The following is a 72089-nucleotide window of genomic DNA, read 5'->3' on the forward strand; positions in this document are numbered from 1 at the left end:
AGAAGACCTAACAAGACAACCTATCTAGCAGAAGAACCTATCTAGCAAGAAGAATAACACCAAGCAAGCAACAACCTATCTAGCAGCAGAAGAATAACACCAAGCAAGAAGAACCTATCTAGCAATGAAGCAACAACACCAAGCAGCAAGAACCTATCTAGCAACAGACAACATTAACATGATATAGTATATCTGAATAACATTAACCTGATGGTGAATAACATTAACAATATCTGAATGGACTTTTATTGCTTAAAGTGTACTTTACATGTAACAATGCTCTTAATAGCATGTAATTGTGAGTTACTAAGCAGCAGGCTTGCAGTTCAAGGTTTTCAAATTTCACTTGTGAGTTACTAAATAAATTTTTAGCAACAACACTTGCAGTTCAAGGTGTTCAAATTTCACTAGATATTTTACTACTGCTCCTAAGCAAGCAAGCAGCAATTGTGAGTTACTAAACAACAACCTAACAAAGCAGCAAGCACCTAAGCAACATCTAGGAACCGTAACAACATCAAGCAAGCAAGCAACAACATGCATGGTTGAACAAGCATCATCATGCAAGCAAGCAAAAAACTACCGCACTACCAAGAGTCCAAGATCAATGGAAATGCTGCTGCCTTTATGATATGCATATAACCAGAGACATATTCATATTCATTTTCATTTTCAAAATTACAAAGAGCATTCCTATGAACTCCTTTTGTGAAATCAAAATTACAGAGAGCATTCCTATGAACTCCAATGAACTACAAAGAACTACATTTGCTCTCAGCAGAAGGAGAACCACCTTTTGTGAAATCAAAATTCCTCATTTGGTTTGCATAAGGTGCATAGACTAGCACATAGTGAAGCATACAGAGTTACAACAAGTAGAGTTTGTGTTCTTTTTTCCCCTTAAATTGAACAAAAAAGGAACAATGTATGTGCACCCGATTAGGTTAGAGAGGGAGGGAGGGGAGAGGGGCCTCACCTGCGGCGACGGTGATGGTGGCTGGAGGCGGTCAGAGGTCGAGGGCGTGCGGCTCCTCGGCGGCGAGGTCGAGGACGAGGTCGCCCTCCACCTGGTGGTGCTCCTCCTCCCTGGTCCTGGACGTGGGCGGCGAGGCGAGGCGAGAGGCAGCCGTCGAGGGCGTGGCGGAGTGCTCCTCGTGATCCTCGCTCCGCGGCGTGGCGTCGAGGGCGTGGAGGCGTGCTGCTCCTGCTTCGGGCGCGGCGAGTACTGCGGGGGCGTGGCGGTGAGGGCTCGAGGCAGAGGATCTGCGTGGCGGCAAAGCGGATGAGAATCGAGGGGGGAGGCGACCGTCGGCGGGGAGGTGAATCGAGGGGGACGTACCTGCGCGACGTGGTGGCGCCTGCTCAGGGGAGGGGTGGCAGCCGCCGGTGGGTGGTGGCGTTGCTCAGGGGGTGCCGTGGGAGGTGGATCGAGGGACAGGGCGGCGTCGCGAGGCAGATCGAGGGAAGGGGCGGCGTCGCGAGGCAGAAGGGGAGGTTGCAGTGGTGGGGAATGGGCGCAGTGGGCGAGCAGGTGGCTTCGGAGATCCAGGAGCAAGTGGCCGACGGAGAGGAGGGCGCAGTGGTGAATGGGCGTCGCCGACGGAGAGGAGGGCGCAGTCGCAAGGAAGAAGAGGGCGCAGTCGCAAGGAAGAAGAGAATCTGGTCGGGACGGGAAGAGAAGGGGATTTTTCTCTAAGTCCCCAACTCCCCTTAGCAATAGCGCACCTCTAGGGGTGCGCCACTAGGAGGCTTAGCAATAGCGCACCTCTCGGGGTGCGCCACCGCTCTTTAGGTTTAGGTCAAAAAGCGCGCGGCACCTACGAGTTGACAAGATCCGAATTGTACCACGATGGCTAGCTCCCCCTCTCTCGTTTGGTTTACACTGGCCGGCCAGGTTCGAACCCTGGCGGCCCCAATTTTTTAACTTTTTTTTAAAATGATTTAACCCAGCAGTAATAAATAGCATAATACACCAAAATAAAAGGCATAAATAATTAGAATTATGTAGAATATTAAAAATACTAGAGAATCTAGAAAATATCCAAAAATATAAATTATATGTCTATTTTGATCGGTACAATGTGTAGATTAATAATATGACATCCATTATTCATACAAGAAAATGATACATAATTATCTTTTCACAATCTTCTTGCCCTTCTTTCTCGCGGTTGAATAATTTAGCCCCGGAACTCCTAGACTTCTTCTCTTGAATGGACGGCCTTTAGGTAGGGTGGTCCTCGCTTCTTCTTGTTGTGTATGGTTCTTCATCATCGTCGTCGTCATCTTCCATCTTCGGATCGCCGTACTGGTCAAAGTCTAGCTCGTTGGCGGCTCCATCCATTCCGATGATGCTCCTTTTGCCTCTCCTCACGACAACACGGCTGGGCTTTTGCGGGTCGGTAATGAAAAATCATTGGTCCACTTGGGAAGCTAGGACCCATGGCTCATATTTCGCGGTGACCTTTGCGCCCGCTGTCTTGCATTTGGCTTCGGGTATAACCATGGTGGTGAAATGCCGGTCTTCTTTTACGACGTTCTTGGCCCACCTGACACGGAACATCGGCACATTCTCTCCGGCGTAGCTCAGCTCCCAGATCTCCTCGATCTTTCCGTAGTATCTCTCGCTTGACGTCACCGGTGTAGGACTCCATCGTTACCCCGGAGTTCTGATAATCGCTCTTCATGTCCTTTTCCTCGGTGTAGAATGTGTAGCCGTTGATATCGTACGCCTGAAATGTCATCAGGTTGTGTTCGGCGCCCTGTGACAAGGCGAATATGAGTTTTTCTTCCGCAGAAGAATCCTCATCTATAGGGTACGTCGACATCTTGTCCTTGAACCACCGCGTGAAGGTTGAGTTGTGCTCTTTGATTATATCTCCGTCCGTCCTCTCGTTGGCCCCGATCACCGTACGTCTTTGCGATGAAGGTTTTGTGCTCTACCACCCAAGGATCGACCACGTCTATGTGTTGTAGCGCGACTAGGTTTGCTCTTTCAAAGTCAGCGATTCGACCCTTGAAGTCGACATGCATTTTGCGGCTACCGTCGCGGTGACCCCATCCAGCGAGCTTCCCGAGATGCCTGTTTACGGGCAGGCCAACGGGGTTCTCGATTTCTAGATAACTCGTGCAGAAGGAGATGCACTCTTCGGTCAGAAAGCCCTTGTCTATGCTTCCGTCTGGACGTGCCCTGTTGCGAACGTACCCTTTGATGACACCATTCATCCTTTCGAACGGCATCATGCTGTGCAGGAACGTCGGCCCCAGTTGGATGATATCCTCCACGATATGTACCAATAGATGCACCATAACGTCGAAGAATGCGGGCGGGAAGTACATCTCAAGCTCGCACAGTATCACCACGATCTCTTCCTCGTAGCCTTCTAAGTTGCCTCACGCCAACAGACTTCCGAGAGATGACGTCGAAAAAGTTGCATAGGCCAAAAAGCGTTTCACGGACGTGCGCGTCCATGATCCCACGGATTGCAACCGGAAGTATCCGCGTCATCAGCACGTGACAGTCGTGAGACTTCATCCCGCTGAACCTCCGCTTCGCTTTGTCTAGGTACCTGCTTATCTTCCCCGCGTAACCGTAAGGAAGTTTTACTCCTAGGAGACAGTCGAAAAACTGCTCGATCTCCTTCTGACTTAGAGTGAAGCACGCGGGGGGGGGGCAGTAATATTCAATCTTTTTGGCATTTTTGCCCTTGCGACGACTTTGCGTGTCCTCCGCCTCATCATCGTCATCGTCATCATCATCATCATCATTAGGGCGTCCCGCGTGAAGCTCCTCCCTGATCCCAATTGATTGCAAGTCGTACCTTGCTTTCGGCCCATCTTTGGTCTTCTCCGGCATGTTGAGGAGGGTACCAAGCGGACTCTCGCACACGTTCTTCGTGATGTGCATGACATCAAGGCTGTGAGGCACACGGAGGATCTTCTAGTACGGCAAGTCCCAGAAAACAGACCTCGTCTTCCATACCTTAAGCAGCGGCTCCGGCGCCTTTCGCTTCTTTCCCGGCGGTGGGCACTCTTTCCAATTTTTCAATAGCTCGTCTATTTGCTCGCCGCTTCTCGTACGTGGCCATCTTCGGGGTTCGTCTTGACCATCGAACAGATCCTTGCGTTTCCTCCATGCGTCGTCCTCGCGAAGCCACCTTCGATGTCCCATGAACACCGTTTTCGAGGACCCGGGATCTCTATCTAGCTGGCGGTACGTTGTGTCGTCCATGCACCTTACGCATGCATTGAATCCGTGGACCACCTGCCCCGCGACATATCCGTAACCGAGAAAGTCGTGCACCGTCGTGAGCGAGTGCGGCTCTCATAGGGAAATATTCTTCCGCGGCGGCGTCCCACGTATTGGCAGGCGTGTCCCATAGCGTGGCTAGCTCCTCTTTCGGAAGCCCCATATACAGATTGATGTCGTTCCCTGGTTGTTTCGGCCCTTCAATTAGCATACTCATTTGAATGTACTTCCTCTTCATGCACAACCAGGGGGAGGTTGTACATCCACACAAACACGGGCCGGGTGCTATGCGTGCTGCTCGGCTGCCAAACGGATTGACTCCATCGGTGCTCGCGCCCAGCCTTATGTTCCTAGGATCGTCCCCAAATTCTGGGTACTCGAGGTTCAACGCATTCCACTGGCTAGCATCCGAAGGGTGTCTCAACATCCTGTCCTTTTTCTTTTTCTTCGGATCATCTGCGTCATCTTCTCCCTTCCTCATCTCCGCGTGCCGGCGCATTAGCTTTGCTTGCTTAGGATCCGCGAAATACCGCTGCCGACGAGGAGTGATCGGAAAGTACCACACCACCTTCCGAGGAGCTTTCTTCCCCTTCTTGTACCGACTGACGCCGCACTCCGGACATATGGTACACTCTGCGTGCTCGTTCCGATAAATGATGCAATTGTTCAAGCACACATGGTATTTCACATGCGGTAAATCCAGAGGACACACGATTTTCTTGGCCTCCTCGATACTAGTCGGACACGTGTTACCTTTGGGAAGACGTTTGTGGTGACCCTGCATACCACTGCATGTTGTAGTATGCCAGTCATTGATATAACATTCACGAAGTACCATTCCGCAAATATTACATCCCTCAGAGTAGTACAACAGAACATAGCAGGGTCCATAACTCATTCACATATTATTACAATTAACATACACATGTCGTCTTGGAGCTCCTCTTGGGTCCTAAGAGGAATACTCCTGGGTTCGAGGTGAACCCAACTTAACTTACAATACCAGAGTTTCATTAAACTAAACATTTATTTCATCGAGCAGCTAAATACTAAGAGTTCAGGCTGCTCGGTTACTACTACTAGCGAATATCCCTAGGCTTGTTCTCCTCCGGAGGCCTCTCCGGATCCGTAGACGATGAGGTAGTCTACGCCTTCAACTCCTCCTGAGAGGTCTGGTTCCTCGTAGCCGATGATCTCGGCTCCTTCATTGTTGTCGTAGTCCTCCTCCAGACGATTCGGACAATCTAAGCATGGGATTTAAGAGTGGTATGAGTACGAGCGTACTCAACAAGTTCATTATAGATAAGAGGTGTTTAATGCACTAGCTACGATATTAGACCAGAAAGTCTAATACCAATGCAAGTTTTGGTAAACATTTCTTCAAGAGATTGCTTTTATTCCAAAGAGCTATGTCCGTCGACCTTCACCGGTTTACTAGAACTTCATGGAGCTCCTTTCCGGCCGCGTTCGCGAGTTCCTTATCCCGGAACAGGGAGTGACAGGTCACGGTTCTTTACACTCGCGAGAGGTGTGTTGCTTTACCCATAAGAGATCTTAACCTTGGTGCCAACCGGGCAGCTTTCCCGTCCACACTTCCTTCGGTGTGAGGCCCGGTATAAGGTCTAGCCAATCATGTTCCTCCGCTGCCTCGCACACCCACCCTTTGTTGCATACCCCGACCCTGGGTCCTCGTCGGTCCTCTTACACCAATTAAGGATGGACCCCGACCACGACAACAGTTTGGGACTCGTTAACCAAACTCCTTCGCCGATAGGCGCAACCCATCATAGACCACTTACCGTGGGGAATTAGAATGGGATCCCCACGCCACCGCTTGCCCAACCTGGGTCAAGTGTCTACGGTAAGCGCATCCGTTGATGTACGAGAGGTGGAAACACTTTTGACTACTCCGTCCCACTCCGGATCTTATGGTTAACACGGGTATTACGGCACAAGAATCACCGGCGACATTTGTTGTTTAATCCTAGATGGATATTAACCCTTGCAATGGAACCTCCACCATATCAACACAATCCATGGTTCCATTGCCCACCACATAGTCATATTCATAGTTATGAAAGTAGTGGTTTTGGTTTTTATGCAATAGTGATAACCATAGTACTTTGCAAGTAATTTGATAGAAATACTCAAATGACATGAGCAAGCGATGAACTTGCCTGAACACTGCAAAGTTTTGCAGTTGGAAGGTGTGGACTGACCCTTGTCCTCTGGTCTCCGAAAAATAGCATCATTGTCCGATAAGGGCAATGGTTAAAGAAGCAATTATGCATGATTCCAGTTTTTAGGGTTTGTTCCCCCCTTCCGATGTCGTTATTATTTTATGTAAGAGGTTAATACTAAGAGTAATTTAGGAATATTTGATTTATAATAAAATACAACCTTGAAATGTTGTCAAGGTGTTTTTGAAGTCCAAATGCATTAATGGACTTATTTTCATTATTGAAAATAATATGTGTGATTTAAATTATTATTTAAATCATCAAATTAAGACTTATTCTTCTTTGTCTTCAAAAATTCTGTTTGATATTTTATTTAGATAGAGAATTTTATGCTGATTAATTTTCATATTTTTACTTATTTTTTTAGAGCTTTATTTTATTTTCTAAAATTCTTGGAAATTCTCATTTAAATGGGTATTTTGGAAATGTCCAAAATACCCCTCGGGCCCACCTGTCAGGCGGCCGAGCTGGTTGGGTTGGACCAGCCCAGTGGGCTCGGTCCAACCGACCCAGTCGCGTCGTCTTCTCGCTGTGTCCTAACCCTAATTCCCCTTTCGGCTCCTGCGACGCCGAAATCGCCTCCGCCGTCGCCGCTTTAATCAGGCCGTCTCCGACCATCGCCGGCGACGAGATGGTGCGGATCTGGACCGCCTCTCGACGGCGGACATGGTGGTCCGCGTCGATCTGACGCTTGCGTCCACGTTCGCTCGCCATCGACTCTCCCGTGCGCCTGGCCTGTGGCGTCCGCCGCCACCGCGCGTTGGAGAAGCCGTGTACCTTCCTCCTAGCGCTCCCCTGGGCGCGTGGTGCTGCGCTGGGGTGCTGTGGTGGTCGCCGTGGCTTGGCTTGGCCAGGCCTGGTGCCGCCGTGTGCACTGGCGTGCGCCGCCGTGGCCGCCGTGGTCATGACGACCACCGCCTCCCTGGTATGTGCTCCTCCTTCTCTTCTGCCATCTGTTCTACCTCTTCTCCTTCCTCTGGATGCCCTGGCACCCACCTGATTGTGCTGCCGCTTCTACACCTATGTGCTCTGCTGCTGTGCTTGCTGTGAATCCGTGTAAGCTGCTGTGCTCTTTGCTGTTGCCATGGATCCTAGGCGATGCGATATGCTTCGTTGCCATGCGTATGCTGCTTGTGGTGCATATGTCTGCTTCGTGTAATTTAGTGGCTCCTGTTGTTGCTTGGTGTATTATGCCTTTCCTGTACATGCCATTGCTTTCCCCTGACTTGATCATGTTGTGATGATCCTTGCCTTTGGCAAGTGCCAGTGCTCCTGATGAGATTATATCTGTGCTTCAATTCATGGACATGCTCATTTGAGCCTAGTTGTTACTTTAACTGCCCCTTTCTTTGATGAAGTGCTTCTGGATACAATTGTGCTGCCTGATGCCCTTATCTGTGATGCAATTGTTCAGCTATATGATTAATTTAATTATCTGTCCATGTGTTAATGCTTAGAATGAGTTCTAGCATGCAGTAGCAAGCTCTAGCAAGCTTCTGGTGTTCATATGATCACCAGTTGCTTGTAAAAGCTGCTATTTGGTGACTGTGCCTCACTGTTGCTCACTCTATGCTGTGTGTGTGTATCACACAGGCTTGGCCTGGTGTGATGGTACTTGCTCAAGCACCTGTTGATACTTGCAGTGATCCAGTGGATCATTAGCATGATTCTGGTGACTTGGTTACTTGTATAATTCATTTATCTGTATTATCTTGCTTTGTTTGATGGATAAGTGAGATGAACTGCTTGCAGTGATGATTCTTGTGATGAACTTAATGGAGCTAGAGGGATGCCAACAGTGGTTGGGGACCCTAGCTCATCTTTGAACCCAAATCTGGGTGATGATATTGGTGCTTGGCTTGGTGGTTTGGCTGTTTCAGTGGTTGAGGTAACCTTGACAGCAATTCATTGCTGTTTAGGTAGCTCCCACCCTGGTTGGCTTGCTATAGCTTAGTGAATGCATCACTGGGTAATTCCTTGTTGGATTTCCAGTGATCTTTGATGTTGACAAACAAGAATAGACACTTTATAGTCTATCTGTCTGATGGTGTAGTGGCTATAGGTGCTGAGTGAAGCTGATTAGCTAGATAGGATCATCCCTTGTTGGATTTCTTTGATTATGTCACTCTGGTTTGGCATAGCCAATGTTCCCGAGGTGCTTTCCTATTTGTTTCTCTCTTGTTCACTTGCACCAATTTGGCCGATAGCCATATGATGACTCACATATAGGGTTTCTACCCTTGTTGGTGTCTTGGAGATCATGCTTGTGCAATTTATGAACAAAAACATCTGGTTTGTTCATGTTAAGGTGTATACCTCACTCCAGCTCCTAGAAATAGTGTGTTGGTCTAGAGGTTTTGCTTCTGTGCTGATTTCTTAGCTTGCCCTGCTCCTCCTTGTGGCTTGTGCTTGATCTACTCCATGGTTTACTTCTCAACAGGAGATAGTTCCTTGCTTGAGCTGTTCCTGGATGAGGGTTCTAGCTATGTGTTCTTCCTGTTCTAAGTGTTCTTGCTCTCTGATGACTTACCAAGCTGCTCGTCGATGAATGAGCTAGGGTTCATCGTTGGAGAGGTTTTTATATGATCTCCCTCTCCACCTCCGGTCGACAACAAGGCCACGGCAGCTTCGTTGGTGACTCACCAGTTGTGTGTGTGTGGTGTGCTGCATGCACGGTCGCTGTGTGAGCAGCCTAGCTGTGTGTGTGTGCACATTCTTGGTATCTGGCTTGTAACTTGGCTGAGAGATGATCAGCTCGGCAGAACTGATCCATATCTACTCAATTTCATTCTTCTACTAACCTGCCAAGTGGTAAACCACTTGGCATAATCTCTTTTTGTTGTGTTTGTGTGCAGGGAACTTTGGAATGATCAAGATGAAGATTAACTCATCTTATAGAATTTAGGATAGATCATTTACTTTGTAATTTTCTTTTCTTTTTCTTTTAATATTCTATTTCTCCAATTCTTGTAATGTGTTGTAAATTTATATCTCAATTCGGATATTGTAATTGACATTGTATCTTGTGTGATTATTAATAAAGCTCAAAGTTTCCCTAATGAGCTTTACTAAATAAATGTAATGTTTATATTCTTGATTATTCATATTTGTTTAATGAATTACCTAAATTTTGAATTATGAGATATTCATATGATGTTTAAATTTGAAATTCAAAAGTTCTTGTGTTTGAATTCAATCATGCAACTTAAGTTGTAATGCAATACTCTCCTCTCTTCTCAAAACCCTAATTTAGTTAGGTGAGTTACAAGTTTGTCGCACTCTCGAAACCCTAACCCCGTAAGGTGTCGAGAGAGAAACTTGTCCCCCTTCGATGCAGCTTTTTGTTTAAAAGCGCGAAATTTCCCTGAATTTACTATGCAATGCACATCCCTTTCTAAAATCTACCCCTCGATCGTCTCTAAACCCGGGACATTACAGCCTTTCCCCTTAAAGAAAACTTCGTCCCGAAGTTGTGGTTGTAATACCTGAACAGTTCGGGGTATGTTTTCCTCAAGTCTTCTTCCTTTTCCCAGGTGGCTTCCCTCTCGGGATGATGCTTCCATTGAATCTTGCAGTACTTGATAGCTTTATTTCTGAGTTGTTTCCAGCTCTCCTCGAGAATCTTGGCTGGCTTCTCGATGTAAGTCAAATCTGGTTGTAACTCTAGCTCAGCATGTGAGATTGGCTCATCTGGGGTCTTTAAGCATTTCCTGAGTTGAGACACATGGAATACATTGTGAACTTGTGCTAGCCTTCCCGGTAGATCCAATTCAAAGGCTAAACCTCGGTTCTGACTCAATATCTTGAAAGGTCCGATGTATCTAGGGCTCAACTTTCCTTTTACTCCGAATCTCTGAAGTCCTTTCATCGGGCTTACCTTAAGATATACCATTGATGGCGTGTATTTCACACGTTCGTTGGGCAACCCCAAGAGGAAGGTATGATGCGCACAGCAGCAAGTTTTCCCTCAGAAAGAAACCAAGGTTTATCGAACCAGGAGGAGCCAAGAAGCACGTTGAAGGTTGATGGCGGCGGGATGTAGTGCGGCGCAACACCGGAGATTCCGGCGCCAACGTGGAACCTGCACAACACAACCAAAGTACTTTGCCCCAACGAAACGAGTGAGGTTGTCAATCTCACCGGCTTGCTGTAACAAAGGATTAACCGTATTGTGTGGAAGATGATTGTTTGCGAGAGAAAATAGTAAAAACAAGTATTGCAGCAGATTTGTATTTCGGTATTAAAGAATGGACCGGGGTCCACAGTTCACTAGAGGTGTCTCTCCCATAAGATAAAAGCATGTTGGGTGAACAAATTACAGTCGGGCAATTGACAAATAGAGAGGGCATAACAATGCACATACATGACATGATAAGTATAGTGAGATTTAATTGGGCATTACGACAAAGTACATAGACCGCCATCCAACTGCATCTATGCCTAAAAAGTCCACCTTCAGGTTATCATCCGAACCCCCTCCAGTATTAAGTTGCTAACAACAGACAATTGCATTAAGTATGGTGCGTAATGTAATCAACAAATACATCCTCGGACATAGCGCCAATGTTTTATCCCTAGTGGAAACAGCACAACACAACCTTAGGGGTTTCTGTCACTCCCCAGTGTCAATGCGGGCATGAACCCACTATCGAGCATAAATACTCCCTCTTGGAGTTAAAAGTAAAAACTTGGCCAGAGCCTCTACTAGAAACGGAGAGCATGCAAGATCATAAACAACACATATGTAATAACTTGATAATTAACATGACATGGTATTCTCTATCCATCGGATCCCGACAAACACAACATATAGAATTACGGATAGATGATCTTGATCATGTTAGGCAGCTCACAAGATCCAACAATGAAGCACAATGAGGAGAAGACAACCATCTAGCTACTGCTATGGACACATAGTCCAGGGGTGAACTACTCACTCATCACTCCCGAGGCGACCATGGCGGTGTAGAGTCCTCCGGGAGATGAATCCCCTCTCCGGCGGGGTGCCGGAGGAGATCTCCGAGAATCCCCCGAGATGGGATCGGCGGCGGCGGCGTCTCAGTAAGGTTTTCCGTATCGTGGTTTTTCGCATCAGGGGTTTCGCGACGGAGGCTTTAAGTAGGCGGAAGGGCAGAGTCGGGGCCAGACGAGGGGGCCACACCATAGGGCGGCGCGGGCCCCCCTGGGCCGCGCCGCCTTGTGGTGTCGCCACCTCGTGGCCCCACTTCGTATGTTCTTCGGTCTTCTGGAAGCTCCGTGGAAAAATAGGCCCCTGGGTCTTTGTTTCGTCCAATTCCGAGAATATTTCGTTACTAGGATTTCTGAAACCAAAAACAGCAGAAAACAGGAACTGGCACTTCGGCATCTTGTTAATAGGTTAGTTCCAGAAAATGCACGAATATGACATAAAGTGTGCATAAAACATGTAGGTATCATCAATAATATGGCATAGAATATAAGAAATTATCGATACGTCGGAGACGTATCAAGCATCCCCAAGCTTAGTTCTGCTCGTCCCGAGCAGGTAAAACGATAACAAAGATAATTTCTGAAGTGATATGCCATCATAACCTTGATCATACTATTTGTAAACATATGTAGTGGATGCAGCGATCAAAACAATGGTAATGACATGAGTAAACAGGTGAATCATATAGCAAAGACTTTTCATGAATAGTACTTCAAGACAAGTATTAATAAGTCTTGCATAAGAGTTAACTCATAAAGCAATAAATCAAAGTAAAGGCATTGAAGCAACACAAAGGAAGATTAAGTTTCAGCGGTTGCTTTCAACTTGTAACATGTATATCTCATGGATAATTGTCAACATAGAGTAATATAACAAGTACAATATGCAAATATGTAGGAATCAATGCACAGTTCACACAAGTGTTTGCTTCTTGAGGTGGAGAGAGATAGGTGAACTGACTCAACATAAAAGTAAAGAGAATGGTCCTTCAAAGAGGAAAGCATCGATTGCTATATTTGTGCTAGAGCTTTTATTTTGAAAACATGAAACAATTTTGTCAACGGTAGTAATAAAGCATATGAGTTATGTACATTATATCTTACAAGTTGCAAGTCTCATGCATAGTATACTAATAGTGCCCACACCTTGTCCTAATTAACTTGGACTACCGGATCTTTGCAATGCATATGTTTTGACCAAGTGTCACAATGGGGTACCTCCATGTCGCCTGTACAAAGGTCTAAGGAGAAAGCTCGCATTTTGGATTTCTCGCTTTTGATTATTCTCAACTTAGACATCCATACCGGGACAACATGGACAACAGATAGTGGACTCCTCTTTAATGCATAAGCATGTGGCAACAATTATTATTCTCGTATGAGATTGAGGATATATGTCCAAACTGAAACTTCCACCATGAATCATGGCTTTAGTTAGCGGCCCAAAGTTCTTCTCTAACAATATGCATGCTCCAACCATGAAGGTGGTAGATCTCTCTTGCTTCGAGACAAGACGGACATGCATAGCAACTCACATGATATCCAACAAAGAATAGTTGATGGCGTCCCCGAAACATGGTTATCGCTCAACAAGCAACTTAATAAGAGATAAAGTGCATAAGTACATATTCAATACCACAATAGTTTTTAAGCTATTTGTCCCATGAGCTATATATTGCAAAGGTGAATGATGGAATTTTAAAGGTAGCACTCAAGCAATTTACTTTGGAATGGCGGATAAATACCATGTAGTAGGTAGGTATGGTGGACACAAATGGCATAGTGGTTGGCTCAAGTATTTGGGATGCATGAGAAGTATTCCCTCTCGATACAAGGTTTAGGCTAGCAAGGTTATTTGAAACAAACACAAGGATGAACGGTACAGCAAAACTCACATAAAAGACATATGGTAACATTATAAGACTCCATACCGTCTTCCTTGTTGTTCAAAACTCAATACTAGATGTTATCTAGACTCTAGAGAAACCAAATATGCAAACCAAATTAGCAAGCTCTAAGTATTTCTTCATTAATGGGTGCAAAGTATATGATGCAAGAGCTTAAACATGAGCACAAAAATTGCCAAGTATCAAATTATCCAAGACATTATAGCAATTTACTACATGTATCATTTTCCAATTCCAACCATATAACAATTTAACGAAGATGAAACTTCGCCATGAATACTATGAGTAGAGCCTAAGGACATATTTGTCCATATGCTACAGCGGAGCGTGTCTCTCTCCCATAAAGTGAATTCTAGGATCCATTTTATTCAAACAAAACAAAAAACAAAAACAAACCGACGCTCCAAGCAAAGTGCATAAGATGTGACGGAATAAAAATATAGTTTCAGGGGAGGAACCTGATAATGTTGTCGATGAAGAAGGGGATGCCTTGGGCATCCCCAAGCTTAGACGCTTGAGTCTTCTTATAATATGCAGGGGTGAACCACCGGGGCATCCCCAAGCTTAGAGCTTTCACTCTCCTTGATCATATTGCATCATACTCCTCTCTTGATCCTTGAAAACTTCCTCCACACCAAACTCGAAACAACTCATTAGAGGGTTAGTGCATAATAAAAATTCACATGTTCAGAGGTGACACAATCATTCTTAACACTTCTGGACATTGCATAAAGCTACTGGACATTAGCGGATCAAAGAAATTCATCCAACATAGCAAAAGAGGCAATGCGAAATAAAAGACAGAATCTGTCAAAACAGAACAGTCCGTAAAGATGGATTTTATTAGGCCACCAGACTTGCTCAAACGAAAATGCTCAAATTGAATGAAAGTTGCGTACATATCTGAGGATCATGCTCGTAAATTGGCGTAATTTTCTGAGCTACGTACAGGGAGATAGACCCAGATTCGTGACAGCAAAGAAATCTGGAACTGCGCAGTAATCCAAATCTAGTACTTACTTTTCTATCAAAGACTTTACTTGGCACAACAAAACATAAAACTAAGATAAGGAGAGGTTTCTACAGTAGTAAAAAACTTCCAAGACACAAATATAAAACAAAAATACTGGAGTAAAAACATGGGTTGTCTCCCATAAGCGCTTTTCTTTAACGCCTTTCAGCTAGGCGCAGAAAGTGTAACTCAAGTAACATCGAAGGGTGGTGCACCTACAGCGGGGTTTGGAGTTTTCTCAACCATGCATAGTATATTGGATACATAAGTTTCAGCGTCTCCCTTTTCATTAGTCTTGGGCTTGCTACTCTCATCGAACAAATTTTCGAGAACAAGCCAAGCATAGTTATGTTCTAGTGCATCATTCATAGCTAGGAGTTTACATGGTATGGGTGCTTTGATCTCCCCACCATCATTAGCATTATTAGTGTACCTTATCCTATCCATATCCATTTTTTCAAGGAGACCAACAAAATTAGTATGAGAACCAAGCATATTAAATTTAGCAAAGACCTTTCTAGCCTCTCTTGCTAGACCACCAAATTTTCTAAGAAGGGTTTCTAAAACAAAATCTTTCTTTTCCCCTTCTTCCATATCACCAAGTGTAAGAAACATGTGTTGGATTATAGGATTTAGATTAACAAATTTAGTTTCCAACAGGCGAACTAAAGCAGCAGCAGCAATTTCATAAGTAGGAGCAAGTTCTACCAAGTGTCTATCTTCAAAATCTTCAACGGTACTAACATGGGTGAAAAATTCTTCTATATTGTTCCTCCCAATTATAGACCCTTGTCCTACCGGTATGTTCTTTGTGGTAAAATTAAAAGGAAACATGATGAAATAAGTAAAGTAAATGCAAGTAAATTTTTTATTTTTGTGTTTTTGATATAGAGTGCAAGACAGTAAATAAAGTAAAACTAGCAACTAATTTTTTTGTGTTTTGATATAATGCAGCAAACAAAGTAGTAAATAAAATAAAGCAAGACAAAAACAAAGTAAAGAGATTGAGAAGTGGAGACTCCCCTTGCAGCGTGTCTTGATCTCCCCGGCAACGGCGCCGAGAAAAGAGCTTGATGGCGTGTATTTCACACGTTCGTTGGGCAACCCCAAGAGGAAGGTATGATGCGCACAGCAGCAAGTTTTCCCTCGAGAAAGAAACCAAGGTTTATCGAACCGAGGAGGAGCCAAGAAGCACGTTGAAGGTTGATGGCGGCGGGATGTAGTGCGGCGCAACACCGGAGATTCCGGCGCCAACGTGGAACCTGCACAACACAACCAAAGTACTTTGCCCCAACGAAACAGTGAGGTTGTCAATCTCACCGGCTTGTCTGTAACAAAGGATTAACCGTATTGTGTGGAAGATGATTGTTTGCGAGAGAAAATAGTAAAAACAAGTATTGCGAGCAGATTTGTATTTCGAGTATTAAAGAATGGACCGGGGTCCACAGTTCACTAGAGGTGTCTCTCCCATAAGATAAAAGCATGTTGGGTGAACAAATTACGGTCGGGCAATTGACAAATAGAGAGGGCATAACAATGCACATACATGACATGATAAGTATAGTGAGATTTAATTGGGCATTACGACAAAGTACATAGACCGCCATCCAAGCTGCATCTATGCCTAAAAAGTCCACCTTCGGGTTATCATCCGAACCCCCTCCGGTATTAAGTTGCTAACAACGAGACAATTGCATTAAGTATGGTGCGTAATGTAATCAACAAATACATCCTCGGACATAGCGCCAATGTTTTATCCCTAGTGGAAACGAGCACAACACAACCTTAGGGGTTTCGTCACTCCCCAGGTGTCAATGCGGGCATGAACCCACTATCGAGCATAAATACTCCCTCTTGGAGTTAAAAGTAAAAACTTGGCCAGAGCCTCTACTAGAAACGGAGAGCATGCAAGATCATAAACAACACATATGTAATAACTTGATAATTAACATGACATGGTATTCTCTATCCATCGGATCCCGACAAACACAACATATAGAATTACGGATAGATGATCTTGATCATGTTAGGCAGCTCACAAGATCCAACAATGAAGCACAATGAGGAGAAGACAACCATCTAGCTACTGCTATGGACCCATAGTCCGAGGGGTGAACTACTCACTCATCACTCCGGAGGCGACCATGGCGGTGTAGAGTCCTCACGGGAGATGAATCCCCTCTCCGGCGGGGTGCCGGAGGAGATCTCCGAATCCCCCGAGATGGGATCGGCGGCGGCGGCGTCTCAGTAAGGTTTTCCGTATCGTGGTTTTTCGCCTCAGGGGTTTCGCGACGGAGGCTTTAAGTAGGCGGAAGGGCAGAGTCGGGGGCCAGACGAGGGGGCCACACCATAGGGTGGCGCGGGCCCCCCTGGGCCGCGCCGCCTTGTGGTGTCGCCACCTCGTGGCCCCACTTCGTATGTTCTTCGGTCTTCTGGAAGCTCCGTGGAAAAATAGGCCCCTGGGTCTTTGTTTCGTCCAATTCCGAGAATATTTCGTTACTAGGATTTCCGAAACCAAAAACAGCGAAAACGAGAACCGGCACTTCGGCATCTTGTTAATAGGTTAGTTCCAGAAAATGCACGAATATGACATAAAGTGTGCATAAAACATGTAGGTATCATCAATAATATGGCATAGAACATAAGAAATTATCGATACGTCGGAGACGTATCAACCATGTCTCCAACTCGTGGCTCCCAAGTTCTCCTCTTCTGATCGGCGTAACTCTTTTGCCGACTTTGGGCTATTTTCAACCTATCTCTGATAATGTCAATTATTTGTTGCTTTTCCTTGACATAATCGGGGTTGAACTCTTTGCTTGCTCCAGCTTCATACCAACATATCGGTGATCTACACTTCCTTCCATACGAGCTTCAAATGGTGCCATCTTGATGCTGCTTTGATAGCTATTATTGTATGAAAACTCTGCTAGTGGCAAGTGCTCCTCCCATGATCCTCCGAAGTCTAGGGCACAAGCCCTAAGCATATCCTCTAAGATCTGGTTGGTTCTCTCGGTTTGTCCACCTGTCTGGGGATGATAAGCGGTACTATAGTCTAACTTGGATCCTAAAGCTTCGTGAAGTTGCTTCCAGAATGCTGATGTGAACACGGACCCTCGATCCGATACTATCTTCTTAGGCACTCCATGCTTACTCACGATCTCTTTGATGTAAAGATCGATAAGTTTCTCTCCTTTATCCTGCTGGTTTACCGCTAAAAAATGTGCACTTTTCGTCAACCGGTCCACGATTACCCATATCATGTCCTTCTTTTAATTAGTCATGGGTAGTCCGGTGATGAAATCCATCCCTATTTCTTCCCATTTCCACTCTGGAATAGGTAAAGGTTGTAACTTCCCTGCCGGACTACGGTGTTCAGCCTTCACTCTACGGCGGGTATGGCATTCTGCCACATATTGTGCTATCTCCCTCTTCATGTTATTCCACCGAATAGTTCCTTTAAGTCCATGTACATCTTTGTACTTCCCGGATGTATAGAATATGGTGTTTGATGAGCTTCCCGGAGTATTACTTCCTTAATTTCAGCAATATCCGGAACGCAAATCCTTTTACGGAACCATAATGATCCAGATTCTCCGCGGTGAAATTCTGATGGTCTTCCCTCATCTATTCTTCTCATCTCCTCCACTATGAATGGATCGTCCATTTGACCCATCATTATCTCATTCTTCAGGTTGACATTCAACTCATCGGCTACTTGCAACGCCGATAATCCTTCATGGGCTTCCTTCTCCCAAAGTTGTATTTGGGCTTGACTTATTTCTTTCCTCAACTCCGGTGATATTTCTTGTTCCACTCCTCGGGTGCTCTTCCTACTCAGGGCATCCGCTACAACATTAGCCTTCCCTGGTGTGTAATTGATTGTCAGATCATAATCCTTGATCAATTCTAGCCATCTTTTCTGCCTCATGTTGAGTTCCTTCTGAGTGAAGAAATATTTGAGACTCTTGTGATCTGTATAGAGCTCACACTTAGCTCCATAGAGAAAATGTCTCCAAGTTTTGAGTGCAAATACGACTGTTGCTAATTCCAAGTCATGTGTTGGATAATTCACTTCATGAGGTCTGAGTTGTCTCGATCCATAAGATATCACTTTTCGATCTTGCATGAGTACACAACCCAATCCATGTTTGGATGCGTCACAGTACACGGTGTAATCCTTGCCAACTTCCGGAACGGCTAACACCGGTGCTGTGGTGAGTTTCTCTTTTAGAGTTTGAAAACTCTTCTCACACTCCTCTGACCACACGAAAGGTGTATTCTTCCGTAACAGCTTCGTCATTGGTCCTGCTATTTTGGAGAATCCTTCAATGAACCTCCGGTAATATCCTGCCATTCCGAGGAATCCTCGGATCTCTTTGACAGTCTTGGGTGCTTCCCATTCTAGAACTGCTGCTACCTTACTCGGGTTAACAGCGATTCCATCTTTGCTAATGACATGACCAAGAAATTCCACTTGATCTAACCAAAATTCACACTTACTAAGTTTGGCATAAAGTTGATGTTCCCTTAGTGTTTGCAACACTAACCTCAAATGTTCGGCATGTTCGCCTTGTTCTTGGAATATATCAGAATATCATCGATAAATACGATGACAAACTTGTCTAGATATGGCATGAAGATCTTATTCATGAGATTCATGAATATTGCTGGGGCATTGGTTAATCCAAATGGTACTACAAGATATTCATGATGTCCATATCTTGAAACAAATGCGGTTTTCGGAACGTCTTCCTTCTTGATCTTTATCTGGTGATAACCGGATCTTAGATCAATCTTGGAAAAGACTCCCGCTCCTCTAACTTGATCAAATAGATCTTGTATTCTTGGAAGTGGATACTTGTTCTTGATTGTGACGTTGTTCAGATTCCTGTAGTCTCCGCACATCCTTCTTCCTCCATCCCTTTTATCTACGAAGATCACGGGTGATCCCCATGGTGAAACACTCTCTTGAATGAATCCCTTTTGTTCTAAGTCATCCGAGTTGCTCCTTAAGTTCTTTCAACTCCTTGGGCCCCATCTTATATGGTGCCTTAGCAATTGGAGCTGTTCCTGGGATTAGGTCGATAGTGAATTCTATCTCCCTATCTGGTGGCATACCAGGTAATTCCGCAGGAAATTCATCATGGAATTCATTTACTACAGGTATATCCTCTAACTTCACCTCTTTCATACTGTTCAGCTGTAGCTCAACTTCGATCTGGGTATGTTTGTCTCCTTGGTAGATCATTCTACTTCCATCGGGGCTTTTCAAAGACACCGTCTTGCTCACACAGTCGATCAATGCTCCATTAGCTTCCAACCGAGTTCATACCAAGAATGACATCAATGTCCTTCATTGGTAGAATGAACAGGTCCGCGTCAAACGCGCACTTATTGATCATAATGACTTGTTTTTGTTTGGCATGGGTTACTACTATCGTTCCCCCGCGAAAGTATGGTTATGGGTGTATCTAACTTAGTGCAACTAATCCCATGTTTGATGATGAATTGTTGAGAAATGAATGATGTAGTTGCACCGGTATCAAAAAGTACTTTGCCGGGATGAGTGAGTATACTGGAGCGTACCTATCACCGCCTGGTCGGAGTTGACCACCTCCTCCAAACTAGTGCAGTTCAGCTTGCCGAAGGGCTTCTTATTCTTCCAGCTCCCTCCGGTGTTTCCTCGATTTCCTCCTCCTCCAGATTGACCTCCTCCAGTGTTTCTCTTGGGGCAGTCCTTCAGCATGTGCCCCTCCTGGCGACAACCAAAGCATATAATCTTTGGCTTCTTACAATCTTTCGCGACATGTCCTTTGAATCCACAGGAATGGCATATAATCTGATTTGCAGACTGATATCCTTGGTTCCTCCTCTGGTTGTTGTTGTTGTTGTTGTACCGTGGCTTGAAACTCAAGCTGGTATTGGGCTTGTTACTAACAAACCTCTTAGGCTCAAACTTGGCCTTCTTCCTCTTCTCTTCTTGCAGTTGTTTAAAGTCATCCTCAAGAGTGATGGCTGCATCCACCAACTCTTGGAACTCAGTTGCTCTCATCATTCGGAGCTGTACCTTGAACTGGGGACTTAACCCCCTCAGAAACCTCTTCTTCTTCTTGTCCTCGGTGTTGACTTCTTCAACAGCGTACCGGGACAACTTTGAGAACTCCACGACATAAGTCAGGATTGCCTTGTCCTTCTGCTCGAGATTTTCAAATTCTCAACGCTTCAGCTCCACTATACTTTCAGGGACATTGGATTCCCTGAACTTCCTTGCGAACTCCTCCCAGGTAAATACCTTTCCCGCCGGATAAACGGCTACAATATTATCCCACCATGATGCGGCGGGTCCACACAACAAGTGTGTAGCATAACGGACCTTCTCCTGGTCATTGCATCCAACAGTGTTGAGCTTTCGCTCAGTGTCCATGAGCCGGTCTTCCGCGTCCATTGGCTCGGGCGCGTATGCAAAAGATATGGACTTGGTGTTACGGAAGTCCGCTAAGGTGACTCCCCGATTCTCGGGTCTCTCTACCCTGTTTTGCTGCAACAAATCCTGAAAGAATTTGTTCTGCTGCTCCAACGTGACACGTTGTCTCTCTTCCACCATCTGCATGTACTGAATGAAATTCTGTTGCGTCATGGGTGGTGGTGGTGGTGGAAACTGATTCCTGGCTGCTTCGTCAGCCTCCTCCTTTTGTTTTGCTTCGCGCTCCATGCGCTGCGCTTCGGTCTCCTCTCCTAACGCTCCCGACATAACCCCCTAGTTCTGCAACACAAGATGATACTCATAATTACTCCATGCGCAAGTTTTCTGAGCTCAACATTGTGCACCAGAACTAGTCACGCAATGGAAATCAAGAAGCAAATCCAAATCATACAAAACATATACCATATATTTACATACTTAAGTGGTCTTATTACAATACTCAAGTCGATGTGAGTATGCAAACTCACTTATTAAAGTATATGTACAAATTTCTACAAAATATTACACTCTACAATACACGTGGTACTTGTGTATTGTAGCTTTGGTTCCATTGGTAGTCTCTAGACGATCTTCACTCCCGATACATTCCAGGCTTCCATCCGGTCGAACGTGTCGTTCTCCTGACAAAACCTGGAACATAAGGTCTCCCCGTTGGCTGATAGTCGGAATCCGATGATGATCCTAGGGCAAAATCAGTGTTCACAAACTGATCATTCAGTGCATCGTAATCCACCCAACGGGTGTACTCCCCTGTACCTACACCATAGATATTTCCTACATTCGTATCCGACCCAACCTGTGTCGGATACCCTCCAACTTCCTCCTCATTCCATGGATAACTCTGGTGCTGGGACGTGGCATCTTCATTCATCTCCCCATCATAATACGCTGTGGTACTATGAGTTCCAATATCCGATCCCCAACGCCAACCCCTGGAATTCTCGATAGGAGTCTCGGAACGCTGGTGGTTTCCGGATTCCTCTCCGCCTTCGTATCCCCCATAGGAACTACCCAGATAGTTCCCAGGTGTAACAGGTGTAGGTTCACGTGCAAGTGGATCAATGCTGATGTAGTCACCAGCTGAATAAACTGGTGTGTGCACTACATTCTCCATAGGTTCTTTCCCCCTACTCTCCTCCTTGGGTTCAGTGAATTCCTCAAGCATCGTATCAATTGCTCCTATCAGATGATGATTCAACTGAAAGAGTAATGATATGAAGTTACGGCTATTGTCCATGTATTTGGCTGCTTCGGCTGGTTTGCTTTTGGCATATTTAAAATGGTTCAGCATGGGATCATTGTCCTCCTCCATATGAGGAATGTGTGTAAATTCGGAACCCATAAGCTCTTTCGTCTTATGCTCCCGAATATCGGTTATGGCTCTCATAACAGCTATATGGTAAGCTGTATTGGTTGTCCTTGCTTCCCCAGCTGGCATGACTACGCTCATTCCCAAAGATTCGGGAAGTCGCAGTCCTACCCTGCACTTGGCCAACACCGGACCATCATAGAACATGTATTTGTTTACTGGAATCTGGGGATCGCACCCAAATTCCAGTAACATGGCTCGTAAGATATCTGCAAGTCCTCCTTGGTACGCGTTCAGTGTGGAATCCATAACTTTCACGTTTCTTCCCGGTCGCGAACTTGCCATGTTGGCTGTAGAAATAGAAAGATTATGAGATTAGTAATAATGCATCATAATAGAGATAATAAAGAATTTTCGCACTAAAAGATATGGTTGTTGTATTCTCAATTGAATATACACCATATTTTTAGAGAATTCTTTACTAATCCTATTTGACTCCTAACGTTTGTTCCCATTTACTAGGTTCCAACCTAAGGTCAAAGCTTTTGCTACGATACCAAGCTGTGGTGACCCCGCATACCATCGCATGTTGTAGTATGCCGATCGTTGATATAACATTCACGAAGTACCATTCCGCAAATATTACATCCCTCAGAGTAGTACAACAGAACATAGCAGGGTCCATAACTCATTCACATATTATTACAATTAACATACACATGTCGTCTTGGAGCTCCTCTTGGGTCCTAAGAGGAATACTCCTTGGTTCGAGGTGAACCCAACTTAACTTACAATACCAGAGTTTCATTAAACTAAACATTTATTTCATCGAGCAGCTAAATACTAAGAGTTCAGGCTGCTCGGTTACTACTACTAGCGAATATCCCTAGGCTTGTTCTCCTCCGGAGGCCTCTCCGGATCCGTAGACGATGAGGTAGTCTACGCCTTCAACTCCTCCCGAGAGGTCCGGTTCCTCGTAGCCGATGATCTCGGCTCCTTCATTGTTGTCGTAGTCCTCCTCCGGACGATTCGGACAATCTAAGCATGGGATTTAAGAGTGGTATGAGTACGAGCGTACTCAACAAGTTCATTATAGATAAGAGGTGTTTAATGCACTAGCTACGATATTAGACCGGAAAGTCTAATACCAATGCAAGTTTTGGTAAACATTTCTTCAAGAGATTGCTTTTATTCCAAAGAGCTATGTCCGTCGGCCTTCACCGGTTTACTAGAACTTCATGGAGCTCCTTTCCGGCCGCGTTCGCAGTTCCTTATCCCGGAACGAGGAGTGACAGGTCACGGTTCTTTACACTCTGCGAGAGGTGTGTTGCTTTACCCATAAGAGATCTTAACCTTGGTGCCAACCGGGCAGCTTTCCCGTCCACACTTCCTTCGGTGTGAGGCCCGGTATAAGTTCTAGCCAATCATGTTCCTCCGCTGCCTCGCACACCCACCCTTTGTTGCATACCCCGACCCTGGGTCCTCGTCGGTCCTCTTACACCAATTAAGGATGGACCCCGACCACGACAACAGTTTGGGACTCGTTAACCAAACTCCTTCGCCGGTAGCTGCAACCCATCATAGACCACTTACCGTGGGGAATTAGAATGGGATCCCCACCCCACCGCTTGCCCAACCTGGGTCAAGTGTCTACGGTAAGCGCATCCGTTGATGTACGAGAGGTGGAAACACTTTTGACTACTCCATCCCACTCCGGATCTTATGGTTAACACGGGTATTACGGCACAAGAATCACTGGCGACATTTGTTGTTTAATCCTAGATGGATATTAACCCTTGCAATGGAACCTCCACCATATCAACACAATCCATGGTTCCATTGCCCACCACATAGTCATCTTTACTATTAAATTCCAGTTGGTCGTACGTCATACAACGCGTTTGGTGAGGAGATTGGGATAATCCGGACCATCTAATCTAATCTCACGGTCTGTATTTTGTCCGGCCTAATTTCATTCCAAGTTGTCGCTCCTTCCCTCCGTCAGCTCTCACGACATCAATCACGATAGAAGTTAATTCGGAAACAACCTCAATCGCGGTATCAATCATGGTAGAAAATAATTAGGAAAGAAGCCCTTCCTTACGCGAAGATGGAAATCTCTCGGGCTGGTGCTGCTATCCAGCCGTCGTACAGCTCTAGCCTGCTCCACGCTTGTGCCCAATCTCATTGCCTTGTTTCCTAAAGCTATGAAATCAAATCTTCTTTTCCTTCCGTATTGAAATCAAAGTCGGACCATAATTGCTAGAGCTTTCCTTTTAACTTTCGCGCGATCTAACAAGAAAAATAATCGTCCAACTCCCTCACGCTAATTAGGTGTTGTCTTATAGGAAACTGGAAAGCAATCAGGCAACATTAGGGAAGCAATCGGGTTGATTATTTTTGTCTCGCTTGTGTAACTCCACATGCCATCGCCGTCATCTTCAACTCAAATGCTGAGACGTGTATAGCAGAAGATGTCTGCCCTCGAGTTCACCACGCGCCGCTCTGGACGGCGATATGTAGCTGCTCTCGCACTCGAGTTCACAACCGAAGGCTTCTGGTGCTCTTCATGAAGATGAAAGACGAGATACGGATGGATGTAACTCCACCGTGAATTCTCCCCTATGCTCAACGAGCCAATGATCTTTACGGAGAATTGGCTACAGATGGAGCAATTTCTTAATCTTCCTATCAGGTAGATCGATTTAGTCTTGCGATCTTAATTTTTAACTACACTCCCTCTAATTGTTTTCTCGCTGGGTTGCCGTACCTGGAGTTGTAGATCGATTTAGTCTTGCAATCAAGTTGTAGATCGATTTCATCATTTGCTTGCTCAGACTTGTGAGTGTGTTCCAGATTCCCAACTAATCCATTAGTCGATATAAATTGCATTTAGTCTAGGGCACATTCAGTTTTGGTTGAGGGGAAAGTTCACCTTCTTTTGATGCATTGAGTTGGTAATATTAGCAGGTGGAATTGTATTATAGGCTGATTGGCTAATGTTGTTTTTTTCCTATATATTACTTTCAGGAAATAAAGAAATCAAGATATTGAGGTTGTTCACTCGCCCCAATATCATCCGTCTTTATGAGGTCATTTACACACCTAGAGATATATTACTTGTGATTGAATATTGCAAGTACCGTGAGCTATTCAACAACAGTATTGAGAAAGGCAGGTTAGAAGATGATACTCGTCAGATCTTCCAGCAGGTCCTCCTTATGCTCTTCTTGGCATGTTGGAACACCTTTTTGATGGCATAAGTATAAGCATTCATTAATGAAATTTGTTTCACTGCTTATTTTGACCAATCAAAATGCATGGACATGTTGTCCAATGTTCAAATTTGTCCACAGTCTTCATGTCATTGTTAATTGGCTCTGTTTTGTTTTTTTTCTTTCGACTCTGTTTTAGTTGTTGATCTTTTGAACATCGTTTTTAGTTGATTTGGTAAGTTTTTGGCGTTTTCTTGGTGCCTTGATTGTCTTAATATCAAAATGTCGTGATTTTATTGATGCCTCCATGATATTAGTATCACTACTTAAGCCAAACTGCATTATAAATGATGTTCGTCTTCTTGATACCATTGCTACTTCAATCAAAATTTGATTTAAACCATAGCCAGCAATTGTATATTCTTTGGAAGACAAATGATTAATGTTGATTATTTTTCTGATCTGTTGAATGCATATTCATGCTTTGTCTCATTAGTTTTTATTGAAAATTTCTTGAACAGGTTATATATGGTGTTGAATATTGCCACAGAAATATGTTTGTTCATCGGGATCTAAAGCCAGAAAACCTGTTACATGATTCCAAATATAATGTCAGGCCCGCTGACTTTGGGTTGAGTAATGTCATGCACAATGGAATTTTTTTGAAGACTAGCTGTGGGAGTCAAAATTATGCTGCTCTAGAGCTATTCTTGTATTTGTATACACGGAGTCCGTATCACCATGCTTATTTACACACACTTCCTACTTTAATTAATAGCTTAGTGCGTCCTACTTGTGCAGGGTATCCGAGGTAAATTGTATGCTCGACATGAGGTTGATGTTTGGAGCTATGAGTATCCCTTATGCTCTTGTTTGTGGTACTCTTCCATTTGATGACGACAATATTCCCAACCTCATCAAAATGATAAAAGGTGAGTCATTATATACTATACTATATAGACTAAGTTGGACGCTGGTTGGACCGAAGAATAATCTTTTGATCTGGAGATTTTTTTGAACAAGGGTTGGGCCTAAAGGACCTAGAAACTACTCATTATCAGCGGGATCTGATCTGTTTGGTGTTCCAGGGAGGATGCACATGAAAACGGCAACAATCACAAGGCATATATTTGGTTGATATAATAAAACATAAGGGATGGAAATTGAGGTTGCAATCAGCACAAACTATAGAAGTGTGAGTATGCCATCTTCACGTGCAACATGAAAACGGCAACAATCACAAGGCATATATTTGGTTGATATAATAAAACATAAGGGATGGAAATTGAGGTTGCAATCAGCACAAACTATAGAAGTGTGAGTATGCCATCTTCACGTGCATTATTTTTAATGGGACGAGGAAATAAATTTGAAGAACTTGAGGTGATAATCATGGAAAGCAATTAGATGTCAAGTGATAATTGTTGCAACACAATCATACTCGATATATTGTAATTTAAAATGCTTTATTCATTGCATGGGGTCTAAGTTTGCTAAACCGTAGCAACGCACGGGCATTCAACTATATTCATAGTTATGAAAGTAGTGGTTTTGGTTTTTATGCAATAGTGATAACCATAGTACTTTGCAAGTAATTTGATAGAAATACTCAAATGACATGAGCAAGCGATGAACTTGCTCGAACACCTTGCAAAGTTTTGCAGTTGGAAGGTGTGGACTGACCCTTGTCCTCTGTCTCTGAAAAATAGCATCATTGTCCGATAAGGGCAATGGTTAAAGAAGCAATTATGCATGATTCCAGTTTTTAGGGTTTGTTCCCCCCTTCCGATGTCGTTATTATTTTATGTAAGAGGTTAATACTAAGAGTAATTTAGGAATATTTGATTTATAACAAAATACAACCTTGAAATGTTGTCAAGGTGTTTTTGAAGTCCAAATGCATTAATGGACTTATTTTCATTATTGAAAATAATATGTGTGATTTAAATTATTATTTAAATCATCAAATTAAGACTTATTCTTCTTTGTCTTCAAAAATTCTCTTTGATATTTTATTTAGATAGAGAATTTTATGCTGATTAATTTTCATATTTTTACTTATTTTTTTAGAGCTTTATTTTATTTTCTAAAATTCTTGGAAATTCAAATTTAAATGGGTATTTTGGAAATGTCCAAAATACCCCTCAGGCCCACCTGTCAGGCGGCCGAGCTGGTTAGGTTGGACCAGCCCAGTGGGCTCGGTCCAACCGACCCAGTCGCGTCGTCTTCTCGCTGTGTCCTAACCCTAATTCCCCTTTCGGCTCCTGCGACGCCGAAATCGCCTCCGCCGTCGCCGCTTTAATCAGGCCGTCTCCGACCATCGCCGGCGACGAGATGGTGCGGATCTGGACCGCCTCTCGACGGCGGACATGGTGGTCCGCGTCGATCTGACGCTTGCGTCCACGTTCGCTCGCCATCGACTCTCCCGTGCGCCTGGCCTGTGGCGTCCGCCGCCACCGCGCGTTGGAGAAGCCGTGTACCTTCCTCCTGGCGCTCCCCTGGGCGCGTGGTGCTGCGCTGGGGTGCTGTGGTGGTCGCCGTGGCTTGGCTTGGCCAGGCCTGGTGCCGCCGTGTGCACTGGCGTGCGCCGCCGTGGCCGCCGTGGTCATGACGACCACCGCCTCCCTGGTATGTGCTCCTCCTTCTCTTCTGCCATCTGTTCTACCTCTTCTCCTTCCTCTGGATGCCCTGGCACCCACCTGATTGTGCTGCCGCTTCTACACCTATGTGCTCTGCTGCTGTGCTTGCTGTGAATGCGTGTAAGCTGCTGTGCTCTCTGCTGTTGCCATGGATCCTAGCTGATGCGATATGCTGTTGCCATGTGTATGCTGCCGTGGTGCATATCTTTGCTTCGTGTAATTTAGTGGCTCCTGTTGTTGCTTGGTGTATTATGCCATTCCTGTACATGCCATTGCTTTCCCCTGACTTGATCATGCTGTGATGATCCTTGCCTTTGGCAAGTGCCAGTGCTCCTGATGAGATTATATATGTGCTTCAATTCATGGACATGCTCATTTGAGCCTAGTTGTTACTTTAACTGCCCCTTTCTTTGATGAAGTGCTTCTGGATACAATTGTGCTGCTCGATGCCCTTATCTGTGATGCAATTGTTCAGCTATATGATTAATTTAATTATCTCGTCCATGTGTTAATGCTTAGAATGAGTTCTAGCATGCGGTAGCAAGCTCTAGCAAGCTTACGGTGTTCATATGATCACCAGTTGCTTGTAAAAGCTGCTATTTGGTGACTGTGCCTCACTGTTGCTCACTCTATGCTGTGTGTGTGTGTATCACACAGGCTTGGCCTGGTGTGATGGTACTTGCTCAAGCACCTGTTGATACTTGCAGTGATCCAGTGGATCATTAGCATGATTCTGGTGACTTGGTTACTTGTATAATTCATTTATCTGTATTATCTTGCTTTGTTTGAAGGATAAGTGAGATGAACCGCTTGCGGTGATGATTCTTGTGATGAACTTAATGGAGCTAGAGGGATGCCAACAGTGGTTGGGGACCCTAGCTCATCTTTGAACCCAAATCTGGGTGATGATATTGGTGCTTGGCTTGGTGGTTTGGCTGTTTCAGTGGTTGAGGTAACCTTGACAGCAATTCATTCCTGTTTAGGTAGCTCCCACCCTGGTTGGCTTGCTATAGCTTAGTGAATGCATCACTGGGTAATTCCTTGTTGGATTTCCAGTGATCTTTGATGTTGACAAACAAGAATAGACACTTTATAGTCTATCTGTCTGATGGTGTAGTGGCTATAGGTGCTTGAGTGAAACTGATTAGCTAGATAGGATCATCCCTTGTTGGATTTCTTTGATTATGTCACCTGGTTTGGCATAGCCAATGTTCCCGGGGTGCTTTCCTATTTGTTTCTCTCTTGTTCACTTGCACCAATTTGGCCGGTAGCCATATGATGACTCACATATAGGGTTTCTACCCTTGTTGGTGTCTTGGAGATCATGCTTGTGCAATTTATGAACAAAACCATCCGGTTTGCTCATGTTAAGGTGTATACCTCACTCCAGCTCCTAGAAATAGTGTGTTGGTGTAGAGGTTTTGCTTCGTGCTGATTTCTTAGCTTGCCCTGCTCCTCCTTGTGGCTTGTGCTTGATCTACTCCATGGTTTACTTCTCAACAGGAGACAGTTCCTTGCTTGAGCTGTTCCTGGATGAGGGTTCTAGCTATGTGTTCTTCCTGTTCTAAGTGTTCTTGCTCTCTGATGACTTACCAAGCTGCCTGTCGATGAATGAGCTAGGGTTCACTGTTGGAGAGGTTTTTATATGATCTCCCTCTCCACCTCTGGTCGACAACAAGGCCTGGCAGCCTGTTGGTGACTCACCAGCTGTGTGTGTGTGGTGTGCTGCATGCACACTGCTGTGTGAGCAGCCTAGCTGTGTGTGTGTGCACATTCTTGGTATCTGGCTTGTAACTTGGCTGAGAGATGATCAGCTCGGCAGAACTGATCCATATCTACTCAATTTCATTCTTCTACTAACCTGCCAAGTGGTTTTACCACTTGGCATAATCTCTTTTTGTTGTGTTTGTGTGCAGGGAACTTTGGAATGATCAAGATGAAGATTAACTCATCTTATAGAATTTAGGATAGATCATTTACTTTGTAATTTTCTTTTCTTTTTCTTTTAATATTCTATTTCTCCAATTCTTGTAATGTGTTGTAAATTTATATCTCAATTCTGGATATTGTAATTGACATTGTATCTTGTGTGATTATTAATAAAGCTCAAAGTTTCCCTAATGAGCTTTACTAAATAAATGTAATGTTTATATTCTTGATTATTCATATTTGTTTAATGAATTACCTCAATTTTGAATTATGAGATATTCATATGATGTTTAAATTTGAAATTCAAAAGTTCTTGTGTTTGAATTCAATCATGCAACTTAAGTTGTAATGCAATACTCTCCTCTCTTCTCAAAACCCTAATTTAGTTAGGTGAGTTACAAGTTTGTCGCACTCTCGAAACCCTAACCCTGTAAGGTGTCGAGAGAGAAACTTGTCCCCCTTCGATGCAGTTTTTGTTTAAAAGCGCGAAATTTCCCCAGAATTTACTATGCAATGCACATCCCTTTCTAAAATCTACCCCTCGATCGTCTCTAAACCTGGGACATTACAACGTTCCTGCCAGAATGACATGTTGTCGTTGAAGGATGTGTCGGTCATTTTGTGCTTTACCTTCATCTCCAGAGCCATGAGCGTTACTTTCAGGCGGGTATCCTCCGGCCTGCATCCTTCATACAATGGAGTAACGGCGTCTACCTCCAGTTGATCCATCTTGGCTTTCTCTCGGGCGGCAGCTCTTGCGTTACTCGTCTGCTTGAGAAGCGGCTCTTGAAGATAAGGGTCCTGCACCCAGTCCATCGACGATGGTCCATCGTCTTCATCTTCATGATCGTCATGATGACCTCCATCTCCTACATTGTGATCATGATCATCTCCGGGATCTTCTACATCCTAATCATGCCCGAGATCTTCTACATCCTGATCACCTCCTTCCTTACTTCTTGTTGAATTCCCATGGACAAATTCATAATCATCTTCGTCGCCTTCCCACCGATAGCCATCCATGAAACCACGCATGAGAAGGTGGTCCCGCACCATATCGGCTTTAGGGTCCATAAGGCTCGTTAGCTTGCATCTTCGACACGGACATCTTATCTCCTTTTGGTTATTTTTAATCATCTCGGCTGTCGCGGCTTTCAAAAACCTAGCCACAACGCCTTCGCTCATCATGCGGACCATGGTCGCCTGCGGATATAGAGAAAATGGATATCTTAGCATACCAAAAGAAAATTTTGGCATGACCTTCCCTAAAAATAGGACATGTATATGCATAGTATGCCCAACATTCGCCGAAACGGAAATGAATCAACGTTTCGGCAAAATATTGGTAACTCCATCGCATTTCAAATCCCTGCAAACAAAAACACATGCAACACATGTGTGGAGGCTTCGCATATACAACACATGTGTATCCGGAGGCTTCGCATACAACACACATGCACGTGACGCTTTTCGCGCATGCGCACGTACACATGATATCATCGAGCTTCGCACATAACATATGTGCATGACGTGTGTGCAAGACGATCGGAACCGGTCACACACAAAGCATAAAACCAACAAAGTTACCGATACGGCGAGACCTAGAGTGTTGGATGAGGTAAAAAGTTGAGATTGAGTAGGGTATTGAGCTAAGAAAGCTTCACCATTACTTACCTATGAAGAAAATTAAGTTTACCAACTTAATTTTGGTGAATGAAGAGGTGAAAATGAGGTGGGAAGGAGGGGCAACACGACCGGATCCAGATTTGGTGGGAGGTGGTGGTGGAAGAGTGTTTGGGGAAAGTGGGTGGCACATGTGAGTGGAGGGTTAAAAGCGAGGAAATGGTCCCGAGGTTAGCGGTGGCGCACTACTAAGTGGTGCGCCACCTGCTAAGCCTCTCATCTCTAAATGGGCTCTGGCCACCCCCTAGCGATGGCGCACCGGTCGACATGCGCCATAGGTAACCTGTGTAGCGGTGGCGCACCGACGAAGTGCGCCATTGCTAAGCCTATCATCTCTAAACGGGCTCTGGACACCTCCTAGCGGTGGCGCACCTCACCAACGTGCGCCATAGGTAAGGAATGTAGCGGTGGCGCACCCCTACGACGTGCGCCACTACTAGGTTGGGGGAGGAGCTGGCCTCCTGTCACCACTTACTTATGGCGCACCACTATCAAGGTGTGCCACTACTACTTTTGTAACAGTGGCCCACCTTTTTGTGGTGCGCCACTGCTAAGTAGTAGTGGCGCACGGCAGTCATGGTGCGCCACTGCTGGCAGTATTACGGCTAGACCTTTTCCTAGTAGTGTGATACTCACATGTTTTATACACACTTTATGTCATTATTATGCGTTTTCCGGAACTAACCTATTGACGAGATGCCGAAGTGCCAGTTGCTGTTTTCTGCTGTTTTTGGTTTCAGAAATCCTAGTAAGGAAATATTCTCGGAATCGGACGAAATCAACGCCCAGCATCTTAGAAATCCACGAAGCTTCCAGAACACCCGGGAAGGACCAGAGGAGAGCCACAGGGGGCCCACACATGGGGCTGGCGCGGCCCAGGAGGGGGGCGCGCCCCCTATTGTGTGGCGGCTCCGTACCCCCTCCGACTCCGCCTCTTCGCCTATTTAAAGCTCCACGACCTAAATCTTCGAGACGAAAAAGCCACGGTACGAGAAACCTTCCCGGAGCCGCCGCCATCGCGAAGCCAAGATCTGGGGGACATGAGTCTCTGTTCCGGCACGCCGCCGGGACGGGGAAGTGCCCCCGGAAGGCCTCTCCATCGACACCACCGCCATCTCCATCAACGCTGCTGTCTCCCATGAGGAGGGAGTAGTTCTCCATCGAGGCTAAGGGCTGTACCGGTAGCTATGTGGTTAATCTCTCTCCTATGTACTTCAATACAATGATCTCATGAGCTGCCTTACCGATTGAGATTCATATGAGCTTTGTATCACTATTCATCTATGTGTTACTCTGGTGATGTTATTAAAGTAGTCTATTCCTCCTCCATGGTGTAATGGTGACAGTGTGTGCATCATGTAGTACTTGGCGTAGTTTATGATTGTGATCTCTTGTAGATTATGAAGTTAACTATTACTATGATAGTATTGATGTGATTTATTACCTCTTTCATAGTACGTCGGTGACGAGTGTGCATGCTATGTTAGTACTCGGTGTAATTGCGTTGGTCTATCATGCACTCTAAGGTTATTTAAATATGAACATCGAATGTTGTGGAGCTTGTTAACTCCGGCATTGAGGTTCTCTCGTAGCCCTACGTAATTAGTGGTGTTCATCATCCAACAAGAGAGTGTAGAGTGGTTTTATTATGTGATCAATGTTGAGAGTGTCCACTAGTGAAAGTATGATCCCTAGGCCTTGTTTCCAAACATCGAAACTCCGTTTATTCTTCGTTACTGTTGCATGTTTACTCGCTGCCATATTTTATCCAGATTGTTATTACCACTCATATCCATCCATATTACTTGTATTTCACTATCTCTTCGCCGAACTAGTGCACCTATACATCTGACAAGTGTATTAGGTGTGTTCGGGACACAAGAGACTTTTCTGGCGCCGTTGCCAGGGAGGTAAGGTAAAAGGCACTCATACTCCGGTCCCAGGTAACTAAGTACTTTTCTGGCGCCATTGTGTGAGTGTTCGAAGCTATTTCCTTTAGATCCTGCAATTGCATCTTTTTGTTTCTTGTTTACACTAGTTAGGCATAATGGACAACAATGAGCTTCGTATTCTATTTCCTGAGTTAAGATATGGATTGTTTGATGCGAAAATTAAAAAACCTATGGAACCTTATTTGCATGCTGGTAGTAATGTTAGTATGAACGCTTTGAACACCATTGTTGATAATGATATAGAAAGTTCTAAGCTTGGGGAAGCTGGTTTTCATGATCTTTTTAGTCCCCCAAGCATTGAGGAGAAAATTTTCTTTGATGATACTTTGGCTCCTATTTATGATGATTATAATGATAGTGGTCTTTTGGTGCCGCCTACTATGGAGGATAAATTTAATTATGATTACAATATGCCTCCTATATATATTTGATGATAGCTTTGTTGAATTTGCTCCCACTACAATTAATAAGAATGACTATGCTTATGTTGGGAGTAGTAATAATTTTATGCATGAGACTCATGATAAGAATGTTTCATTTGATAGTTATATTGTTGAGTTTGCTCATGATGCTACTGGATATCTATTATATTATTAAAACAACAAACAACCAACGGTATGGATTAGCTAAAAATTACTAAAACCAAAACAACGTCCAAGATTAACTTCCTCGCGTCCGTCCGGAGTCAGTTTTGATATGCGGATATACACTTGTCCATCTCGCCACGTCAATAAACAAAAGCTACAATATAATGACAATTCTTCACGTCTGCACTCATATCTCAACAAGAATTCTATCTCCGTAATGAATAGATCCAGCTTTATCTCAAAAAGAATCGTATCACTAACTAAAATAACATGTTATGTTTGCCCCATATAAAAGCCATGATTGTAGCTGTTACGTGCATATCAAACAGGCCCGCGAATTCAGCTAGCAGGTTGCGAACCATGGAATCAACACGCCAGCGATTCAACTCGCAGGGTGCATGCGATTTCAGCTCGCGAGGTTGCGAACGATGGAATCAACACGCCGGCGCGATTCAACTCGCAGGGTGCATGCAACAACGCAATGGCTGTTGTGTGGATCCGTGACGGCATCCCCAACCTCTGATCGATGAGATTTGAAGTGACAATATCGATCTAGCTCGGGCCAAAGGTAGCCCGAGTAGACGCCGGCGTTCTGGCGCCAAGAAAGCTGACGAATACCACAAGGTGACCTGAGTCTGCATGAAGCTCTTCGGCTGGTCCGTATTGCAAATTGGCGATTTCAATCTAGCGTGCGAGAGGGGATGACGGAATTCTCGCGCCAAGGAAGATGACAAACATACAAGGCGGTCGGAGTCTACGAAGCTCTTCCACGAGTCCGAATGGAAAATTTTCGATATCGAGTTTGGCGTGCTACACCCGTTGAAGGCCGGGAGGCAGGTGGATCGGTGGCGACAAGAAGAGGCAAACAAAGGTGAGGCGCCCAGGTGAACCACACCGATTAAATAGTTGTTGTGCAGGTTTAGATTTAAAAAAATTGTGCAGGATTCTGATTAAATTACTCCGGTTCCCTTTTAGATGATGGACGTCGAACCTCGAGAGGATGAAGAGCAACAACGAGCCGACAAGTAGCCAGAGCAGGCCTCAAGGATAGATGGGAAGACGAGGTGATCGCAGGGGCCTCGGCAATGACGATAGTAGCAGCGCTGGCAAACGGAAGTAATGGCCTGGCTGCACAGTACGGTTTTCTCAAGTATTTCGTTGTCGGCGACACAAAATAGAGCCGACGGGCCTGCTGCTCTAACCGGATTCCGAAAAGACATAGTCGTCGGCAACAGTGACATCAACGGTCAGCTTCAGTGCATGGAGGTGGGAAGGCCGTCACTGCGCGGAGTCGGGAAGGACATCATCCTCGGTGACAGCTCCAGTGCCGGCAAGGGAGCACCAACGGCCGTGGCCGAGCTGCTTTGCGCGGGGTCGGGAAAAGCGTTGTCGTCGTCGGTGACTAAGGCAGTCGTGCCAAGAGGCACGCCAACCGTAGAGCTGTGAATGCAGCGCAACGACGACCACAACCGACCATGACCATGGCCACGGCGAACGAACTTGAAGATTATTTTCGCCGGCGGAAGCCGTTCGATCATCTAATTAGTGGGGAAGCACCGATGGGAGTAGCTACGCCGGGAGCAGGCAAGCCGTGTCCCCTGAGGATGCTACAACGTTCTGCAAGTATTAAGTTGATGGGATTACATTCCATACTCTCTGCACGTGACCCAGACACACCTGAATAGGTGGAACTATGGAGGGAGCGAGATGAACTGGCGAAGTTGTAAGCATGCAATGCATACATTTAATTAGAAATTCTTCATGTAAGATACAGATTACATGGAGCTCTAAAACAAGTATAGCATTATCACCCTATCATATAACTATGGAGGGCATTTTTTAGTCAATTTTCCCCGCGAAAAAAAGGATGCATGGTCTAAAATAAAGAAGACGAAAATCTCATGAGCAGGTACAACGATAGGAAAAGAAAATTTTATCGTCGGAATCATATCTCCATGAATTCCAAAAACTTCATATATTTTAAGAAATTTTATGTGAGAATTAGTAATTACAAAATCAAATCAGGTTCAACATAGTTATTTCATTTATTTTCTATGCATGAGGATCTAAAGAAGAGTTGAGTTATGCATGAATTTGCGGTCATTAGCGGAACTCATAAAGACTAGAAGCCCAGGTAGTCGGGTTTAATTGGGTATTATTCTGAAAGTATATGATATGTGACATGCCGCACAATGAACATGAGAGATAAAGTAAGTTGTTAAAAAAAATGAGAGATAAAGTCAAGATTAGACAGGAAGTTAGACTCATGACATTGCACAAATAAAAAATATAGTAATACTTACAATTATGAGGGGTGCGGAACAAGAATACCCAAGATTTAAAGTCCGATGTATAGAAATTTTTGTTTTCCTTTGGTTTTTTCAATAACCGTATCTATGAGAAAATACACACATAGATTAAAGGTGTGTACTAATGCATAAGGAGAGTGGGACAAAATCCTACAGATTCTTACCAAATTTATTTAGGATATTGTGTCTTGAGTTTAACAACAACATACAAGCTAAACAGGGTTTTATTGAAGTCTAAATTAAATTGAAACAAAATTCATGCTAGAAAATAGCTGACAAGAAATAAATTATGTTTTCACCTGATACAATTTTGCTACATGTTATATTCTATAGTTTGAAATATCTATAAAACTCACCAAATCTAATATACTAATAATGCAACAAAATGATTCTAGCGCGCAAATGCGCGGGCAAACCAGCTAGTTATTATGAGAGAGGAAAATATGGTTGTAGAAATTTTCATGTTACTAAAACACCTCTCTATATGCTAAAAATCCCATGTAATCTGTATCTTACATGAAGAATTTCTAATTAAATGTATGCATTGCATGCTTACAACTTCCCCAGTTCATCTCGCTCCCTCCATAGTTCCACCTATTCAGGTGTGTCTGGGTCACGTGCAGATAGTATGGAATGTAATCCCATCAACTTAATACTTGCAGAACGTTGTAGCATCCTCAGGGGACACGGCTTGCCTGCTCCCGGCGTAGCTACTCCCATCGGTGCTTCCCCACTAATTAGATGATCGAACGGTTTCCGCCGGCGAAAATAATCTTCAAGTTCGTTCGCCGTGGCCATGGTCATGGTCGGTTGTGGTCGTCGTTGCGCTGCTTTCACAGCTCTACGGTTGGGCCTTAGTCGCCGACGACGACAACGCTTTTCCCGACCCCGCGCAAAGCAGCTCGGCCACGGCCGTTGGTGCTCCCTTGCCGGCACTGGAGCTGTCACCGAGGATGATGTCCTTCCCGACTCCGCGCAGTGACGGCCTTCCCACCTCCATGCACTGAAGCTGGCCGTTGATGTCACTGTTGCCGACGACTATGTCTTTTCGGAATCCGGTTAGAGCAGCAGGCCCGTCGGCTCTATTTTGTGTCGCCGACAACGAAATACTTGAGAAAACCGTACTGTGCAGCCAGGCCATTACTTCCGTTTGCCAGCGCTGCTACTATCGTCATTGCCGAGGCCCCTGCGATCACCTCGTCTTCCCATCTATCCTTAAGGCCTTCTCTGGCTACTTGTCGGCTCGTTGTTGCTCTTCATCCTCTCGAGGTTCGACGTCCATCATCTGAAAGGGAACCGGAGTAATTTAATCAGAATCCTGCACAATTTTTTTAAATCTAAACCTGCACAACAACTATTTAATCGGTGTGGTTCACCTGGGCGCCTCACCTTTGTTTGCCTCTTCTTGTCGCCATCGATTCAGACCTGCCTCCTGGCCTTCAACGGGTGTAGCACGCCAAACTGATATCGAAAATTTTCCATTCAGACTCGTGGAAGAGCTTCGTAGACTCAGACCGCCTTGTATGTTTGTCATCTTCCTTGGCGCGAGAATTCCGTCATCCCCTCTGCACGCTAGATTGAAATCGCCAATTTGCAATACGGACCAGTCGAAGAGCTTCATGCAGACTCAGGTCACCTTGTGGTATTCGTCAGCTTTCTTGGCGCCAGAACGCCGGCGTCTACTCGGGCTACCTTTGGCCCGAGCTAGATCGATATTGTCACTTCAAATCTCATCGATCAGAGGTTGGGGATGCCGTCACGGATCCACACAACAGCCATTGCGTTGTTGCATGCACCCTGCGAGTTGAATCGCGCCGGCGTGTTGATTCCATCGTTCGCAACCTGCGAGCTGAAATCGCATGCACCCTGCGAGTTGAATCGCTGGCGTGTTGATTCCATGGTTCGCAACCTGCTAGCTGAATTCGCGGGCCTGTTTGATATGCACGTAACAGCTACAATCATGGCTTTTATATGGGGCAAACATAACGTGTTAGTTTAGTTAGAGATACGATTCTTTTTGAGATAAAGCTGGATCTATTCATTACGGAGATAGAATTCTTGTTGAGATATGAGTGGAGACGTGAAGAATTGTCATTATATTGTAGCTTTTGTTTATTGACGTGGCGAGATGGACAGTGTATATCTGCATATCAAAACTGACTCCGGACGGACGCGAGGAAGTTAATCTTGGACGTTGTTTTGGTTTTAGTAATTTTTAGCTAATCCATACCGTTGGTTGTTTGTTGTTTTAATAATATAATAGATGTTCATGACGAAGGTTGAAACTGCTTCGTTCATTGTTATATGGTTGGAAACGGAAAATGCGGCATGTGGTAATTGGTATAATGTCTTGAATAATTTGATACTTGGCAATTGTTGTGCTCATATAGATCATGTTTAAGCTCTTGCATCATGTACTTTGCACCTACACTGGTGGAAAAAGGGGCTTTGGTCGCGGTTGGCAACTGCCATTAGTCGCGGTGGCCCAACCGCGACCAAAGTAGCGCGACTAAAGGCCCCCCCCTTTAGTCGCGGTTCCTCACGAACCGCGACTAAAGGCCCATCCACGTGGGCCTCAGGCGAGCGCCCGGGCGGAGGACCTTTAGTCGCGGTTCTTCTGGCCAACCGCGACTAAAGGCCTCCGCAGGGTTTAGGGTTTAGCCCCCCCCCTCCCCCTAAATCTGGTTTCTTTTTAATTTGTATTATTTTATTTCTTTTGGGTTTTAATTTTGAAGGAGTTTCACATATTCTACGGTACTTGTATACATACATGCATATGAATGTACAATTTCAAACAAATTTGAAATTAGAACCAAAAAGAATTCAAGAGTAATATACAATATATATTCAATATCGGATGACCATATACAATATATATTCAATATCGGATGACCATATACAATTTTGAACAAGTTAGTTACAAATTCCGGTGCCTATAAAGATCTACGTCATCGTAATAGTGTTCTCCTCTAGGATCGATGACTTCCCTCGCCAACCATCCAGCTAGTTCCTCTTGAAGTGGTCGGAAGCGAGCTTCGGACTAAGCGTCTTCCGGAGGTTATTCCTCGGGATGTTGTTCTCACACGTCCGGTCCCGCTCATTGCGGTATCTCCGGATCCTCTCACAAACATAGTATCCACATAGATTGGTCCCCGGTGGCTGAGTATCCCCGAGTCGTCGGCACTTGCCATTTTAAAATGTAGCTCTTTTTTGAATTCACCGACCTTGGTATCTACGAACCGTCTCCAAACCCTACGAGGCAAAGAAAATTAAATAAACAAGAGAGTTATTAATTAGTTACTTGATATTAGGAAATGATGAACGAAATAGGCCGATCGATATAGAGCGCAAATGAATGAAAATAATTACTTTTGCATCATTTTTCTCATGTCGCCCCAAAGCGCCGGATCCATATTCGGAGAGTCGTGGACGAGAACCGAGGAGGTCTGAACTTTAATTACCATAAGAATCCAGGTGGAACCTGCGGACACGATACATGCACGATCATGCATAACTCATCGATTAGCCACATACCATGCATGGAGTAAACAAAAGAGAATGTGCTCAAGACAGAAACACTCACCCAAAATGGTAAGGAAATAGAATATCACTTTTTCGTTGCTTGTTTTCTAATAAACCGCCACAGGTCTTCCTCCACGTCGGCGGGGTGGTGTTCTAACACATATGAATTAACGATGTGTGGGTCAATGAACCCAACATCATGGATGTTCCTTATTCGCATTTCCCGCTTCTTCATTCTGCATAATATATAGCGTACACAACAAGATAGTTAGGACAATATATATATAGTGCGAGGCAATGAACGAGATGGGGTAGAAATTAATAAATCACTTACGAACGTAGCAACCGATGATAGATTTGTCGAGGTCGCGCAGATTGAACAGTCTGGAACAATTCACTCGGAGGAATTTGTACCCGGTAACGTTTGAAGTGATGCTCATATTTAACTTCCGCATAGATATAGTCTTTGGCGTTTTCATGTTTTATGTAAGCCTTGTACCAATTTAGCGGACCTTTCATTTGTCGAGGTAGATCCTCTTCCTGTGCGGGCTCGATGAGAGGGCCATTCTTCACATATGTAAATACTACGTCCTTCATTGGCGCCTCATCAAGGCCTAACACCGCACGAAGAGTGATACCTAAGTCGGCCGCTTGTTTTCCGGCACTTTCTACAGTCAATCCATGTGCTTGCCGCAGCTGCTATGATATCGGGGGCATCCGGACCGGCGGCTTGCACTATGAGCGGGGCGATCGATTGTTTACTTTGTTCCCCGAGCTGGGCAACTTCTTTCCTCCTTTCTAATTTTGACTCGGCCTCGTCCTTCAAGGCTTTCTTCTCCGCCAACTCTTTCCTCGTTCTTGAACGCGAGTGCTTGCCTACGAAGTTCACGTAAATAGTCGTCGAGGCGGATTCTTCGCGGCTTGGGACGGTGTGTTCAAAAATGACTTAGCCCACTGCTTTTCCTTGTCAGAATATACTGGCTTGGGCTCGCCCTCTATTTTCTTCTGGACGCTTGCCTTCCATTTCTCTAAATCAGCAGCCGCGCCCGCCTCGACTTCCTCGGCACTACTTTCCCAAGACCTCCTGGGGAGAGGCTTCAGTGATACCTCCGGTACCTTTGTTTTCTTAGGTACGTAAGGGTCCGGGTTAATAACCAAGGACTGCTTCGCTTCTTCGCCGGAGGTGGATTGGGGGCGGTACCGGTGTCCGATCACCCGCCGGACGAGGACCGGGGGCGGCGTCGGCTGACGTGAATGAGGTGTATTAGGTGAAGCACCACCGCCACCGTCACCGCCACCGTCACCGCCACCGCCACCGCCACCGTCACCGCCACCACCACCACCGTACGGGGGTGGACTTGTTGGCGCCTCGCCTGGAAACTTGATAAATTTCTTCTGCCATAGAATGAACTGGCGCTTGACATCTCCATGTCTTTTCACCCCTTCAGGTGTAGCAATGTCAATGTCCAGGTCCTCAAACCCTTGGACTATCTCCTCCACCGTGACACGAGCATAGCCATCTTGAATGGGGTTGTTGTGGTGGAGTGCTCCAGTGGTAAAGCACTGCCGATGGCTACCTTCATGGACATGTTCCCGATAGGATAATACGGATGACATGCTTTCATCTCCTTTATATCGTCCACGGGGTAGCGAGGAGGCTCCGGTGCGATAACTTCGACCACCGAGCTGAGGCTCCGGTGCAGTAATTTCGATCGTCGGTGCACCGGCCGGTGAGGCCTCCGTGGAAGCCACGCTGCTTCTTCTCCGCTGCTGGCTTCCGAGATCCATTGGATGATCTTCATGCTTGCGCCCGAGCTGCATCTCTTTCGGCGACTAGTACACTCACGGTTTTCTTCATCACATCCATTTCCGTTACCAACTTCGCCACAACATCCGCATCCCGATCCATCTTTCTCTTACGGCTTCGTAACCGTACGGGTCATCTTTCCGGGGAACCCTAGTTTCCACGAAATGTCCCCGGGCATGCCTCGTACACGTCCTCCGTGTTCCGGATTCCCGAGGGCTTTTGTCAGGGCGTCGTTCTCTCTGTTGAACCTGATCCTCCCCTCTTGAGCATCCCTCATTGCCTCAATAAGGTTTTGGGTGGGTGTAATTATTTTGCCCTGGTAAACACACTCCCCTGTCTCCGGGTTCAGCGATCCCCCATGCCCGTACCACCAGCTTTTGGCCCTTGGGTCCCATCCCTCCGTACTCGGACGGATTCCTCGCGCCCTCGGCTCGTTCTCCATCTTCTCCCACTTAGGCTGCCAAAAGCGATACCCTCCTGGCCCCATTTTATGATTGTACTCCTTCTTGGCCGCATTTTCCTTATTTTTTTCGATAGTTCAAGGAACTGCTCCGATTTCTTTTGCTTCACAAATTCTGGCCAATCATGTTGCAGTTTCTCATATTGTCCTTTGAAATCCGGAGTCTTGCCCTGGTTGACAAAGTCATGGGCTAGATTTTGCTTGTATTTCCGGAATGCGTTGGCCATCCTAGAAAGAGCGAACTGTTTGACTAGCTTGCGCCTCTTCTTGTTTTCCGCAATCTTGTTACCCTCCTCATCGTATTTGCGGTATTCCGGAGGTAGAACGAAATGTTCCATAAGCTTGTTGAAGCAATCTTTTTTTCTCTCTGTTCGACAAAAGTGAAACCAACACGTGCCTTCTTTGGCTCATTCCACTCCTGGCGGGTGATCGAGACGTTGTCTCTAACAACGGCTCCGCATTGGCTGACAAACTTGGTGGCGTTCTTGCTGGGCTCCATCGGCCTGCCGGTTTCTTCGTCGACAACATCGATGGTGCATGTTTCTCCTGGTTTCATCGTCTTGGTTGCGCCACGCTTTGACGACGACGTACTCGATTTTTTCGACGATCCGGCCGAGGGCTAAAATAAGAAAGAGAGTCGCGCGCGTTAGTACACACACATTTATTCAAATCAGTTAGTTGTATCACCAGACGCTCAATATGTATATATATATATATATACCTCGGCGCCGGAGGTGGTTGCTACTTCCAACTGAAGATCGTCGTTTATCGACGTTTCTTCCGCACCATCTTGCTCGACGGCGCCCTTCATCTTCACCCTCAAGGTTCAGATAAGAAGAGATATCATCTTCTTCTTCTCCGGTCGGCACATATATAACATCGCCTTTTATGATGCCGAAGATATGTTCTTCGGCGTCCGGATCATAGTTGTCCGAGAATCGGGTCACCTCTATCGTCCGCCATATGTCAGTCCTGAAAACATGTAGTCAAAACAAATTAATTGTGTATATGCCAGCATTATCATATCTCTTCTACATATAAAGAGAGAGGGCGATGAGGGAGGCGAGAGGGGGGACGCGGTGATCGCGTGACCGAGAGAACGAGTGGTGGTGGCGAAAGGGGGACGCGGTGACCGCGTGACCGAGAGACCGGTGTAGGTGGGTTCGGGATGCGGGAGAGGCGGAGTGGCGCGCTATGGCTCGACGCACTCGCTGGGGTTGGCGGCGGCTCGATTTGGGGGATGAGATTGCCGGGCCGAGAAAAAAAAGATGGAGGGGAAGACGGTGACGTAGGTGGGACCATACGGGGCGGAGGCACGGGACGAAGTTTTCCTTAGCGTTTTCTTTACACAATCTTTTAGTTTTTTCACAATCTTTTTTAAGTCAAATTTTAGTTTTAGCGTCGCGATTTCTTTTAAGTTACAAATTTAGCGTCGCGATTTCTTTTAAGTTATAAATTTAGCGTCGCGATTTCTTTTAAGTTACAAATTTAGCGTCGCGATTTCTTTTAAGTTACAAATTTAGCGTCGCGATTTCTTTTAAGTTACAAATTTTTAGTTACAATTTAAATTACAAATTTTAGTTACACTTTTAATTACAAAGTTTAGTTACAATTTAAATTACATGTTTAGTTATAATTACATGTTTAAATTACACTTTAATTACAAATTTTTAGTTAAAAAAAACTAAAAAATTCTCTCCTCTCGATCTCTCTTCTCTCTCCCTCTCCCTCTCTGGTGGACACGGGCGGCGGGCGTGCGGGCGGCGTCTGGCGCGTGCGTGTGCGGGCGGCGGCGGCGCGTCTGGCGGCACGGCGGCGCGTGCGGACGCGCGTAGGGCGGCGCCTGGCGGCGGTGGGGAAGACACACGGCGCCGGCGGCCGCGCGCGCGCGACAGATCGAATACACACGCGCGGTAGGGCGCGGGCGGGCGGCGCGGCGACATACGGGGAGATGGCGTCGTCGGCGCGAGAAGAGGCCGGGCGTCGACGGCGCGAGAAGAGGGCGGCGGGGCGGCGCGGCGGCGTCGTCGTTGGCGGCGGGGCGGGGCGGCGGCGTCGATCGGCGGGTGGAGGCGACGGCGTCTGGCAGAGAGAAATCGTGGTGGAGAAGACGAGATGGAGGCGACGGTTCGGGCGCGATTACCTATAGCCCCCCCCCCCTTTAGTCGCGGTTGGGGAGGCGACCCGCGACTAAAGGGTAACCTTTAGTCGCGGGTCGCCTCCCGAACCGCGACTAAAGGTTATTTCGGCGGGTTTTCGGTTCCGCGCGCAGCGACCTTTAGTCGCGGTTGGCTTGGCCAACCGCGACTAAAGGTATTTTTGAAAATACTTTTCTTTTTCAAAATATCAAAAAAATCAGAAAAATAAAACTAATACAATTCAAATTCTTAAAAATACAAATAATATATCAAAAAAATCATAAAAATTAAACTAATTCAATTCAAATTCTTAAAAATACAAATAATATATCAAAAAAATCATAAAAATTAAACTAATTCAATTCAAATTCTTAAAAATACAAATAATATATCAAAAAAATCATAAAAATTAAACTAATTCAATTCAAATTCTTAAAAATACAAATAATATATCAAAAAAATCAGAAAAATTAAACTAATTCAATTCAAATTCTTAAAAATACAAATAATATATCAAAAAAATCAGAAAAATTAAACTAATTCAATTTAAATTCTTAAAAATACAAATAATATATCAAAAAACTATCACGAACCACTACTACCTCGACCTCACGCCGGAGCAGCGGATGAATCCCCGCTGGCATCCCGATAACCAGCATACTTGGGACGCCTTCTTCATCAATCGGCGTGAGAGGGCGCTCGCCGAGGTATGAGGAGGACGGTCCGCCTCCTGGAAACTTCCACGAGGCCGGCCGTCGGCTATGGTGGTACGGCCGGACTCGCGGAGCGTCATGGACTACATCACGGCCGGCGATATCCCCCGCCTGCGCTACCCTCGGTTCGAGCCACGAGCGCCGCCCGACGACGGCCGACGACGAGCGGCGGCGACGACGACGCCGGCAACTTAGAAGGCGACGACTACCGGTACAACGGCGGCGGCTATGAAGACTACGAGTATGCATATTATACGCCTAGGCAGGAGTATGACTAAATTACTCCAAATTTCATGTATGCGGGAGTATGACTTAGTCACTCCAAATTTCTGTATGCGGGAGTATGACTTAGTCACTCCAAATTTCATGTATCATCAGTGCTATCTCGAGTCAATTGAATCATTCGAAAATGGACACCAAACACATCACGGGTAATATAATTCACATGATTCATTCAACAAAGTTTGGTACAATAATAAATTATCACACATCATTTCTTCCCTTGTGTCCCTGCTTGCTTACGATTGTGCCGTATCCATGGAGCATCCTCATCATTTAACTTAATGCTTGGGTCGGTGTTCACTTTGAAGGGCGAAATTTCAGCAAACATATTATAATCTTCTGACATGTCTGTCTTGTCCTCCACTCCCACGATGTTTCTTTTCCCTGAAAGAACAATGTGGCGCTTTGGATCATCGCATGATGTACTGATCGTTTTCTTATCTTTCCGTTTCCTCGGTTTGCTACTCATGTCCTTCACATAGAAAACCTGAGCGACATCTTTCGCTAGGACGAATGGTTCGTCAAGGTAACCAAGATTGTTGAAATCCACCATTGTCATTCCGTATTGCTGGTCCACCTTTACCCCACCTCCTGTTAGCTTGAACCATTTGCACCGGAACAAAGGGACCCTAAAGGAGGGTCCATAGTCAAGTTCCCATATCTCCTCTATGTAACCATAATATGTGACCTTTTGCCCATTCTCGGTTGCTTGCATCAAAGCGGACACCACTGTTTTGGTTGGTGCTCTTTTTATCTTGGGCGATCGTGTAAAATGTATTCCCATTTATCTCGTACCCTTGGAAAGTCGTTATAGTCGAAGATGGTGTCTTGGCCAACATGTACGAGCTGATCTACAACCTTATTGTCACTCATTAAATGTTTTCTCAACCAACTGCCGAAAGTCTCCATGTGGGCCTTCCTAATCCGGGATTCGGGCTTCCCGGGGTTGTCCGAGCGTAAAATATTCTTGTGTTTCTCAAAGTACGGAGCCACCAAGCTGGAATTGGTCGAAGCTGTGTGGTGTGCTTCGGTCGGAGAATGGCCGTCCATACATATCATTGATTTCCTTCCGATCGTGCCTTTTCCACTTAGTCTCCCCTCGTGCCGCGATTGAGGAAGACCAATCGGCTTAAGGTCGGGAACAAAGTCAACACAAAACTCAATTACCTCCTCATTTCCATAGCCCTTGGCGATGCTTCCTTACGGCCTAGCACGGTTACGAACATATTTCTTTAATACTCCCATGAACCTCTCGAAGGGGAACATATTGTGTAGAAATACGGGACCGAGAATGGAAATCTCATCGACTAGGTGAACCAGGAGGTGCGTCATAATATTGAAGAAGGATGGCGGGAACACCAACTCGAAACCGACAAGACATTGGATCACATCGTTCGTAACCGTGGTAGAACTTCTGGATTGATTACCTTCGAGAGATTGCATTGAGGAATGCACATAGCTTCACAATGGCTACTCGAACATTTTCCGGCAGAGCCCCTCAAAGCAATCGGAAGCAATTGCGTCATAATCACGTGGCGGTCGTGAGACTTCGGGTTTTGGAACTTTTTCTCCGCCATGTTTATTATTCCCTTTATATTGGACGAGAATCCTGACGGGACCTTCATACTTGCTCGAGGCATTCAAAAAAGATGACCTTCTCTTCTTTGGTCAGAGCGTAGCCGGCACGACCTTGAAACCGTTCCGGATGCTTGTCATCAGGGTCTTTCAAACTTTGCTGGTCCTGCCGTGCTTCCTTTGTATCATTTGACTTCCCATACACGCCCAAGAAGCTTAGGATGTTCACGCAAATATTCTTCGTAACGTGCATCACGTCGATTGCAGAGCGGACTTCTAGGACTTTCCAATATTCTAGCTCCCGGAATATAGATTTCTTCTTCCACATGGCTACGTGCCCGTCGGCTCCCTTCGGAACTGATTGTCCGCCGGGACCCTTTCCAAAGATGACTTTCAAACCCTTGACCATATCAAATACCTCAGCACCGGTGTGTTCCGCGAGGCTTCGGCCGGTGATCTGCCTTGCCGTTGTAATGCTTGCCTTTCTTTCTTACTTGGATGACCTTTCGGAAGAAATCGACGATGCCCAAGGTACACGTTCTTCTTACAATTTGGCAAATGTACACTTTCGGTCTCATGTAAGCAGTGCGTGCATGCATTGTATCCCTTATTTGACGAGTCCCGAAAGGTTACTAAGAGCAGGCCAATCGTTGATGGTTACGAAAAGCAACGCTCGTAGGTCAAATTCCTCTTCTTTGTGCTCATCCCACACACGGACACCAGGTCTGCCCCACAGCTGTAAAAGCTCATCAACTAATGGCCTTAGGTACACATCGATGTCGTTGCCGGGTTGCTTCGGACCTTGGATGAGCACCGGCATCATAATGAACTTCCGCTTCATGCACAACCAAGGAGGAAGGTTGTAGATGCATAGAGTCACGGGCCAGGTGCTATGGCTGGAGCTCTGCTCGCCAAAAGGATTCATGCCATCCGTACTTAGACCAAATCTTATGTTCCTTGCGTCAGCTGCAAAATCTTTGAACTCTCTGTCGATCTTTCTCCATTGTGTTCCATCTGCGGGGTGTCTCAACTCCCCGTCCGACTTACGGTCCTCTTTGTGCCATCGCAACAACTTGGCATGCTCTTTGTTCCTGAACGGACGTTTCAACCGTGGTATTATAGGAGCATACCACATCACCTTGGCGGGAACCCTCTTCCCGGGTTTACGGCCCTCAACATCGTCACCGGGGTCATCGCCTCGATCTTATAACGCAATGCGGTGCATACCGGGCATTCATTCAAATTCTCGTATTCACCGCGGTAGAGGATGCGATCGTTGATGCATGCATGTATCTTCGGAACCTCTAAACCTAGAGGGCGGACAACCTTCTTTGCTTCGTACGTAGTGGCGGGCAACTCGTTATTCTTTGGAAACATATTCTTCAACATTTTCAGCAAGTTTTCAAATGCCGAGTCAGCTACACCTGCTCGTGCCTTCCATCTCGGCAAATCCGAGTGTGCAGCCCAGCTTTTTCGGACCATCATCGCATCCGGGGTACGAGCGCCTTCCTGTGATCCTCTAACATGCGATCCAAATTCTCCCTCTCTTTTTCAGTTTCGCAGCGTCTCCGTGCATCAGCAATGGTCCGACCAAGATCATCAACGGGATCATCACGTGCCTCTTCTTCACCTTCCCCTTCACCTTCGAGCATCCTCCATGAAAGTATCACCGAAATGAGAAAGATAGCTTTCATCATTGAAATCATCCCCTTCTTCATCTTCTTCCATTATAACCCCTCTTTCTCCATGCTTGGTCCAACAATTATAGCTTGGCATGAAACCGTGCCGAAGCAGGTGCATGTGAACATCTCTTGAGGAAGAGTAACCCTTCGATTCTTACACTTAACACATGGACAGATAACAAAACCCCCCGCTTGTTCGCATTAGCCACTACGAGGAAATCTTTCAAACCCGTACTGAACTCGCCGGAGAGTCGGTTACCGTACATCCATTGCCGATTCATCCGCATTATTATAATATAAAATATATAATTAACCATCATGCATTTGTTAAACTAACTAGCTACAAACAATATAAATTAAACAATGAACTACACACACATGCATATTTTATCAATGACACATATCAAAGGTTCAAGTTGCTAACCGCGATCGAGGAGGAAAAAATAAATGAGAAAGCTCAAGTGTGACTCCAACACTTCATATCATGTTTGTTTCATGCTCTTGGGGCATTTCATCAAACACCTTATGTGCATAAGAGGAACCAAAAGCAAACCTAACACTCACTTGTGAAGTTTGTGAAGAGAATGGCTCCAAATGGCTAAGTGTTGGCTGCTGGATGGGTATATATAGGGGAGGGGCTTTAGTCCCGGTTGGCCCGGCCAACCGCGACTAAAGGCCTTCGGGCACCTTTAGTCGCGGTTGGGCTGGCCAACCGCGACTAAAGCCCCCACGTGCACCGGCTGGCCACCGTGCGCCCTGGGCCCAGGACTTTGGTCGCGGTTCGCCACACGAACCGCGACTAAAGACCCCATTAGTCGCGGTTCCTTTACCTTCGCGACTTATGGGGCTTCCCGGAAGCCTGTTTTTCCACCAGTGCTATTAATGAAGATCTACATAGAGCTTGTTAAAATTTGGTTTGCATGGTTAGTTTCTCTAGAGTCTAGATATTTTCTGGTTGAGGTGTTTGAACAACAAGGAGACGATGTAAAGTCTTATAATGTTTACAATATGTTCATATGTGAGTTTTGCTGCACCGTTTTATACTTGAGTTTGCTTCAAACAACCTTGCTAGCCTAGCCTTGTATTGAGAGGAATTCTTCTCGTGCATTCAAATCCTTGAGCCAAAAACTATGCCATTTGTGTCCACCATACCTACCTACCACATGGTATTTCTCTTCCATTCCAAAGTAAATTACTTCATGTGCTACCTTTAAACAATTCAAAACTTTATTACTCCTTATTTGTGTCAATGTTTTATAGCTCATGAGGAAGTATGTGGTGTTTTATCTTTCAATCTTGTTGGGCAGCTTTCACCAATGGACTAGTGGCTTCATCCGCTTATCCAATAATTTTGCAAAAAGAGCTGGCGCGGGGTTCCCAGCCCCCAATTAATCAACCTTCATTAATAATTCTCTTCACTTGTTTTGCTCTGATTCATCAGTAAGCAACTTAATTTTGCAAATAGACACTCCTTCATGGTATGTGAATGTTGGAAGGCACCCGAGGATTCGGTTAGCCATGGCTTGTGTATGCAAAAGGTTGGGAGGAGTGTCAACCATAAATAAAACTAAAATACATGTGTAAACAAAAGAGAAGAGGGATGATCTACCTTGCTGGTAGAGATAACGTCCTTCATGCACTACAAGGAAAAGGCCTACCGCCGCTCTTTGAAAGTCTGTTTGGCAAGGGGGTTAGAGTGCCCACTACCATTCGTTGACAACAACAAACACCTCTCAAAACTTTACTTTTATGCTCTCTATATGATTTTAAAACTTAAAAATCTCTAGCACATGATTTAATCCCTGCTTCCCTCTGCGAAGGGCCTATCTTTTACTTTATTGTTGAGTCAGTTTACCTACTTCTTTCTATCTTAGAAGCAAACACTTGTGTTAACTGTGCATTGATTCTTACATGTTTACTTATTGCACTTGTTATATTGCTTTATGTTGACAACTATCCATGAGATATACATGTTGCAAGTTGAAAGAAATTGCTGAAACTTAATCTTCCTTTGTGTTGCTTCAAAGCTTTCTACTATGAATTTATTGCTTTATGAGTTAACTCTTATGCAACACTTATTGATGCTTGTCTTGAAAGTATTATTCATGAAAAGTCTTTGCTATATGATTCATTTGTTTACTCATTATCTTCATCATTGCTTCGAATCGCTGCATTCATCTCATATGCTTTACAGTAGTATGATCAAGATTATGATAGCATGTCACTTCAAAAATTATCTTTGTTATCGTTTACCTACTCGAGGGCGAATAGGAACTAAGCTTGGGGATGCTTGATACGTCTCAAACGTACCTATAATTTCTTATGTTCCATGCTACTTTTATGATGATACTCACATGTTTTATACACACTTTATGTCATTATTATGCGTTTTCCGGAACTAACCTATTGACGAGATGCCGAAGTGCCAGTTGTTGTTTTCTGCTGTTTTTGGTTTCAGAAATCCTAGTAAGGAAATATTGTCGGAATCGGACGAAATCAACGCCCAGCATCTTAGAAATCCACGAAGCTTCCAGAACACCCGGGAGGGACCAGAGGAGAGCCACAGGGGGCCCACACATGGGGCTGGCGCGGCCCAGGAGGGGGGCGCGCCCCCTATTGTGTGGCGGCTCCGTACCCCCTCCGACTCCGCCTCTTCGCCTATTTAAAGCTCCCTGACCTAAATCTTCGAGACGAAAAAGCCACGGTACAAGAAACCTTCCAGAGCCGCCGCCATCGCGAAGCCAAGATCTGGGGGACAGGAGTCTCTGTTCCGGCACGCCGCCGGGACGGGGAAGTGCCCCGGAAGGCCTCTCCATCGACACCACCGCCATCTCCATCAACGCTGCTTGTCTCCCATGAGGAGGGAGTAGTTCTCCATCGAGGCTAAGGGCTGTACCGGTAGCTATGTGGTTAATCTCTCTCCTATGTACTTCAATACAATGATCTCATGAGCTGCCTTACCTGATTGAGATTCATATGAGCTTTGTATGACTATTCATCTATGTGTTACTCTGGTGATGTTATTAAAGTAGTCTATTCCTCCTCCATGGTGTAATGGTGATAGTGTGTGCATCATGTAGTACTTGGCGTAGTTTATGATTGTGATCTCTTGTAGATTATGAAGTTAACTATTACTATGATAGTATTGATGTGATTTATTCCCCCTTTCATAGTCTGTCGGTGACAGTGTGCATGCTATGTTAGTACTCGGTGTAATTGCGTTGGTCTATCATGCACTCTAAGGTTATTTAAATATGAACATCGAATGTTGTGGAGCTTGTTAACTCCGGCATTGAGGTGCTCTCGTAGCCCTACGCAATTAGTGGTGTTCATCATCCAACAAGAGAGTGTAGAGTGGTTTTATTATGTGATCAATGTTGAGAGTGTCCACTAGTGAAAGTATGATCCCTAGGCCTTGTTTCCAAACATCGAAACTCCGTTTATTTATCGTTACGTTGCATGTTTACTCGCTGCCATATTTTATTCAGATTGTTATTACCACTCATATCCATCCATATTACTTGCATTTCACTATCTCTTCGCCGAACTAGTGCACCTATACATCTGACAAGTGTATTAGGTGTGTTCGGGACACAAGAGACTTCTTGTATCGTGATTGCAGGGTTGCTTGAGAGGGATATCTTTGACCTTTTCCTCCCTGAGTTCGATAAACCTTGGGTGATCCACTTAAGGGAAACTTGCTGATGTTCTACAAACCTCTGCTCTTGGAGGCCCAACACTGTCTACAAGAATAGAAGCACCCGTAGACATCAGGAGTATCCCTCTTAGGACCCAAGAGGAGCTCCGAGATGATTTGTACATGTTGCTTGTAATAATAAATGAATGATTTATGGACCTGCTATGTTCTGTTGTACTACTCTGAGGGATGTAATATTTGCGGATTGGTACTTCGTGAATGTTATATCAACGACTGGCATACTACAACATGCAGTGGTATGCAGGGTCACCACAGTTGGTATCAGAGCAAAAGCTTTGACCTTAGGTTGGAACCTAGTAAATGGGACGGAACGTTAGGAGTCAAATAGGATTAGTAAAAAATTCTCTAAAAATGGTGTATATTCACTTGAGAATAAAATAATCATATCTTTTAGTGCGATAATTCTTTATTATCTCTATTATGATGCATCATTACTAATATTATATTCTTTATATTCTACAGCCAACTATGGCAAGTTCACGTCCGGGATATAACGTGAAAGTGAAGGCATCAAACTTGAGTGAATACGACGGAGGACTCGCGGACATTCTTCGTGCTATGTTACTTGAATTTGGGTGCGATCCACAAATCCAAGTAATGAAATACTGGTGCTACGACGGTACAGTATTGGCGAAGTGTAGGGCAGGACTAAGACTTCCAGAATCCCTAGGAATGAGTGTAGTGATGCCAGCAGGTGAGGCTAGAACCATTAACACAGCCTACCACATAGCCATAATGAAAGCCATCACATATATTCGGGAACATAAGACCAAAGAACTTATCGGTTCCGAATTCGCACATATTCCTCATATGGAGGAGGAAGATGATCCTATGCTTAACCACTTCAAGCTAGCAAAACAAAACCTAGCAGAAGCCGCTAAGTACATGGATAACAGCCGCAACCTACTGTCATTTTTCTTTCAGTTGAACCGACATCTGTCGGGAGCAATTGATACAATGTTAGAAGAGTTCACTGAGCCCAAGGAGGAGGCGAAGGGAAAAGAACCAATGGAGGGTGAGGTTCACACACCAGTTTATTCAGCTGGTGACTTCATTAGTATTGACCATCCAGAACAACAAACCACACCTATTACACCTAGGTACTTTCCTAGTAGTTCCCATGGAGGATATGAGGGTGGAGAGGAATCCGGAAACCATCAGCGTTCCGAGACTCCTATAGAAAACTCCGCAGAGCATATCGGCATGACCAGCATCTCCACGAGGGGAAGCAAGGCCAGTAGCCAAAGCTAGATGAAGAGGAGGAGGAGAGAAAGGAGCAGAACAGGGGCACTAACCTGGAGCAGAGCACCACGGCGTCACCGTGGCGGCACAGCGGCACAGCCTGGCCACGGCAGCGCCAAGCCATGGCCAAGCCAGGCGGTCGCCGAGCGCAGAAGCTCCAGCGCAACCACGGCGAGGCACACGGCCGCGCCACGGCGCCAGGAACATCGGCGGCGACGAATCACCGCGAATCACCATGGCCAGGCGAGCAGAGGACTTGGGGAAGAAACGAGGAGGCGACGAAGCACAAATCGACGCGGTGGATCTGAAGCGCCGTCGAACGGCGGTTCAGATGCGCACCATCTCACCGCCGGCGATGGCCGGAGTTGGTCGCAGAAAATCGGCGAAGGCGGCGGCGACGCGGGAGTCGCCAGAGCTCAGGGGGTTAGGGTTAGCGCGTGCGCGAGAGGAAGGGGACGGGTGCGTCCGACCGAGCCGGACGTGCGGCTCGGGTTAGGGTTAACCACTGGGCCACCCTGACAAGTGGGCCCAAGGGCAATTTAGACATTTCACAATTTCATTTAACCCTGAAACTTTGAAAATGCATAGAAAATGATAAATAGCTCTAAAAAATAATTAAAAATATGAAAACTACTCAAGATAAAATTCTCTATCATAATAAAATATGAAAAGAAATTTTTGAAGACAAACAAGGTTAAGTCCAAATTTGATGATTAAAATAATCATTTAAATCACACCTTATATTTTCAATAATGAAAATAAGTCCATAAATGCTTTTGGACTTTGAAAACACCTTGACAACATTTCAAGGTTGTATTTTACCCTAAATAGAGTATCCCTAAATCATTCTTAGTATTAACCTCTCACATGAAATGATAAAAACATCGGAAGGGGGGAAACAACCCTAAAAGCTGAATCATGCATAATTGCTTCTTTAACCATTGCCCTTATTGGACAATGATGCTACTTTTCAGCAACAGAGGACAAGGGTCAGTCCACACCATCCAACTGCAACACTTTGCGGTGTTCGAGCAAGTTCATCACTTGCTCATGTCATTTGAGTATTTTTACCAAATTACTTGCAAAGTACTATGTTTATCACTATTGCATAAAAAGCAAAACCACTACTTTCATAACTATGAATATGACTAAGTGGTGGGCAATGGAACCATGGATTGTGTTGATATGGTGGAGGTTCCATTGCAAGGGTTTATATCCATCTAGGATTAAACAAGAAATGTCGTCCAGTGATTCTTGTGCCGTAATACCCGTGTTAACCATAAGATCTGGAGTGGGACGGAATAGTCAATCGTATTTCCACCTCTTGTACATCAACGGACGCGCTTTACCGTAGACACTTGTAATCTTTCGGGGGCAAGCGGTAGGCTGGGGAAGCCAAAAGTTCCCCACGACATTGTCCGTAGACACTTGTCGCCCGAGGAGCAAGCGGTAGGCTGGGGAAGCCAAAAGTTCCCCACGGTTATTGCGGTGTATGATGTGTTGCAGCTACCGGCGAAGGAGTTTATGGTACGAGCCCAGAACTGTTGTCGTGGCCGGGGTCCATCCTTAATTGGTATAACGGGACCGGCGAGGACCCAGGGTCGGGGTATGCAACAAAGGATGGGTGTGCGAGGTAGCGGAGGAATATGATTGGCTATGACCTTATACCGGGCCTCACACCGAAGGAAGTGTGGACGGGAAATCTGCTCTGTTGGCGCCAAGGTTAAGATCTCTTATGGGTAAAGCAACACACCTCTGCAGAGTGTAATGAATCGTGACCTCTCACTCCCTGTTCCGGGATTTGGAACTGCGAACGCTGCCGGAAAGGAACTCCATGAAGTTCTAGTAAACCGGTGAAGGCTGACGGACATAGTTCTTCTGAATAAAAGCAACATCTTGAAGAAATATTTATCAAAACCTGCATTGGTATTAGACTTTCTGGTCTGATATCGTAGCTAGTGCATTAAACACCTCTTTTCTATAATGAACTTGTTGAGTACGCTCGTACTCATACCACTCTTAAATCCCCAGCTTAGATTGTCTGAATCGACTGGAGGAGGACAACGACGACCCTGAAGGAGCCGAAGTCATCGGCTATGAAGAACCAGACCTCTCAGGAGGTATCTAAGGAGTAGACTACCTCATAGTCTACGGAACCAGGGAGGGTTCCGGAGGAGAGCAAGTTTAGACCTACCAAGTAGTAGTAGTATCCGAGCAGTACGAACTCTTAGTACTTAACTGCTCGAGGAGAATAAATGTATAACCTAGTAAGACTCTTATATTGTAAGTTAAGTTGGGTTCACCTCGAACCCAGGAGTGTCCCTCTTAGGACCCAAGAGGAGCTCCGAGATGATATGTACATGTTGCTTGTAATAATAAATAAATGAGTTATGGACCTGCTATGTTCTGTTGTACTACTCTGAGGGATGTAATATTTGCGGATTGGTACTTCGTGAATGTTATATCAACGACTGGCATACTACAACATGCAGTGGTATGCAGGGTCACCACAGGACACCACATTTTGCTATAATTGTTTGCACATACCACATAAAAGTAATTAAGCAGCTTGATGGCCAATTAGCTAGTTGGATTCGCGGCCCAACGTGGCAATTTCTCTCCGTGGTCTGCCGCATCGTCAGTTTGGACGGACGCTCAAGTACAACACCTTTAGCAACGTGTACGGCGCACCTTGTGACCTCGCGATGGGGCTGTTGGGCCGGCCCAACTGCCATTATTTTGTTTCGTTTCCGATTTTCATTTTTTATGTTTCTCTTTCTAATTTTCAAAATCAGATTGTTTTTAAAAACATGCATGTTTTTAAAATCTGAAAAAAAATTAAACATGAATGTTATAATAGTTGACTATTTTCAAAATAAATATGAATATTTCCAAAATATGGACACTTTTCAAAATCTAAATATTTTCTCTTCTAAACATTTTTAAAATCTGAACAAATTTAAAACCTAGACATTTTTCAATTCTATTTTTTTTATTTGAACTTTTCAAAATCAGAACAAAATTTGAACATTTTTTTAGAATAAATGTAAAATCTGGAACTTTGCAATTATGATTTTCTAAGAATTGTATTTTTATATTTATAAACTTTCAAATTTTGAATATTTTTCACAATCTTAACACTTTTAAAACCTATTTTTTTTTTCAAAATTTGAACTTTTTATCAAAATTTAAACCTTTCCAATATTGAAAATTGATGCTGGCGGTGGTACGCATGCACGAACAAGGAGGCCGAGGGTATTCTGGTTGGGACCAATGTATGTACTTCCTTGCTTGCAGGTTGTACGGATTTCTCGATGGCGCGCCACCGGCTATCTCCAGTGTGGCCACCTCCGCCTGGTAGGGACGAGACAATGGAGAGGAATTAACACGCTGGACCGCTGACAAGTGACAACGGGGACTCACTAACTGGCCATCAATTGTGTTAATTACTGATTATGGGTTGTATGCAAATAATTACAGCAAAATGTGGTGTTCAATGCAAAAACAAACCAATGTTGTGGTTCTATGCAAAAAAAACACACCAATAATTGGTGTAATCTGTTATTTCCTCATGGACATGAGATGTCCATTATTAACGAAGTTATATCATTGGGAGAATGATGTGATGAACAAACCCAATTTAGCAAAACAATAAGGGCACTACTACGAATCGGATCCCGTTTTATTGCTTCCCATCGGACCTGTGCATGGCCGTAGGATTGGAAGCAGCCGGTCCCTACGATCTTAACCAGTCCCCGCGTGTTAATTTCTGTTACTTGTGGACTAATAATTGCATGCTTCCGTAAATGGATACCACGACTCACGTCCGTTAATGTAGCCAGCATATGCTGGCTCGCCTGGGTCATCACGTGATTATTGGAACGAATTTGCATGCTTCCGCCTAACATCTTCGGTGGTGCACCTCCAATCTATAAAATTAATCTCTTTCTTAAGTATAGACAATTTTGGAAATTATGTATTGTTTCCAATGAGTAAAATCCAAGAAATTAATTACGGCATTTTTTTCAGGCAGACTTTTTTTTTGTTTTGTGCCACAGAAGTGTTGTTTTTCTACACTGGAAGCACCGTTTCTTGGTGAAAATATTCTTAATATTTCATTGGAATTATCATGGCAGAGGCAGATCCAAATGTTGTTTCTAACCATCATGAATTCTATTTTCTGTACAAATCAACTTTGCTTCCTGCCAAGAATGTCCATTGAAAAGATGCAACACATATTCGTTTGTATCAACATTGCGTCTAACAGATAAAATAATTTCCGTACAAAGGAAATAGGGTTTGCTTCCATTGCAACAAGCATTTGAATATATCAACATTGGTTCCATAAGAGCATATAATTTGCTTCCAAAGGGGAAATAGGAAATTATTCGAATAAAAAAAGTGTTCCTGGCATCATTCCTTCCTAGGGAAATGCACATGCCCACTTCTCATGCCAAATAAAATAGCTTCTGCCTCCAAAGGAAATGTTACAAAAGAATTGGTCACAGGGTTTGTGGCATCTAGCACAATGCCCACTTCTCATGCCAAATGCACATGGCGTCAACGGGGAACATCAGAGGATCGTCAATGACGTGCAACAACAACCTCATGCCACCACTGGCATCCCTCCCTGCCTCATGGAGTGCCTACACCCGTTGTAGGGAACTAAGGCATTAGGAGTAGCACTGCAGTATGCTTCCGGTAACGTGAAGAAGTCGCTCGCCCCACCAGTGGTGCTTCAAATAAGAGACATTATTGTAACTATACGGTAGCAGCCACTTGGGAGAAAATATCTATATAGTGTGTTTACTTGAATCATGAACAACATATGTGAGGAAGTAGGAAGCATGGGGCAAGGCTAAAGATACAATGCTACTAACAATTTAAACAACAAATGAAAAAAAAAAGCTAGAAGCATGTTTCTGTTTATGCAAACTTTCAGGAAGAAACACATATATGCTTCAGAAGCATCAGCACTATGCTACCTCAACATAACTATTTCCATGTTGAGCTTGAAACATAGCTAGTAGCATGAGGACAATATTTCAATTACAATTTTACAACGGTGTTGAAAATGACAATACCATAAACAAAAAAAAGGGAGATACATGATTGTATGCAGCAAAATATCTAGACTGAAGAAAATATGTAATGTACATAGGAAGCATAATTATTTAGAAACAAGGATTAGTGCTACCTCAACAAGGATTAGTGCTACCTCAACATAAATAAATCATATGTATTGGAAGCATGGTACTTTCAAATACCCTTTCACGTTCAGTACATAGCAAAAGATTAGGGCTACCTCAACATAAATCATTAGTACTGAAAGCATAGAAATCTCATGTGCACAATCTCAATATTACTGCTATCTCACCAAATTGATCATGTGGATACCCAATTATATGATGAAAGTTAATACCATTACCTATGTTAATTTACAAATATCTAAAACTCAGATTAGGACATAGGTCAGTGCAATACCAACTTTAGTTCAAGGAAGCAGCCTCCGGCTAGACCGCTGGTGGTCAGGGAGGCTACATAATTATTTGGATGTGTACTGAACTTCACATGATCATTCAATGTATAATTTTTTAGAAACATGGTAAACAAGAAGCATGAATATATATCTAACACATCATAAACAAGCAATACATGAAAACAGAAAATATAGATTCCCAAACATGAATATTGCTAATATATATCTCACAGAGCATAACCAACATAATAACAAGTTGGACATGGAAACATAATAACGTAATAACAAGCTAATATACGGGTGACCACATATAGGTACATGTATTGGTGCAGAATTTGGAAGCATGGTAACATAGAAGCATCAATTTGTTTGTACGCACCATAAGACAATCTATGTAGAAGCATATAAAATTAAAATGTATAATATGACAACGGATTGCGCCAATTGTACAAAATATGTACACACTTCATCATCATCAGTGCATAATTCTCGACACATGAAGCATGGGTACGCATCCCACACAGCAAAACAAGAATTACATGGAAGCAGTAAATTTCTAATATTACCAAAAATTATTGCTAATATTGTACAAAAACTAGCCGATGCACTATATGACCAGAAATTGGTTATATGATTCGGCTGGAAAATTGATTTCACATTTCCAAATAGTAGAGGACTACAAAGGCTTACTGCTCATCAATTTCAGAAATAGACACATATGGAGACATACGTCTAGCTATTACCTTCTCAGATCGCGTAGACAAAGGGTGATAGTGAACGGTGGAAGTAGCCTCCGGCGGATTGAGCCCTTAGCTTCGGCTGGATTGAGCTCCTCGCGCAACTACCGCATCGGCCGCTAGTCAGTGTTGCGGTCAGGTCGTCATGCGTGTTGCCGGCGCAGAACACAAACCGGCCGCTGCCGCCGGTGCCCGACCTGGATTAAGAGGTGTGGTGGGGGAATTTGGGCGATCCGATGAGAGAAGGGGTCAATTGGGAGTTGGCCGACGAGGAGGTGATGGTCGGTCGGTCGGCGGCGGTGGTCGATTTGGAGGCGCCGATCTGGGAGCGTTGGGGAAATTGTACTCGTCAAATACGTGCGTAGTTAACGGGTAAAAAAAGCCCACGAGCTGTTCGATCTCGGAAGCTTGATGGACGTCTTTGGAGTCGTCCGACGAAACCACTCCCATCGGCCTCCGTTATAGATTATTTACCAAACAATAAGATCAAGTCACTATGTTTAAATTGCATAAGCTAATTTTAAATGAGAAGTAACTTATTCCTTAGACCATGTGGTTGTGTTACTCCCGGGCATTGAAAGAATACTTTGGGTACATCAATCGTCATTCCGTAGCAGGGTGATCATAAATGTGTCTTTTAAGTAATTCAGAAGATGTCTATTGAGTTGCATGAATCAAGAGTGTGATTTTTCCATCCATGTGACGAAAAGATATTCTTCAGGACCACTCAGTAATAAAACATCCAACGAGCTTGCAAGAAATTTATTAATGAGTTAGTCACATGGATATTATGTTATGTATGATTAAAGAGTGTTTGCTGCTATCAAGATTGAACTAGGTAGGCTGGGATGGATCCAGGAATTTGACTTTGGGTGTTCAAAATCCAAGGAACAAACATATAATGGTGAAAACTGAAAATTTTCCAAGCCATCAGCCAATAAATATATAAATTGGCCATTGTAGCAGTAGTATCTCAAAAGGCGAAGAAACTTGCAAAATAATAAAGGAAATTACAATATGATCGATCTGTCATAGCTTGAAAGCGAGATATGACCACTTCATCCTTCACTTGTAAGAAGAACTCCTTCTCAGTAAATGTAACCAGAAAACCATTCACGAGTTGGTTCCCCATTTTATTCCGTAGCTTGTTCTTCACAAATGTTATTGAAGAAAATAACCTCTCAACACTAGCAGTTGCTACGGGTAGGGTTAAGACCAATTTGAGGAGCTTGTAAACAAGGTTATAGGTCATACTCTTGTTTGTGTCAACAAGTATAACAGAGAGTTGAACGATATTTTCAAGGTTTTTAAACCTCTCATCTCTACGCATATCACCAATGAAAAGAGTAAGTTGATATGGAAGCTGAATCAACTCTTCGTCCGAGAAATTCATAGGATAAAGCTTTGCAAGCCTAACCTAGTTGGGCATATGATATGCAGAGAAACCAAGTTGGGCTCTCCATCCCCGACTCCATGGCCATGGCTACTGCTGAATTGTGGCCAGATGCCACCCTCCCGCGCTCAGGCTTGCAGGCAACCGATGGCATCGAGGCCATGCGGGATGGGGCACCGCGCCGCCTCTCGATTTGGGGCTCCCGTCGCTCTCGATTTGGGGCTGCGCTGGTAGTTTTTTTTCTTCGATTTGAGCTAGTAGATTTAGCTCCCTAGTGGCCTGATGGTTGCTTTGCTACGTGGGTGGACAGGCCGGGCTGTAGGTTAGTCGGGCTAATTCGAAATACTGAGGTCAACATTTACCAGAGAATGTCCATATACTTGTTGAGAATACTTCTACTGCTACATATCTTACTATACATTACATATATGAATTTTTTTGCAGAAAAATTTGGGTGTTCATCTGCACACCCATGTCCCATGCCAGATCCGTCCATGTAGGTAGGGTGATACCAATGATCTACTCTCGGGAAAGTAATATATCGAGAGACAAAGGGCATTGGATACGATATAATTTAAATCCCCAACATTATGGTTCGAGCGATAAGGATTTTCGTTGAATACGTGGGAGTCAATATGAACAGTTGGGTCCCACTGATTCGTATTGATTAGATAGGTGTCTCGATCATGTACCCATATTCTCAAACCCTTAGGGTCGCATACTTAACGTTCGATGTCACTAGGGTAGTAATGAGAAACAGATAATGGTGAAGAACGAAGTTGTTCGGAGTCTCGGATGGGAACCATGACTTCAAGACGATGTCTGGAATAGTTTGAAGATTAAGATTCATACAAGGGAAGTTATATTTAGGGTTTCGAAAAAGCTAAGGAATTTACTAGTATTTACCGAAGGATTTCTAGAAGGTTCTGGAGGGGCCACGAAAGGGGTGTGGCCAGGGCCACATGGGCTAGGCGCACATCCCCCTTGGACCATATGGCCATCCCAAGGGGAGCAGCCACCAACTAGCGGGATCTCCGCCCCACCATCTTAGAGGAGAGGGCTAGCTGGCCGCACCCCACCCCTGCCCCTATATAAAGAGGGGAGGGTAGGGGCTTTCCCCAAACCCTAGTGGCCCTCCCTCTTCCTCCTCTCCACCATTGCTCCGGCTTAGGTGAAGCCTCACAGAAAATCTCAACCATCACCCCTACCCGCAGCATACTGTCGTGTTGTTGGATCCAATCTCATTTACCTCACCTCTCCCCTTGATGGATTAAGAAGGAGGTGACGCTATCAAGCTGATGTGTGCACATCTGATACGTCTCAAATGCATCTACTTTTCCAAGTACTTTGCTAAATGACTTTCTCCGGAATCTCACCATACTTGAATAAAACTACTGAATGTGACGTTGTTTTTATCATAAATCTTCTTTCTATTTCTTTTTGAAGAAAATAAAATCGAGGAAAAATATCACACAAGTTTTTCATTGTCATAAAGATATTGGGCTTTGGAACGCCACGAGAAGAGCCACGAGGCTCAAAAGAGCACAGGTGGTACGGCCAAAGGTGGGGCCTGCACCACCTAGACACGTTTGGCCCTCAGGCGTCATCTCGCCGCCTCCTTTCTTGTACCCCTCATATACCCCAAAAACCATATCCTGCCAGGAGCACGGACCTTATCACGAAACAGAGTGCCGCCACCACCACGATCTTCGTTTTGGGGGTCAGATTGGTCATGCTCTCCACATTGGAGAGGGTAATTTTGACGCCAGCTTCACCACCATCGTCATCAACATTGTCTCCATCAACCATGTGCTCACTCTCCATCACCATGAGTGAGTAGTTATCCGTAGGCATGTGAGGTGGATGGGGATTGGATGAGATTGATTATGTAATCATGCATATGTGTCGAGTTTTGAGGTGTTTATCTTGGGGATATTCTTGTATAGTGTTGATACACCTTTGCTATGTTTAATGCTTGTTGCTAGGGCCCAAGTGACATGATTTAAGTACTAAAGTTTTACGTCCCCATCATATATAAATGAGTTTTGTATTTAACTGCAAATTGTATTACCAGTTTTGAACATGCGAACCGTAAGGTGACAGTTAGGTAAAACAAGGGAAATATGTCGTAGTTTGAGGATATTGTGTGTTCGTCGAGTGCTAATGCATTATTCCGTGCTATTAGAAAGGGTAGATGTGTTCATGGAGTGATAATGCATTGTTACGGGCCATTCGAAAGGGTAGACCTTAATTACATGTAGTTCCAAATTGGCCCTGGCAAAATAGGTAGGTAGGACAATAGCTAATTCTCTTGGTTAGTGTGCATAACTATATTTGAAACATATACCTACACACAATGGAGTAACATATGAACACTATGTTACTTATATTTCATTATATGATCAATCTTATTTATGCAACACCACACTATCACCTCATGCCAACGCTTTAGCCATTGATGTTACAACTTCATTACTTTCGGTGAAAACTAAAAATCTGCTGGTACTATTTATTATTCACTTCTATTGTTTTGATTCAACGGCTATAATCACCACTTTCTTCTTGAGTATATTGATATACATGTGTGGTTGAGAGTGACGCCTCAATTGTTAAAGTGTTATTGATATTCTTATCTTTCCCTTGATTTGAACTATAAAATTGGATAAAATTAACTTACCGTCAAAGATTTTAGTGATCCCCTATACTTGTGAGCATCAACATCTCGGAGGCACCATTCGTTGCCACGCTGATCGGATTGGACAACGAAGATTACATCTTCATCAACCACGTTATAAATGCTTTCTCTTAGCAATCTATGAGGGTAGGTGGATCTGAATCTCGCTCTAGTTCCTAGCATTTTCTAACTTGGATCTTGGCCCTTGTAGGTTAGATCTACTTTTATTCATTTTTCTTAGGAAATATTTATTTTTATGCAACGAATCCCATCATACGACACCAGGACCAGCTGCGCGCAGCCCCACAACCACAATGACATAAAAATTGCCGAGGGATCCGGGAGCCTCCACCCAAGAGCTCGGGCACTTCTTCCCAGACTGCTCACCATGCAGCCCCCTATAAACTAGATCCAGGGCCAACGTGGTCGGATATGGGAAAAGGAGGGCATCATTGTTGATTCAAGATGAACTATACAACACCAGGAGGACCACTACGGATCACCTCAACAACACCTCGCCAAGACCATGCGAGGCTCGCCATCTAAGCTACATCACACCTCCTTCATGACATCGTTGTTTAGCCCATGTGATTGCCATGTAAACCCTCTCTGCAAAGCTGATCAGTCTTGATACACTGGCCTTCACTAATGTGCCCCCGCTGCAAGCCATGGAGTAAGCAACATCTCCACTTACCTCTATCTTTTTCGACTATCCAACCATTTATAACCGTATGTCGGATTGTGTGCGGCTATGTGCATCTTACTTATGCATAGACCGTGTGTAGGCTTCTTATCAAAAAATATCGACCCATTCATATGTTTCTTCAACTTGTCTGGTCGGCGACAAGTAGGAGTATTGGAGGTAGGCGATGACTAGTAGAGTGTAGGAGAACACGATTATTATGTGGCGGCAAGCTGAGAACTGTTGTGTAGTATTGATTTGCCCGATAGATATCCGGTAGGTACACGAGATCCACCGGGTAGGACAGGTAAATTTTTATACTTCACTACGGGAGAGCACAGATGTGTAGACGGCCGCCGTAGGTGCCGATGGCCAAATATTGGGGCCGTCGGCACAGGAGCCTCCGGAGAGCGGCGACAAGGATATCCGTCGGCGTTAAACTGGCCATCGGTACATGCCGGAGGTGCCGACAGCCACCGTCGACACAGTTCTGGTCGTCGGCACAGGACCAGTCTGGCCGTTGGCACAACATTTTTTTTTTCACTTCAGACCTGTGCCGACGGCAAAAGCCGTCGGCATGGCTATTTTCTATTTCTCCACGTCAATCTTCGAAAAAACATAACTAAATCATTCTAATTGAGAAAAATAAGTATAATATATCAAATTTTGTGGAAAATAAGATCTATCTTAGAAAAATATATAAAAAAAATTTCAAGTACCTAATCAAACCTTCTTGCAAATGAGCTATAATGTTCGAGGTTTCATGGCTTTCAAACCCGCCAAAAATGAAAAAAAACGGTCGCTCGTGGGTCGGATTAGAAATTCGCATCCGGGTTCTTGCTTCCCATCCTAGGGCCCACACGCGTGCCAAATATGACCTCGTTCCGGCAAACTATGCCATGCCGTGGCCGTTTAACACATCATTTCCCCAGAAATTCATAGAACTCCGGATGTGATAGCCCTTTTCGTGAATGGGTTTTTCAAAATAAATGATGTATCCTACTTTTGACAAACGAAATAGTTACTATGACATATAAAATGACGCCACGCGGCTCCGTGAGATTTTTCGATTTCATTCGAATTTCCATCTGGCCAAAATAGGGCCACCGGGACATGCGGTATTGCCGTACCGGGCATGCGGGTGCACCCATTCGCGAACAAACTCAACGGACAAAAATTAGCAGATATAATGATGCGTCGTAGAACTAAAAATATTTTTTCCAGAATTTATGGAGCGACGGATAGTTGACCCTTAGTTTAAATCCGGTCAGTTTCCAGCGGATTCGACGGGACACTGCCGGAAGCCGCACTGATCCCTAAAAAGCTAACACATGCACATTGCATGTGATAGGTGGTCTACTATCACCACAGGGAGGTTTCGCGTCATACTAAAATGCGCCCCATGTAGCTGCTTCACAGAAAAAACAGTTTGGACACGCTAAAAATGAAAAATGGTCGCCCGTGGATCGGATTAGATATCCGCGTCCGGGGTCTTGCTTCCTGTACTAGGGCCCACACACGTGCCAAATATGACCTCGTTTCGGCAAACTATGTCATGCCGAGGTCGTTTCCCCCCTTATTTCGCTTGAAATCCATAGAACTCCGGACGTGATAGCCCTTTTCGTGCAGGGTTTTTTAAAATAATTGTTGTATCCCAATTTTTACAAACATAACAGTTACTATGCCATATAAAATTACTCCACGCGCCTCCGTGGGATTTTTTTTGACTTAGTTCAAATTGTCATCTGGCTAAAACAGGACCCAGGACATGCGGTACCACTGTACCGGACGTGCGGGTGCACCCATTAGCGAGCAAACAAAATGGATAAAATTTAGCACATGTAATGATGCGTCGTAGAACTAAAAACATTTTTTTTCCGAAATTTCTGGAGCGACGGATAGTTGACTCATAGTTCAAATCTGGTCAGTTTCTAGCGGATTCAGCGGGACATCTCCGGAAACCGCACGGGTTCCTAAAAAGCTAACACGTGCACATGGCATGTGATAGGTGGTGCATATGTGTTCTACTATCACCGCACGGAGGTTTCACGTCATACTAAAATGCGCCCCATGTAGCTGCTCACAAAAAACGTTTAGGCACGCTAAAAATGAAAAACAGTGCCCCCGTGGATCGGATCACAAATCGGCGTTCGGAGCCTTGCTTTCCATCCTAGGGCCCACACAAGTCTCAAATATGACCTCGTTTCGGTAAACTATACCATACGGAGGCCGTTTCCCATCTCATTTCCCATAAAGTCGGTCAGATTTAAACTATACGTACTTGATCTAATGCTCTTGTTTTTTGGGTAAAATAACTTTGTAGGTTCAAAAGATGGTATGGGTGTCATATTTGTATTTCTCTCATTTTTCTGATCAATTTAGACATAATATTTGCTAAATTCACAGTTATTGATATTAATTATTCCATACTAAATGAAAAGACAAAAAAATGATTTAATTGTTTTTCAAATTCTATATTATTATTTATATATATTCATTGTTGTTTACTTAAGTAATTGTTTAGAATTCAAAAATATAAAGGTGTGGCATCACAGTCAAAGGGTTAATATGATTGATATGGTAGTATTAACAATAATGTGTCATTTTTTTCATGGAAGCTCATTCGAAGACAACTGGGAAGTTTGACCACAAATGCAATTTGACATAAGATTAGGTGTACTTAGAGTTAAAAGTGTCATTGTGATGTGAAAGATTAACAAGTAAAAAAGAAGAAGAAGAAGAGTGAAAAAAAATTAAAAAATTTGAATATTTTTGAAAGGCTATGCCGACGGCACAGAAAAAAAAAATGTTTGATTTTTTTTTCAAAAATCATAATTTGATTTTTTCTCAAAAATAAATTTGAAAATTTTGAAATACTATGCCGAGAGTAAAGCCATCGCCACAGCAGTCTGTGCTAATAGCCAGTCTGTGCTGACAACCAACTTACCTACCTCGACCAGAGCTTTCTGACGACAATGTGTTGCCGATGACCGTTGGCCGTCGGCACCTTGTATCTCTCCCGTAGTGCTTGTAGGTCAGTGTGTGAGTAAATGTTTACACCCACGAGCTAGCATGTACGTACGGGTATTACGCTATCGACACCATACCTATTGCTATCCTTGGCAGCACCTTTTCATAGTAAAGTCTGTCCTTTCATAGCAGGCATATGTGGATTAACAAGTAAAAAAGAAGAGGATGAAAAGTGAAAAAAAAAATTAAATTTTGAATTTTTTTAAAATGCTATGCCGACGGTAAAGCCGTCGGCGCAGAAAAATAAAAAAATGTTTGAATTTTTTTCAAAAAAACATAATTTGATTTTTTTCAAAAATAAAATTGAAAATTTTGAAATACTATGCCAGAGGTAAAGCCGTCGGCACAACAGTATGTGCCGATAGCCAGTCTGTGCCGATAGCCAACTTATCTGCCCCGACCAGAGCTTTCCTGAAGACAGTGTGCCAATGGTGGTTGTTGGCACCTTGTATCTCTCGTAGTGCTTGTAGGTAAGTGTGTGAGTAAATTTTTACACCCACGAGCTAGCATATACGTATGGGTATGATATTGCTTTACCCTTTTTTTAAGCTTTCACCGGGGGGAGAATATCCCCACCTGAATATATTGCTTGCCATAGAGTGTAAAGGTTACATGTGGATAGGTGGTCACGCCACAGATCGGCGTCCACCCTAATTTCCGGTTGCTTAAAGCGGTGTGACCAAAGCGTGAAGTCGGAAATGATGTTTCTAACCGTCAAGGCTCGAGTGTGGTCTATATCTCTGAATACTTTGGCGTTCCTTGTGTCCGAAATCTTCCAAAGTATGATTAGGGCTACCGAGCTCCAGACTGATGGAGGTAGGTTATTAGGAAGCGGTGTGTTCCAGATGTCTGGGAAGTCAGAAGCATTTGGAACAATTCCGAGCTGTCTCCATATTGTTGCTGAGAATGGGCAATTGAAGAATAGATGTGATCGGTCCTCCACCTGTGCCTGGCATCTCGGGCATGCTGCTAAGTTGATGATGTTTTTGTGCAACAGGTTGGCCCTAGTGTTGAGTCTGTTTAGGTGTAGTAGCCACTCAAACACCTTCACCTTCCTGGGAACTCTTGATTTCCAAATTGGAGTGACATATGGATCTTCGAGCTGGGATTGGATGTGCAAGTATGCGCCCTTGGTGGAGAAAGGAGATCCATCTAGCAGTGATCTCATGTCCTGTGCATCCGATAGCCTATCATCCTGCAAAAGATTAGAGAGAGATAAGTTGCTCTGACGCAGCATTAGTTAGTCTACACTGCGGGCCGTTAGAAATTCCATTTTGCACAATATCACGCACCAATGCATGGGTTTGGGTGTGGTGGGAGTATAGAGCTGGGAATGCAGTGGCTAGGGGTTCTGGAAGTAACCATGTGTCATGCCAAAAGAAAACAGATTTTCCATTGTGGATGGTGTAAGTGGTGATCTGTAGTAGCATGTGTAGATGTTTTGTTATGAGTCTACTGAGGTATGACTGGCTGGAGGCTGTATATGGGTTGGGTGATTGTGATAGGATCCAATGTTTTCAAGGTAGGTTTTCTGCATGCAAGAATTTAAAGAAAAATTTCAGAAGAAGGCAAATATTCTGTGCATTTAAGTTTTTGGCGCCAAGACCACCTCAGTTTGTCGGAATACAAAGTTTATTCCACGCAACTAGACACTATGCACCTGTGAATGTTTCCTCGGCGGCCCAGAAAAAAGCTCTCCGGCGAGCGTCGATTGCTTTTATTACGGAGATGGGTATGAGGAAGGAAGACATGAAATATGTGGGCAGAGAATCGAGCACTGCTAAGAGGAGCACCAGTCTGCCACCTTTGGTGAGGAGGGTGGCACACCATCCAGCTAGTATCGGTTGCAGCTGTCGATGATTGGCTGAAAAGCTGATGCTGGGAGCTTGGTTGATTATAGGGGCAGACCTAGGTAAGTTTGTGGGAAAGAGGAGATGGAGGTGCCGAGGGTGTTTGCCGCGGCGTCAACGATGTTGTTGTCAACATTCATAGGAACTAGGGTGGTCTTGTGGAAATTGATGGAGATGCCTGTGGCGTTTGCAAAACTATCTAGGATTTTTTTTCAGGTTTTCTGCCGCTCGTGGTGTGGCTCTTATAATGATTAGCGTGTCATCAGCATATTGGAGGACCGGGCATGGGATGTCGTTTGATTGTGGGTGTGCTAGTAAGCCGTCGCGGCATGCGTTGGAGATTAATTTCCGCAGTAGGTCGGCTACTGTAATGAATAGGAATGGTGAAAGGGGGTCCCCTTGTCGTAGCCCCAGTTGATCCAGTTTCCTGGCACACCATTAACTAGAACTGTTGTTTTTCCTGTGACGAGTAATTTTTGTATCCAAGCACAGAATCTGGGCGGGAAGCCTCTATGTCGAAGGATTTGCAGTAGGGAGTCCCAGTTGATTGAGTCGAAAGCCTTTTTGAAGTCGAGTTTGATGACAAGAGTGGGGGTGTTTCTGTTATGGCAGCAGTTTAGATGTCAGCTACGAAAACGAAATTTTCAGCGATGCATCTTCGTCGGATGATATTGCTTTACCCTATCGACACCATACCTATTGCTATCCTTGTCAGCACCTTTTCATAGTAAAGTCTGTCCTTCGACAGACTAAGGCATAGCCTAGTGGTGGGGAGGGGCTGATGCCTTCCCACCCACCCGAGTTCAAGTCCTCATGCTTGCAATTTCGGTGATGTTGTACCCACCTCTGTCAAAAAAAAAAAAAAAAAAAAAAGTAAAGTCTGTCCTTCGTAGCAGGCATGTGTGGATTAGGGGCCAAAGTCATACAAGTCATGCGTGTACTAGGTATGTCCTTCCTCAACTTCGTTCACTGGGTGCGGTAGTATCGCGACCTTCCCAGTTCCCTCCCTTCCACGACCACGACACGCAGAATTCACGATGCACCGACGACTACGAATTCAAGTAAAGTTAATATTCGTATTCTAATGTTTGACCTGAAAGAAGGGAGGATTCATGTTTCAACAGCATGCGTTCTACTAATGCCTGGTTTCTACGACACTTCCTCGAATTCTACGGACGTATTACGTATATATCCTCACACTATAGCCTACTACTAGTCGAAGATCACGAACGGTTCAAGTATACTTGATCGACAGACGACATCGACCGAGCTCCTAATTTCTCCAAATGCAAACTGAAGCAGTGACTACTGGCTACAAACCGGAGCCTCCGGCGCGTGTGAAAACGAATGCGCGGTGGGGTAGAAATTTAAGCACTGGGAACTTGAACGAGTCTTGCACGAATTATCTGTTCTCCACGTTCGCGAGAAAACAGTGTACAGACTAGACTTTCAGTCAGCCCAGCTGAGCCACAGATTCAGTTTGCAAGCCTCTATATAAACGAGCCTAACCCCGGGGCAAGCTTTCTCCAAACTAGCCGCAGCGTAAAGCACAAGAAGCGCTCTTCAGGCTCGAAAGGAAGCCCCCTTTCTCTACTCGGCTGATCCTGTCTGGTGCGTGGAGAGATAGCTGGTACCCCGGTCGGGACGTCAATGGCGGAGGCGAACACCAACATGGCTAATGTGGTGGTGCTGCTCCTACTGGCATTGGAAATCCTCAGCGTCCTCGCCGGCGCGGCGAGGCCATTGGAGGGGGATCACGGGTGGATGGAGAACGGGATCGGGATGGTGACGCAGATGCTCGTCTCGCATCCCAACCCCAAAGGGCACTGTTGCTGACGTGCTATAAACTCCTGAATGCATGCGCGCGCATGCATAGGTTACTCCTGTAGTTTTTTTTTTAACGTCGTAGTATAATTTTTATTTCAATCGAAGAGGCCACACTTCTGTTGAATTGTTCCTTAACTGATTCACTTCAGTATCGATCGATCTGTGGAGTAACGTTGCAGACGGCGGACACCTGATTCTGCTCTTGATTTAGTTTCTGTCGTCATTTTGGGATGTGTCGTCTAGGTTTATTTAGCTTCAGATATATCAAAGTGTGAATATGGCAATGGAAATATGTGGCGAGATTATTTGATATCGTTAGTGCATTTGCACATTTTGAGATCTACACATTCGATGGTTCAAATTTGGAATCCTAAACGTACCCTATAAAGATCGTGTTCGTGTTGTTGCAAGGTTGCTATTCAAACTGATTCTCAATAGTTAGGCAAGCGGATTCTCTAAAAGGCCTCGCTTTTAGAATGATCTCTGTTTCAGGAAGGCCTCTTAAGAGCAACTATCGCGGATTCTCAAAACCTATGCTAGCGGATTCTCTAAAGGAATATCCCTAAATTTTGTTGAGATAGAACCAGCAGAAACTCAATTCGGCTCCCGGGTGCGTATGATCCCTCTACCATAAAAACATATTTCCAAGTATTAAAAAAATTTGATAAAAAAAATTTACATGTGCATCTCCATAATATATGTGTATTCGTCAAGTTTCACGAAAAAATGATATTTTTTGTAGTCTAAGCGAAAAACACAAAATTTATCTTGTGACAAGTCTTTGTTTCAGCA

The 72089-nt window shown here is 44.5% G+C and overlaps 1 pseudogene; it reads left to right on the top strand.

Annotated features, from left to right (window-relative positions):
- The first annotated feature begins 1282 nt into the window (after nt 1-1282).
- On the top strand, nt 1283-28752 carry LOC124672230 (annotated as a pseudogene).
- Nucleotides 28753-72089: the final 43337 nt, after the last annotated feature.

The sequence above is a fragment of the Lolium rigidum genome, chromosome 7 (assembly GCF_022539505.1).
Source record: "Lolium rigidum isolate FL_2022 chromosome 7, APGP_CSIRO_Lrig_0.1, whole genome shotgun sequence".
Taxonomy (NCBI): domain Eukaryota; kingdom Viridiplantae; phylum Streptophyta; class Magnoliopsida; order Poales; family Poaceae; genus Lolium; species Lolium rigidum.